Consider the following 60,948-nt stretch of genomic DNA (forward strand, 5'->3'; position numbering starts at 1 on the left):
TTACTTATATGGGGTGCTGGCGGGTCAATGGTACCCTTGCAGTGTCCAGAGCCATTGGTGAGTATTTTATTTGAATTGTTTTTTTTTCAGCATTTTTTGCAGTTACTTCTGGTGCTAAAGATTTGCCCAAATATTTACTATAACAAAATCACAATTACACAAGGTAATTCTCATTTTAAGTTATTCCCCTCAAAATAATATTGTTGGTATGAGGCGCTGTTGGTGATTTTGTCCTGAGAAATGTCATGCAGCCATCTCTAAAGTGCATAATACATGTAGATGTATAAAGTTTAAATAAATGTGAAAGTAATGTGTGTGTGTGTGTGTGTGTATTATACACATAAATACATTTTATTTTATTTTTTTCACACTAAATCTTTTTAAATCTAGGTTTACATCTGTTAAACTAACATAAAAGCTTCATGAATCTGGGACAGACTGTAAAAACAGTTCCCCTTGGTGTTCTACCTGCTTCAGATTATCCGGTGTTAGATATATTGTGGGGGAGTAGGAACTCTACATTCAAAAATAACACTATTACTGTTGGCAGAAAATTAGCATTGCATATTATTCATGCTATATATGTATTTTACTAGTGTGCTGTGCTTTGTCAGGTTTTTTTAATCAGTATTTTGTAATAATGCATTTTGTTTCCAGGTGACATTGACCAAAAGCCATACGTGTCTGGAGAAGGGGATGTTACCACTCACATTCTCAGTGACACCGAAGATTTCCTGGTTTTAGCCTGTGATGGATTTTACGATTCTGTGACATCATCTGAGGTGCCCAGCCTTGTTCTTGGTCACCTTCAAGAGAAAAGTGGGGATGGACAGCATGTTGCTGAGAAACTAGTGGCTGCAGCAAAAGAGGGTGGTTCTAGTGACAACATCACAGTGATGGTGGTCTTTCTGCGGGAGCCAGCAAAAATCCTAGAAGATTTTCTAGCTCATGAAAGTGTGGAGCCAGAACCTCTGTTTAATTTCGGAGACGTTGACGCAGAGGTTGAATCAGACAATGCAGGCTGATGCAGTTTTCTTTCTGTTAATCACATTCTATGGGCCATCATATATATGTAATAACCTCAGGATATTTTGTAAGGGAAATCAATCGATCACTTGACTTGCATGTTGGGGGTCACATCTCCTACTGATCCTCACTCAACATTTACCCTTGGGTACATTCAATTTATTATTTTATCAAAAACAGAGAATGCTTGTTATGTCAAACCACCTAGGGGTGGTCATATTGAGAATGCTGTTAATTTGTGTGTTTTTATGCAGTTTGAAGGATAATTGCAGCATCACATTGAAACTAAACTCATGTTTTATGGTTGCTAAATCATTTTTTTAACAGATCTGATTATTTTAATATATGTACCTAAAATATTTCTGCATCAAATTATTTGACAACTTATTGTTTAGGTATTTTAAAGTATAGCTGTTTTTTAAGCTTTACCACAATCTACATACCGTATCACAGTCAATATGTGAAACCTATGTACCACCTGCCTAAAATTTATCAACAATGGTATAACCGTGCCTTTTTAATGTTCAGACTGTAAAATCATTGGTAGTCTATGCAGAACAAAGCAGCAGGGTGACATTAATAGTTAGCCCACCAGCAGCTTCTACTTATTTTACCTCGGCTCCCCCTGTGCTCCATTTTGGTTCAAGAACCAAAGACTAATATGTTGTACTGTGTTTAGGATGCTTGTTATATATTTGCCTTTATCTGATGTGACTAGTGCTTGGTAATTGGCTACTAATGCAACCAGTGCTGTCATGGGGGCAGGGAGAGAATTAAGGAAAACTTACCCAAGGGAGCAAATGTAAGTATACATTGCTAGTATAGCTGTGGTAATGTGAACCCTGTTGCATTGCCTTGCATGGGAAGAACACATCCACATTTAAGCATAAAAAAAAATTAAATGGTGTATAAACGGAACTGTTTTAGAAATTAAAACATGTTCAGTTCCAGACAACTAGCGTAGTCCGTTACTATTGCTTAGTTCAAATTGTGTAGCAGATTTTGTAGTTCTTTTTGCAGATTTCAGCATTCCATAGACATTGACAGTTTAAATAATGTAAAGATGCCAGCATCCTAATGGAACTCCTTACAATCTACTTTTTTTCCGTATTCGCAACTTGATCTTACAAGCCTAGTAGTTCTGGAATTCTCTCAGATAGAATGTATACAGGTAATTCTTGTTAAGCCACTGAACTGTTTACTAACTGCCCGCACTTACAACTGGCTCCTCCGACACGTACATTGTACAAAACTGTCCAGTGTACATCCACTTGGTGTCTCCTTTTTGTTCTTCTGGGTTCCAGCTGTCTTCCTAATCTGCATTCCTGCACGATCTTCGATCTTTGTATGGACTTCGTCTTTCCTATGCTTCTTGCTTAACTACCAGGTACCACTACTGCAGGAACAGAACCTGGTCATTAAGCGAGGAGCATCTGTACTACATTGGAGATAAAGGATATTTTAAAGGGAAATTGATTTAAAATGTTAACCTCAACATTCTTTGTCCTTAAGTATTTTAGGTTTTGTGTGTGTGTGTGTGTGTGTGTGTGTGTGTGTGTATGTATGTATATATAATGTGTGTAACGATTACCCTAAATAACCACAAAATAAAACATAATTACATTATTATTCCCTTTAAAACCTTTATTGCCTTAACATTAAGATGCAGAACCAGGGAAAGCCAAAGGAAGATTTTTTCCACCAGCTAGTAAGCTTGCGAACGTTGCATTAATGAAGCGAGAGGAGTTTTTTGCTGAGGACTTTAGTTCTGCTTTAGGATTTACTCTTGAATTTATAAAAGTCTGTATAATAAAAAACAGAAGTGAAGCTTTTTTTTTTTTTTTTTTTAGGGAATTAATTTTTGTGCATTAAATACTAATTTATTTTTTTCTCTCAACTATTTTATTGCTTGGGTTGCTGATATGACTAAGTGTAAGCACTGTTTGTTAACCACTTAATCATCACAGCCTTTCTTACACAAATGTAAACTTTATTTTTGGGTGTTGAATACGTTGATGCAAAAACCATGTAAAGTCAGTTTGTACATTGACAACCTGTGTATTTTGCCTTTAATAGCGATTGCACATCCATTACAGGGAACACTCACAAACTGTTTAAAAAAGTAAAAGGGCATTCAAATGGCGAAATGGCTGAAGTGCAGCTACAAAGATTGTTAGAAAACCAGACACTTTTAGATGACCAATATTAGATTTTACTTCTCAGTTATATATAAAATCTATTGAGTCTATTCACACCAGCAGTGTAAGAACACTGTGTTTTGCCTTATGTACCATTGTGCTGTGTTGGTGTACACTAGGGAAAAAAGTAACAGGTTACATTTTTGCACAGCAAAGCGATGTGAACAATAATGAAGAAAGGCAACTGACCATGTAAAAGAGAGGTGTGCTCTCTTGCCAACATCATTACCTTTAACTAATGGAATCACTGTATTTGCTTAAATTATTTGTTACAATTTTTGTGGTTGCGCATTTCAGTGCAAGGTAAAAAGTGTTTGTGTTGTGCATCCTGTCTTTGCATGACATTGAGGCAAACTAGGAACAATATGTTTTGCATGTTTGTGTGGTTTAGGGTGCCCAGTTGTACCCCTGTTAAGAAATGCACTATGCTGGTGTTAGAGGACATGTAGAACTGCTGGGCTGTGTCTGGCTATCGCCAAACATCCTTCATTTATGGACTACATACTATACCTCTACATTGCAGGCCTTGGATGGTGGCCTTAAATACGCAAATTGGCAAAAGTAATTGTGTATATTAAAAAAATATATAACCCACCATGTTTGATGTATACATATTTATATATTTTTCTTTTCCTTTTTTTACAGTGTTACAATTTTTTATATGGCTTTCCTCCCATATACTACTAACTACTTGGAGCTTATTACTGTCTACATACTATAGATTTAGTATTGTAAAAGTCTTTTGTGTGTGACTATTTAAAACTTTTTTTTTTTTTATAACTGACAGTATTAATTTTACTTTCCGATAAGCCTATAGTTTTATTTTGTAATATTTTCCTCTAAACATGATACCTGTATTGACATTTGACTGTCTTCTGTTCATTAGCTGTCTGCAATGTGGAGGACAAGGAGTATACTGTTAATGTTTGATAAAGCTACATAATCTGTCCAGTATTGCAGTTATAACCCAAAGAAACCAGACTGTTATATAACCTGTGTTTACCTATGAGTATTGTACAAAATAAACCTGCTCCATATATAAACTGTGTATGTGATTTTATTACTTGTCCACCCGTGTAGTGAATTGTAGTTAACTTGTTTGGAGCCTTTCATAAGGTCCAAACGGTGAATACATTTCAGATATGCTTGTTGATACTTTTTATGGATCTATGCTCTGAGTGTAAACTGAAATTCTGGAGTTTCTGATTATTCTGTGTTTGTGAGGTGTGGGACATTTTAGCTTCTTATATCCTGTCAGAAAATGTAGTAGCAGGACCTACTTGCAGTATTTTAGATCCCCAACCTTCCAGTGTCCGCTTTTGTCAGCAGGATTTTTTTACAATGGTTAAGTTTTGTGTATCAGGAAATAAAGCATCATCTGGTCCTTGGCATGTTTTAAAATTAGGGAAATACAACCTCAGATGAACAAAAAAATGACATTTTATCATGTCATTATTTAACAAATTCAAAATGCAGAGGCAGTGTGTGAAAAAAATGTTGACACCTTTACCTCTTTTGTAAGAATTCAAGTGATAAGTAGCAGCCTGGTGCAGACAATGAAATTCACTTGATTAGCTGATCATTAGCAAGTGTGACCACACTTTGGGCAGTTTGCTGCTCTGGAGCGTTTAGTTTACACAATACCAAGAAGGAAAGACACCAGCAATGATCCTGGATCTTGTTGATACTCATCAATCTGGGAAGGGTTTTAAGGTCAAACAATTTGAAATCCAAGTGTTGAAGTGGAAAACATTGAAGACAGTTGCCAATTTTCCCAGTTGATGTCCCCAGAAAATTACAATGTGCAATTTTTGGAGAACTTGCTAGAGCTACATCTCAAATTTCACAGGCCTTTGCATGTTAAAGTTAATGACTTTACAATTAGAAAAAGACTAAATAAATTTGGTTTGTTTGGAAAGGTTGCCAGGAAGCCCCATTTTTTTCTAAAAAGTACTTGGCAGCGTGGCCTAAATTTTCAGTTGCATCCGAACAAACCACAGGACTTTAGGAGTTGTTTGGCAAAATCTCAACTCGGCATGAACACCTCATACCAACTATCAAGCACTGTGGTGGAGCAGTGAAGATTTTGGCTTGTTTTGCAATACAGTGCAGTCATTAGTATACAGAAGAGTTTTTGTTGACTCAAAGTCAAAATCTACCACAGAATAGACGGAAAAAAAAAAGGTGTTTGTAAACATCCATTCAAGTCCAGACCTCATCTCTGATTTTGTGGCTGGACCATAAGAGAGCTATGCATAAACAAATGCCCACAAACATCAATGATCACTGAATGTTGTAAAGAGTATGCGAGACACTGCTAGTCATACAGAAAATTAATACTTTTACTTTTTTTTTTTTTTTTGCTAAAGGTGGTTCTGCAAGTGATTAAAATGTGGGTTCTACTAGAATTTTTACACCTGGCTTCTTCATTTGTTAAATATTGACATGGTGGAATCTGATTTCATGTTTGCTTAGATTTTACATTTTAGTGACATGTCCTGATGCTTAAAATCCTACAATGGTGAGAAGATGTACTTTTTTCATGACTCATCAAAGCTGGCCCTTCCTAAACAATATTTTATGTGCCCCCCCCCCCCCCCATGATCAACCGCTGAAGTCTCATTTCTGTCCAAGATGCGTATGTGACCGCAGTGGGAAGTGATAGCATTTACATTTCTTGATAGCTGTATACATGCGCTTTATTTCATAGGTAGGCATTACAGGGGAGTCACACTATACTGAGAGCTAGTGGAAGATAAACTATCCACCCACAGCAAATATGTCTGCAACAGAAGCTGAAAGTGCTGCTATTCAACAAGGAGAGTTTGTGGACAGTTTGTTTACGGTGTAAAAAAAAAATATAACAATCCATAGGGGCTCTATTTAAAAACAGGGAATCTAACATTCCTTCAAACCTTTCCTGGTGGGAATCTTCCAGGTCCATGTGTTTTAATGGTAGTAGTTTATTCACACCAGGGAATGTTTGATTTCTCTTTTTTAAATAGAGAGAGTAAGTAAAATTCAATGATCTGTTTTTAGTGATCAAACAAAAAAATTAAAACAAATTCTCTTATGGGAACATAACAAAGAAAGCAATAAAAAATACAGTATGAATGACAAAAAAATAAGCCAGGGACAATATGTATGTGGTATCATGGGGAACATAAAGAAAGCAATATATTAAAAAAAAAAAAAAAAAAATATATATATATATATATATATATATATATATATATATATATATAAATATATATACACATACAGTATTAATGTAAAAAAAAAAAAAGCTGACTATGTATTTGGTATCATGAAAAAACAGGTCTGCCTTAGCATGTTTTTATTCTGTATATGAACAGCAGTTTTTTATTTTTTTTATGGCAAAGTATGTGCAATATATACACTGTAAAATACTTATTCTAACATATAGTATTATACTGGGAGCCCCAAAAATTTAGCTTGATCTGCTCGAATAGTGCAGGACATATGTCCGTTGGTTCCCCTGGTATTAGCAATATACTTTAATGAAAATAAAATTTAAAATCTTACTGACCACTTTATTAAAAACACCTGTTCAACTGCTTGATGAGGAATATTCCCGTTCTCTACTTTCTGTTTGGTGACACTGTAATGTTTCCTTTACTTTGAAACCCGGCGGGTTCCTCATCAAGAATTTTATTTCTTGTTCCTCACCTTCCAATATCACATTTTGCCATCTAAACAAGCTATGTTTTTGGATCTCAATTTATCACCTGAAGAAGCCCGTCAGCGAAACGCATTGGGTTTGAGACGTATTGTTCCTCATAATAGCAACCATGAAGGAAGTTATTGTACAGGTGACAGGCAATAACCCCCACTTTTCCTGGGTGTTGTGACACAATATTCATTGTAATCCTGCATGATTTACACTTTATTATATTATATATACCCAGTACAACTTAATGTTTGCCGCAAAAAAAACCCAGCTGTTATAATATTTAGACTATTTAGGGTTTTTTCTAAATTGACGAATTTTAAAGGTTTTTAAACTCTCACCTATGGACAATTATAGTATTTTAAGGCTTGACATATTTAAAGTTCAGAACAGAGGCACTGAAATGTCAGCCCATCTCCCTATTGCTTTATCTGGAAGCAGGGACTGAGCAGAGAAATAATGAACAGCTTGCTAATGTTTGCTCACAGGTAGGACTTACTTTTAAAGTTTTAAATGGATTACTGGATTATTTAAAAGAAATGTGTAATGAGAGATTTTTGGAACCTGGCAATTCCTTCTGATAATACCCATTGCCTGACTATCATTCTGAGGCATAAGCTTCAAATATTCTTAAATCACTGATCTTGAAGAAGTACAGAGATTGGAACTTATTATAGTGGCCTGGTAAAGGGTGCTTATAAACTCAGACCACTTTATCACATTCATTACCCATGATATATATATATGCCTGTAGCTTCAGGCCCACCATGGACTAACATATGTCTTTGAAGCCGCATTTCCCAGTTTGTAGTGGCTATTAGGGTAACTATCTTGGAGACTATCAGTGTTTGGTTTTTAATCTTTGTGGAGCAACCTGGAATCAAATATCAGATCTCCTATCCTGCATTGCTAATATACCACATCAGAACTTAGCTGCAACTTAAATCTTCTCTTTTATGGCAACAATCATTCCAGGAACTGATTGTGACTAACTTTAAAATCTGTGGCCATTTCATATAACAACAATGTATTGGATGTGGATAGACGCCAGAAAATGTTACATTTGCCAGATTGTTAAACTCGTGCCATGAATTTATTTTGTTCTGAGAAGAAAGCAAATTTTATGTAACATCACAGTTCGCCCACTGCACCGCATTGTGTATTTGAAACACAAGCCTAATGAAGAGCTCAATAGCCACGCTTCTAGCTGAAAAGACTAATTGTTTTTTAATGAGTCTGAATAAGTGCACTGTGGCCTGCACTCGCACATTTGTGTATATGTGAACAATAGTCAGCATTTCCTGTAAATATGACTGTGGTATCTGACTCATGTCCAGACACATAGAAACAGTGGAGACTTGCAGAGTTCAGCCTATGTTATAATGCCTCTGGCAGCAAGGAAAGAAAATGTTCCCAATGTGTCAGTAGTAAAGACATGTGCCAGCTGAAAACATGTACGGTTGTTGCTCCTTAATATGTGTTTGTGAATATGGCTGCCTTTCAATGTGCCTTGTTTATTACCAAATAAAATAGCAATATTACTGCATGCATGTTCCTAGTCCTCCAAAGACAAGCCACAGTGGGGATGCGGCGGGAATTAACCTTTTCAGAGATGCTAGAGAATTGATTGTGCTCCTCCCCGATACTTCTCTCTGCTCCATAGCAACCAACATTCACATCTCATGATTTGTTCCTGTCCATTCACACTGCGTGAGACCAGCCTTGTAAAACAGCAACAACAACCCCATACACAGTCATTATCAGGAAATGGTACTCCATTTTGGAATATATATCTTGTCTAGGTTGTTTAGGTTTATATTGATAATAAATCTCACATAGGTGTGCCTGGTCTTCCAATGATAGGCAGCCATGAAAATTAACCCTTCCGGTAAACCTTTAGAGATGCTAAAGAATTGATTGTGCTCAACAGCTGCTTCTCCCTGATACTTGTCTCTGCTCCATAGCAACCAACATTCACATCTTATGATTTGATCCTGTCTATTGTGAAGCTTAGTGACCGATTCTGTGATTCACACTGTACGAGGCCAGCCGTGCAAATCAACAACAACAAGGAACATACATAGCCATTTCCAATCAATGCTATTATGCTAGACTGATATTCCAGTTTCTTTCCTTGCTTCGGTAATATATATCCTGTACAAGATATTCCTTTACATGTGCTATTTATATACTGATCAAGCAAAGCAATACATCCATCTGCCTAATATATTGTAGGTCCATCAGTTGCTGCCAAAATAGCCATGGCCTGGCAAGGCATGGACTCTACAAGAAGGTGTCCTGTGGTATTTGGCACCATAACGTTGGTGCCAGACAAAAAAAGTTGCACTGCCCCCATATGCCTGCCCTTTTGCCATTGGGCTTCTTGATGCCATCTCTTCCCCAGGATGACCAAAATGCTGCCCTTTTAACCTGAATAAAAATGTGATAGACCAGAGTAGATCACAGTCTTTCATTGCTCCACCATCCACTTGTTATACTTCTGTACCTATTGTCTGCATTTTCAGTGGTGGAAAGAATCAGTATGGGTACTCAGACTCATCTATTGCTACACAACTAAATATGCAGCAAAGCAAACTGCTTGCTTTATCCAAAATAAAACAAAACATCTATTTAAAGCTGAATTCCAGATATAAAAGACACAAAATAGTGCAGCTCTGTGACCATAAATATATCAATAAATATAATAATATAATGGGGTGTAATGATGTGTGAGTGACGCTCAGTCCTGGATACTGTGAGTCAAGACCCAAAGGGGGGCAAGGAAGAGACCGGGCTCTCAGAAAATAGGGAGCATTAAAATGAGCCACTCTGTTTGAAATGCCAGACTGAGGAGGAGGTAAGGAAAATTTGGGATATTTTTTCCCCCCACACAGGAGGGTGATAAATGAACTGTAGTTACATTTAAAGATTGTGACACTCATGTGTTACCCCAGCACACAGCAGAGAACTAACCAGGGTGCAGCACCAATTTTTTGGAATGATACCCCAATGCATGATTAGAACACAGCTGTGTTACAAGGTACCACAGTGTACCAAAATGCATATGTGCTGTGGTAAAAAAAAGATGCAACACCATGCATTGAAAACCTGTTTAGTTTAAATAAGTCTTCGGACTCCCTGAGCCAGGGGTGTATTTAATACATTACCATCAACTTATAAAAAAATATAAGCTTAGGTTAAAGGTAAGTTTCTGAATTATTTTTATGTTAGTGTAATGCATAATAAGTAGGGGACAATATGTCTCTACATGCTCCCAGGAGCCAGTGCCAGAAATCTTCCTGCTATGGTAAATTTGGATAAATTCACTCCCTTGTGTAACTTTACTTGCTAATACAGAACGTTTAGCCCTGTGCAGGCTTAGTGTTGTGCTTCAGCAAATATTGTGTGATACTCATTGCATTGCAGACACAGCATAGAGATCTGGTATATAAAAGTAATATTTACCAATAGGTGCCTTGTCCCACATTTCCCAGGGAGCGTACCTTGAAGTCTACCAACCTCAATGTTACACTTCAGTGATTTAAACATGCAAAATTATTCAGTAACTTCATTCATTTATTCATTAAAGACATAGACAGCCACTCAGCTGGTATTGTCAGAAGGTTAGCAATGACAACCGGCAGTTTGGGTTTCCTTTGACATGGTCTGTGTGTTAGTTGCATTGAAATCTATGCAACTGATGCACAGACCATAAAAAAAAACTATCTCCTCTGCAGCTCATTGCTCACCGCTTTTTATTCCAGATGTTATAGTACTAAACATTACTAAACAAGCAAAGATAATGCAGATTGCATTGTCTTATCTACAGTATGTTCACCTTTTAGTGGGTTTAGTAGTTTCTGCCAGTTACTTATTGCTGGTTTCTAGTATTGTTGTTCAGTAATACTATTAGCATAGCATCGGACAAGCTGCCTAAAAAGATTACAAGTTGATCCTGCATGTTTTGTGTGTAGGGTTTAGAGGATCAGAGCAGTGGCAGTAGCTATCTAAAAGCTGTCAGTAAATCGGTCCAAATGGAGTCAGCAGTTTATTAACAGACAAAACAGTGCAATCTCTGAAATACTCCCAACCTAATCAGACCATCCGTCCAATTATTTGCTGACTCCACTCATTTTAGTTAAAGGAAACTGGTACTAAGAGAGAAGCTGCCATGGCTGACCTCCTGAGCATACAAAATGCTTAACTGAATTTGGTTTTAATAATTCTCAGCCAATGACCCTAAACAAGCATGGAGATTAGATAAATAAAGGTTAGTAGCTATAGTCTGTGTACTTGTTCCAGATCTTTGACTCAACAAGTAATGAAGACATCAAATTAGCATGACAGACAACTGGGATTTTGAAAAAAGAGCCCTCAGCAAACTCATATTGAATCAATGTGGGGTTTCATTTAAATTGTTTAAAGATGCCAATCCCAAATCTTCACAAATGGGGCATTGCAAAGTTCTATCTGTTCAATTATTATTATTGCTCTTATGTACCCCAATTTTTATTTAGTTTTGAATAGAGTGGAAAAGGATTAGGACAAAAAGTGACAAGAAATCTCTGTAACAATGCCCCAGATAGCAACAAATGGTGACATTGGTTCTATAATATTAGGCTGTATCTGTAGGATTACCAGATGTACAGTTGGCCAAGGGTTAGCAAGGAATGGTTCAAAAGACCCAAATTCCTACCCTAAATTAAGGGGAAACCATTGTTTTGGGGATTTTTAATGGAAGTGACTTTGCAATGGCAGTGGATTTTCAGAAGGCACTATGGTGCTTTTTTTTACACGGTAATAATACTGTATTGTGGCTGTGCAATAATTTATTCAAGTGCGCTCAGGAATACAAAGGTACATGCTGACCTGCTGTTTTTTTCTTCATTTACTGGTTGAAATCAACATGAAAGGATAATTCTTGATCTGCATACCTGTTCTTGGTCAGTGATTCTGAGACTATTGAAGCCAATGGAATGTGTAATTTATACAACTGTTGATGAAAAATAGTTTAGAACAGCCTCTTTCTCAGGTACATTTCCATGGATAGATCTTTTTGCAACATTTTCCCATGTGCTGTGCTTCATGTGCAATACTTTTCCTCTCCTTTGTAAACTTTTACAAATGTATTTTTATGACCAGCATGCCTTGTTGCAATAAAAAGAGAAAATACATACACACACACATATATGTACATGCATATGTATATATATTTATATAGATCACGATTGTAAATACCATGGATCCCCCTCTGCAGTCAGACCTTTTGAGTTCCAGTTAGACCTAGAAAATTAAAACTTACAAAGAAAACAAAATTAAAAACAACCAAAAGTTTTAACAACAAAATGTTTGAACATCTCAAAGGAGTATGGCAGTGCAGGCAGCAAACAAGATAAGCATCGTATCTATTTTTTTTACAGGTATCGCATCATCAAAAAACTAATATTGAAATTAAAGCAATATAAATAACCAAATAGTTAACCTCCCAGAGCTCACATTAACATAAACTGGCACTTCTTGGAGTGGTGATCTCCTCTGCCCCTTGCTGAGCTCGGTGGTTCTGTAACATCACTGTAGTAATATATGGGTCAGCAGGAGGAAGCACTGAGTCCATTAGAATGTGATGGAGGATCACACTTTTGTGTTTGTTTCTGCAGATTTTGGGAGACAATTATTTTATGTTGGAGAGGTCTTGTGTGGTGTGGGAGAGGAAAGTACTGGCTGTTTGCTTTAGAGCAAATTCACACCCAAATTGTGGCATGCATGGGAATGCATACTGTACATATAGGTGTGAATGTGCCTTTATGGTTTCCCTTTAAAAGTACACTGCTAAAAGCTATCAATAAGAGTCCAAAGTGTTAATAATGTTTACCCTTTTTTAGAAGAAAGCATTATTTTACCTGTCTGGCTGGGCTGGATAGGAGTGGGTGTTCTTGCCTAAAATAAGACTGGGTTGGATCTGCAGCAGTGTTATTTACAGTAAACATAAGATCCACTCTTTCACAGAAGTGACCTACTATCTTACTATTCATGTACAACTTACTTATCAACTTACTTTGGTATTAGATGACCATCTGAAAGTAAGCTTTCTTTTGTGAAAATTATACAACTTTATTTATGCACTTTGATAGCAATATAGCTACCATCTCCAATCCTACCAGTCCTGCAATTTTAATTACAATGCTCAGAGCATGTTACAAACTATACGTTTGTTTACAGATGAAATCAAAAATTGTATTAAAATTGGCTAATACTAAGTCAGAGACCAGGGAAGTGACTGTGGCTTCTATTTCTCCAAGGGGAACTGAAGGCTCAATGTCTTAATATGATATCACATTGAGTTCAATGTAATGCAACAAAATTATACAGATTTTTCTTACCATCAAGATTTTCATCAAAAATCTTCTCTTCTTCCTCTTGATTGTAAAGGGTGTGGTGGGCCACACTTCCCCTCGACACTCACGGAGTAATGAATTATATAGAATCATTTTCCAACAACCTTAAGATGTGTCTGCTTGCTTTTCTGTAAACCAAGCAAATAATAATCATGCACATTAAAGGGATGCCAAAGATGCATTTTTCCATAATACCGGTATTCTCCACTTTGGGAGAAAGAAGCTCTAAAACCCGGATGTGTTGTGAGCAAATCTGACTTTGTGACTTTACAGATTCATACAGCACAACATACAAGGGTTGACAGAATAATGCGTTGGGCTAATTTATGTATTGGAGCCTCTTTTTTTTTAAAAGTGCAGGCTATGGTTAAAATATTTCAACATAAGCTGCAATATATAGTAATAAACAGGAAGTTGTGAACTAACACTGATGCCACAGATCCTTCTGTGGAAATCAGAAACGCCACACACACAAGTACATGTATCTTTCTGAAAATACTGCAAATCATAGATATAAACGTAGTTGCTTCTGTATTTATCTTATCTTCTTCATGGTAAACCATTCTTGTTTTTTAGAATACACTTAAAACTGATCTCTGAGTGAAAGATGAAAAAACAACCAAAAACAGTTTCAATCAATCTACCCAAATCCCTAAATTGGTATGGCAGGTGGGGGGGGGGGTCCCATGACAGGTGGATCCTAAGGCTAGGTACACACGTGCAATAATTATCGCTTGAAAACAACCAATCAACGATTATTCCTGATTATTTTGAACGATCGTATTGTGCATGATTCTGTACATGCTGTAATGATACGATCGTTTAAATATATTCCACTAATATTGTACACACTAGATATGATTGTTTAAACGATGAGGGAAGTGACATGTACAAGAGAAAGTGTATCATAAAACAATCCATGATCAGTGAATGACTGTACACACAATAGATTACGAATGATCGTTGCCCAATCAGACCTGCCGGAACAGTCATTAGTTTCCAGCAAGATTCCTTGTTGGTTGGCGTCCTTGACCAGTCGTTTTTTTTTGTTAACAATTATCGAACGATCTGTCGGGGATCGTTCGTTTCCACCAACAATTATTGCATGTGTGTACGCAGCCTAGGTCTTCTGGTCTGTAGTGTGGGAAAGTTATACATCAAATACCACTACCTGGTGGTATAGACACTTCCCAAAAGCTATAGAAAAAGTCTTTCAACAGGTCCTCATAGGGTCATAGGGACAGGAGACAATATAAAGAACCTGGGAAAAAATATGCATTTGAGTAGAGTTTTCTATAGGCAATTTACATCTTAAAAACTGTATATTTAATTTACGCATTACATATTTTAACACATTGGTGGTGTTTTTGACAAGTTAGGATTCATAAGGAGACTAATATACATTCTAAGATTGTTGACTACAGGTCTAAAGAATGTGTAGTTGGCTCTAATAAAGTTGACTAGCTAAGATACAATAGATGTTAAATGGGTGAGATAAGTGTTCAGTAGTTTATTGTTCAGTCAGCAGGACCATATGTTGTAAATATGTAATATGTGGGTCATTTGTTCCATTAAGAACAGTTACACATGTTACAAATGTTAAAACTATTTAATTAGGTATTGTGTGCTGACTAACTGGACAGTGTGCTGAGGAATATCTAAATTGTTCAACCTATAAATATTGAAAAATTGCTCTCTTATACTTACTGCTTTTTTGCAGAAGAATATATACAACTCAGATACTCACCTTGCCAAAGCTATAGCAGAAAAACTGCTTTAAAGTCAGGTGCTATAATAAACATGCAAAAATGCAATAAAGTGAAAGGTCTCACTTCAGGAGAAGGGACTTCAATGATGGTCCCAACTAAAAAATTACCCTGAGAAACTTTTACACCAAATTGTTATCCTTCAACTAGTGCTGATGCATGAACTTTCAAAACTACTCCAAACTCAAACATAAGAAGTGGCAATGGCTTCTTTCCTTTTAATAAGGCATTAATCATATGCTCTGGAATGGCTATTTAACGGAGGCTATGCTTTTCAGTTTCCAAGCCAATAAAATCAACTAAGCAATGTTCCGATGATACACACACTGCTCTGCTGAAAGAAGTTTCTCCTCTGTTGCATATTGGAGAACTTTAACTTCCACACCTCAGAAAACCATGAACTTTTTTGCCAGAATGACAGAATGAATATGAAATTTTCATCTTTCTACTGAATCTTCAACAAAACTTGGAAAATCAGGTCCACCAGAGGTAACATGTACACTTAAATCTCTTGGATTTGATAAGCACATCTTGACCTAATGCCCTCAAATTATAATATTAGAAAAAGGGCAAAGCGTATTTTTGGTTTTTTTTATCAGGTCCACCTCTAGCAATCCTCGCTCGCAAAATCCTTTACATTCATATGTAAGAAGCATGTGTGATTTATGGTCCATTCCTTATGTTAACGAAAACTGCAACTCACACTGTATGCCTGCTAATTCCCTGTTTTCTGGTAGATAACAGTCTGAAAAAAATTTTTCAAATGCCAAGTTCACCAGTATAAAAGATCTCTGAAGAAATACTCATGTGTTGGCTTCATGTGTTGCCTTGTTTTGTCACATAGCTATAGCTTGTTGAGACTGGCTTGGGTGTGTTGTGGCCAATACGGAGTATGATATCTGCCGCAGTTGGCCCCCCAAGTCCTTGAAGCTGCAATCAGTGGTATTTATGATCTTATTGCCAGGATTTCAAGATGTGATCAAAGATACATTCTGATCCATTGTCTACCAGGCCAGTGAATTGCTAACCATTTTAGGAGAAGGATAAATCTAATCTAACTGGTGCTTGTGGAAATTAATTGTCCATCCAAACCTGGTCAGAGACTGTTGTACCACCTCCTCCATTATCTATGGAAATCTGCAGATTTTACCAACATTAGTAGAGATTGAGAAATTGGATTATATATTTACCACGCAGGCTCCACCGTCTGATCAAGGCAAAGTTTAGATATGTAAACATCTAAAGGACTGTGCTTAATTCAAAAGGAAAAGTACAAAACTAGAAGTATGAGCTTCATGCTGTATTTTACCACATGTTACTGCTACTATTATAATAGTGTGAAGCCATGTTTCTTTTGGCAGCATTTTTCAAGTATTGACAAGTACCAATTTCAGTTAAAATAAATGTAAAAATGCAGTCAATGTGCTAAAATGCAACAGGCAGGAGTATATTTGATCTCCCCCAGGTCAAAAAAGCAACATTTGTAATGATAAGGTATAGCACACCTGACTGTCTATTCCTTTTTCTTCTGGTGACAAATAATGCCCATATTTCTTGTAAAGAATTCCTAGAACAAAAGGTAAAGGGGAACTCTCTCCAACTGGATCAAAAGCAGAAATAAAAACCACATAAATTTTACTTCCCTCTCTATTCAAAACTTAGAAAACACAATTTGGCTAGAGAAAGTCTTAAATACATCCATTTGTTGTGCACTACACTGCAGCAAAATATTTGAGAGTTTACCTAGCCTAAATGAGCTCATCTAATGGTTCCTTGGAAGAATTACAAGCAGACTGTCAAAAGAAAATACTTCTCACAAATTATCTTCATAGATTTCTTACTACACATGCTGTTGTATTTTTCTAAGCCCCAGTGATCTGAAATAAGCTGGACAATTTTGCATATTATATACATGACAAGAAATTTTTGTTAATGCCTATGATTGTAAAAAAAAACTTATTTGTACACACAGGGGCTTAGGCCAGGTTATGGCTATTTTTAAAAATTTTTATGTACAATATTTCTGGAGGTTGGCACCATAAATTCACTCCATGTCCAGTTCCGTGTGACTTTTGGTAGTATGTTATTGTTTACATTCTCATGTACAGTTACCATGTCCCCCTGTGTATGCTTACTGCTTTGTAAAGCTAATTAGGTGGGGTTCAGCCATCTGAAACAAACACCATTATCAAATATTGCAAGTAGTGCTCAATGGTATTATCAGATACAGTCACAGCGTATTTGAGGATTCTTTCATTGTGTACCAAAATAGTATCATGTCATTATCAATCATCTCAGTACTTTAGAGTGCATGTGCTAGTTATCAGTGTTTATTACAACAATTCTATTAAATCAGACAAGCAGCAGTTTGGGGTGGGTCTGTTAATCAGTGCGAGAGTTAGGAAGTGAAACTAAAGCTACGTACACACTTCCAATTAATATCGTTGGAAAACGAACGACGAACGATCCTGCACGATATCTACGAACGGTCGTATAGCACCGATCCTGCACATAGAGATAACGACACGATCGTTCGTAGATATTGTACACACAATAGATACGATCGTTTGAGCGATAGAGGAACTATGTGCACGACAGGAAAGTGAACGAACGTGCGTTCATTACGCATGCTCAGATCATGGACGATCAACGAACGACCGTACACACGAACGATGTTCAACGATCGTCGTCCAATCCGATCCGCCGGTCCGGTCGTTCGTTTCCAACGACTTTCCTCGTTCGTCGGCGTCGTTGGTTACTTTTTTACGAACGATTTTTTGCCCAATCGATCGTTCGTCGTTCGTTTTGAACGATAAAAATTGGAAGTGTGTACGCACCTTAAAAGTGTTAAAGGGGCTTCAGGTACATTTATACCTATGCACTTAAACAGTAAGTTTAAGAATATAGGGTAAATTCTTTGCAGCTGCCCAGTAAACATATAAATGTTTCCATTCACTATGATGAAAGGTTTCATCCTTCAATTGATAATTAATTGGTGTACATATAATTGGGGCCCACTAGCCTAAAGGTTTTGAAGGAAAGGCTGTGCTATAGCACACTGCAGGTGAAATGTAAAAAAACTAAACTATAATGTAGTTAAGTATATCCTAGTAGAAGAATAAACAAAAGAGGGTTGGGGCAACTGAAAAACAAATGCAAAAATCACCATTTCTGGCATATTTTTAAAAGCCAAATGGAGAGCTCAGCTTGCAGTAAGAGTAAAGGTTCTACCCTGCTTTATTCTTTCTTTCTGTAAGTACATTTTACCTGCACTAGAAGCAGTGGAACTAACACCTGAGAGTCTGTTTACACTGGAATTAGTATATTTAGGACCTGGGATCTTGGCACTCATATATTTTGGCACAGAAAGATTTGGTCTGTGCTGCAAAAGATTCTGGGGTAGATAACTCATGCACCCAGGCAAACTTCTCTTAGTTCTGTGTTGCTGCAAACCCATTGGTGTCACCACACAGCTTTGCAGGGACTCCCGCAGAGCAGTAATGTGTGGGCTTCACTAACCCAGGGCACCAACCAGGAAACCTTCAGCATGAGCCTTTCCTAACCCCTGGGAATTAAAGTAAAATACAGAGAGAGTTTGATGTAAGAATTGTAGTTACACAAATGGTTAGTGTTATCTTTCAATCAATCAAAAAGCCACATCCCAAAAATCTAGTATTATTTTAGAAGAACAGAGAGGTTCAGAAAAACTGGGATTTTCAAAGGCTTACTTATGTAAAATACCATATAAGAGCATTTTATTTTGAACATTTTAAAACAATGAAAAAAGATCAGTATCACTATAGCTATGGGTATTAGATCTCAATATTATCAGTAACTTTTGAAACAGTAAATCACCCGTCCACATTATTTACCTATCTGGGCTTTTTATTTTCTTTGATTGGATTCATCTTTATCTGAATGGTCTTCTAAGGACTCTTCAATCCTAGATACACTTCTACTTGAATGATTTCTGACTCTCAGAGCATTTAAAAATGTGGCCCTTTTGTTATTCAACCCAGTAGTGTCCTGCTGTCTCTGTGCCCCCAGCATCGCTGTAGTATGTATTCTTGAAACTACAGGTTCAATTTTGTTATCCTACCTTTATTGTTATATATGGTTATATGATCTCTGCTAATCATTCCTGAGGAAGCAGCTAAAATAGCTGTGAAACGTACACACACTATACAATTAATTTATGAGAGATTTTCCCTTTGGAGGGGTGATTTATTGTTTCAAAAGTTAATGATAATCTGGGATCTATTAACCATAGCTATATTGATGTTTTTTTTTATTGTAGTTCATTGTTTAAAATGGTTGAAATGAAACGCTAAGTAAGCCCTTGAAAATCCCTCTTTTCTGAACATCTCTGTTCTTTTTCTTCTAAAATAATCCACAGATAGTTAGTGTTACTGTTACTTGGAGAATTAGTGTCAGGGTTGCAGACAGTGTTAGTGTAAAGGAGGGAATTACAGTGAAGGTTTACTATGGGAACCAATCTTACAAGGAGGGTTATTGCCAGGGTAAAGGTTACAGGGTGGGTTAGTGTGAACAATAGGGCTATAGAGCTTGGCTGTTGCTTGGAGTGTTAGTGTTGTTACAGGAGGTGTTAGGGATATAGTAAAGGCAAATGTTGCAAGAAGGTTATTGTGAAGACTAGGGTTACTAAGAAGTGCCTGTGTGATAGGTTTACAGGGAGGGTTACTGCAAGGTTTGGGTTTATTGTGAGAGCTAGTGTGAGAACTACCTTTACAGGATAACAGTTATAAAAGATAAAACAGTGAAAGCCGTACAGCTCTGGTTCCTATTATATTACATGCAGGAGTGGATTACATAAGTGGCTTCCATAGAAATCACAGCAGAACTCCTGTGTGGGCTATAAAACTGTGACATTTCCATTGCATAAATTACTCTAAGAGCTGCTCATAAACTGTTCTCCATATTATGTGCTTTAAGCTTAATCATTCTCGCTGCTTCCATTGAAATGGTTGCAGCAAAAATGTCACAATACTGAAGTGGCTGCATACAATATACAAAGTGACATCATCCATACAAAGATAAGACCTTGTCCTTACCTTTTTTATCTAGTTTGGGCTGCTGTTTCTTCTTTTTATCTGCCGATGACTTGAGCTACATACAATTTTACTTGTTTTGGTTACATACTGATTTGGTTCCAAATGATAACCCGATAAAAGATAAATTATTCCTGATGTCTTTTCCGCAAACCTCTCTACAATGTTACAGCTGCTGCATCCATCATTTTTTGGTCCTTCAATGTTATCTGTAGTGAACCTAATGTACTTGTCCCCTAATCCCAGAATGCAGTGCATTTATTACCAATTCAAGTGCTATCATATGGGGCTGTGCACTGTGGTGTATGTAAGTAGTAACCTTTTGGACATTGGTATTGCTTGTTGTGGAACATTTGGAATGCAGTCAGATTCTTTAGGTGGCATATTGCGTTAACGTTGCCTATTCACTCTGAATGAGCTGTCAAAACACTGTTGTTTACAATGCAGCACACAACAATGCACAGGTTTGTGCTATACTATTATGCAGGTGTCCGGCAGAAAGTGACACCAATGATATTTTTGGCTATCTGTCAGGGTGTCATTCTTCCTAATGGTCATCAGTTTAAAAAGCATTCTTTCCTCTGACCACCACACGAATTTACAGTGTGTTGCAGATATTGTTATTATAGCAGGGGCTCCCTAAGACCTACATTTTTTTTCAAGGATTCCCCCATGGTAAAAGAAGAGAAGGGCTGCTCTAATATTTTGTTGGACTGCCTTTAGCAGTCCTTTGGCTTTGATTAAAGCTTGCATTCGCTTTGATATCATTTTGATTTTGTATTGATGATGGGAGAGTTGGAACTGTTTGTAAAGTCTTCTCCAGCAAATCCAAAAGATTCTCCGTTGGGTCAAGGTGGTGGCCAAACCGTATGTGACAATGATGTGCCACGCTCCCTGATTCACTCTCACAGTTTCACCTTCTGGCATTGTCATCTTGGAATGACATATGCCTCTGCCAAAGGAGAAAAAAAACCTTGGAGGAATTCCATCCCAATCCATTAGGAAAACCTGCCCATCCATGCTAAACCGGACCAATCTAAGATCAGGACAATGCCGCACAGCCTGGGGGCTGTTTTTGGTCTGGCATTGTATTTTCTGAGTCAAAGGGAAAGAGAAGAAAAAGACAGGCTTTTTTTTCGACACTAAGGATCATAAAAATTGTAGAAATTTATTAATTAATAATAGGGACAAATAGTCTCAACTATACAAAGTTGTCCTGTGCTAGAAGTTTCACTAACACAGTTTGCTTAGAGATAATAAATCATAAAGTCTAAGGTCATTTAGTACAAATTTAAGCAGTTACAATGAAGAGAGTGGAAATGACTCGGTTCTGATGCGTTTCGCCCAATAATGGCTTCCTCCGGGGATTTAGGAGTTTGATATGTTTCATCTGCCGGTTTATGATTTAAGGGACCACGTGTTATGATAGGGATAAGGATGAGAGCGGCAGGATGGTTGTATAGTTAAACTTTTTGTATGCAGCGTGCAAGCAGAAACAATCTGCTAGCAATGTTCTGGTAGTATACAACAGGGTAGTAAAGGTGGCAATATTGGAGAATAGAAACCTTAAGAGTGTAAGTGGAGAACTCAGAATCTCCTTGGTAGTTCTCTCAAGGCGATTCGTTAGTCCACAATGTAAGCTATGAAGCTGATATAGTTAGTTGTTGGTGTATTTCACTATGTTGTGATTTCCTCCGGGGAGTAGCCATATGTGGCGTGCTCCTTTTCAGTATTTAGTACTGCGAGTGGTATCTCTTATTCTTCCTTCCGAATAGTGCCAGTAGTGATTCAAGCAATTTCTGCATTAGGTTGTAATACCACGGACATACGGTCAGCAGCATTATAAAACTTGTATTTTCTGCTTTATAGGGATCTCTTTTATGCGTACTTCTAATGCCCTTTAAAAATGCTTTAGTGTGAATAGATTCACATGACTGTGGTCTGGTTTGTTAGATTTGTACTAAAGTGACAAAGATTAGCCAGCAGTGTGCGGCATTACCTAAAAAAAAACACCAATTACACAGTATTGGTATCCATAGGTGCCATACCATAATAACAACACACCATATTATACAACTCATTATCAACCTACAAGTAGTGACTGACTTTTGAAATGGCAGTACCACATATAGGAGAATTGTAATGGCAGCATGTACAAACAAGTAGTCGTTGTGTTTTGAGAACTAATAGAGCTCTCTTCCTCCTCCCTCCTCATCAGTCACCAGGAAGGAGGATCAGCAGCGGCTCAATATGAGGAAGAGAACACTGTACATGACCTGACATTGGCTGCGTCTTACAGCTGTCACAGAAATCCGCCAATCCGCTGCGGCCTGTCACAAGCCCCGCCTCTCGCTGACAACATGATGTGCCTATGACAGCAGCTCTGCGCCTCGCCTCGTTTACGCCCCATGCAGGTTTATCAGTGTGCGGATGGCACTGCATAGTGCGCCCCGCCCTTCCCTGCTCCTGTCTCATTGTGACCACGCCCACATCTATTAGCGCCCATAGCCCTTCCCCAGTCATGGCATGCCTGCGTGGGGATTGCATTCTTCTCAGGCTGCAAACTGAGTCTGGGCTGTACAAGTATTTCAAAGGAACATTATGTTTATATCTAGAATGGCCTAGGAGGTGAAAATAAAACAATTGTGTGTAGCAAATACATGTCACTTTTCATCATTCTACATGTGCATGGGGCATTTGTTTCATATCTGGTGCAGTGCATGGGAAACTGCAGGCAAAATGTATGGAGAGATGTGTGGCAACTGCCATGGCACTGAGATGAAGCAGATATAAGATACATTTTACTGCACCATGCATCAGTGTAAATAGAACCTTCCTGTTTGCTAACGTGTTAACAGACATCACATTTCTGTTGCTGTGATCATTTCCAGTGACAGTAGAGTGCTGTATACACAGTACTACTTATTCCTGGTGAGCGGGGGATCGAGAGGCACCCTACTGCAACCTCCGCCATAGGAAATGATAGTGATCAACACCTCGGTATATAGCTAAATGTGGTCAGGCGACCATTGTGCACATGCTAGATTGTTGCCTCAGATAATCACTCATAACAGGCAACTTTTCTAAATATTTTTTTCTGCGGATCCCTTAAAATAATTGTCAGGTGTCAACAAACCCATACTATAATGGGAAATGTTATTTGCCTTGGATGCCAGTGGTCAGAATGCCACCTTCACAGACAGGTAAATTGATCCTTGGTTTTATGTTGCTGCCACTGCCAAGTGGTGCTGGCCCCAAGACTATGCAGGCATCATCTTTTGGGAGGTCAGCCAGTCACAGCTCAAGGAACCCCTAGCAACATCTACAGAAGGCATTTGTAACCTGTTTACTTTTGAGGAATCCCTAAAATAAGTTGCACGTTCTGGGGGTCAGGAGAATACAAACCTAAATTGGTGGCTATTGGAAAGAATGCCCCTCTACAGTAGTGGCTAGAATGGCGTGTTTAGTGACACCCAGAAACATCAATATTGTCAGGCAGCTGGCTCTACCAAATGGTGTTGGCCCCGGGACTATGAATATAAGAAGACAAGGAATATACCAAGTCGGGAAGATTGAGTTTATCACAGGGTTTACTAGGTGGTCCTGGTTATGTGTCAAGCCTCATATTTTAAAGTGTTGAAAACAAATGGTAAGGAAGAAAATAATGAAAGGAAGGAAAAAGGAGGCTTTTATGGCACAAAATTTGTACAGATAAAAACAATTACTTTTATTTCTTATGAATTACCTATAGATACAATTATATACAAACACAGAAAATTGTATAAAAAGTAACATTTCTTACAGTGTTCAAGAGAAAATGCAAGATCAACTCAAGAACTGCTAATGATTCGTATACAGATGGTATTTGTAGATCACAATGTTGTTCAAGTTACCCAGAACTATGAAGGCATTATAAAATGGAAAGTCAATAAATTACGGTGCAAGGAACCTCTAGCAATGTCTGGAGCAACCCTGGGGCGCCAAAGAACTCTGGTTAAGACAGGCTGATCTAGAGGAACCCTAATTGAGAATGGCTGATCTAGCATGTGTACAAAGCTTACTATACTTAATTTTTATCATCTTACCAGTAATATTTTTTGTTAAATTACAACACAAAAAACATTTTTTTATGGATCTCAAAAACAGTCAACAAAAGGTATCCAACTAATCCAACTACCGACTAACCATTTGATATGTACCTCAGTTACCTTCAATATTACATTTAATGTTGTTCCTTTGCAAGCTGGCTTTGTCTTCCACTTCCACACTAACACATAATGTTACAAAGTGACAATACAGCACATAATCATAAAAGAATACCTTACATATGTGTGCAGTTTTTGGGTGCTTTCCAATGCCATAGGTGCTCAAGGACCTGATACTACCTTTATGTTTTTTTTTTGTTGTGGGGCCCCATTACAGGTAGTAAAAACCCTGTCTCCATTTTTTGGGTTGTCCTAAAGCTGTGCACATGGAACTATAACTTGCGGGTCCTAACCCACTGGGAAGAAAGCATGGTTTGCCATTGTGGTTTTCTGTTACACTGCGATATCATTAATGTCCACTGGGGAATTTAGTCATTCCAGATGTAGCAGGAACTCCTCTAAGAAGTTGACTCTGTTCTCATACTTGATCTGATAATGCATCAGGGACTCAAGGGATAGATGTCTGACACACTGAAAGGAATAGTGAGTCATGGTTAATGTAATTTCCTAGAATGCTTTTCTGCAGCAACAGTTATACGCAGAAATATTAATAATCTCCATCACAGCTTATCTTTAGAATCTGTGACTGCTCCTCTACATAAAACCTAAAAAATAATGTCATTTTTTTTTATAATTCAGCCAAAAACACCACTCAATTATTTGTGGCTTTGTGTATTCTATAACTGATGTGGTATGGTAAAGTATGCATATAACTTTTTTTATAATAGTATAAACGTACTTTTATAAAACTATAAATGTCAATATTTGATTAGGTGTTTTTGGTTTTATTTTTTTTTTAGTTTTAGTTAGGATTTGGAAGCATTTAAGTTATAATATATTATTTATAATAAATTATATTATACCCACAGTTGTGTTGGTTTGAATACATACAAAATATTGTGTTAAGGGCGATAGCAAGGCTGTAGCTATTGCCAGCTTAGCTGCAGTCAGTAATAGGTCAGATAGGTTTGTATTGAGTGTAGTGGGTTTTAAGGATTTAGGTGGGATAACTGATCTCTGGAATAGGACAAGGAATCAGGGCAGCCAGAAGTCTGAAGACTTTTGCCCAGAACCATGACGCAAGAGTACAGTGCCACCAGTACAGTGCCACCAGATGTGAATAAAGGAGCCTGGGTATTGGCAGCTGTGAAAGCACTGAGGTGAGTTTCCCCTATACCAATGAAGAAGCAACCTTTTCACATTTTCAACTGACCTTTTTGTTGCACAGTTTTAAAAAGAAAAGTTTAAAAAAAAAAATGCCATCAGTTTCATTTTTGTAACAATTTTTCATTTGAAAAGCTTTAAAAAAAAGGTAAAAAAAAAAGTAAAAAAAGTAAAATGTAAAAATTCTGTTGTTTTAGTTCAGTAGCTCAGGATTAGTTTTGCCCTGGCCACAGCTCTTTAAAAGGAATTAACTACTCCTGCTTTGACCCATTAGATAGCTTGTGGTAGGTTTAAATGTTTTTGGTAAAGAATTTGAATATTTTTGCTATATACATATATATAAAGCTATAAAATATAATGTTTTTACATTATAATGTTATCATTTTAACATCTCATAAATTGTATGTTTTCAAACCTGGAAAATGAAAAAGGCATTGGAAAGGAAAAGTGTCGTTTGAAAAGTTTGATGTTAACAGGAAGCAAAGTGTGTATGTGCTCTCAGGGTGCAATCTTGTTTAGGCAGAAATGCATCACTCACTGATATTTATCAATTTGTTTTAGTTTTTCAAATTGGTACCAATAATTTGCCTGGATTCTGTTGCTTTTTATGATAACTTCAGCAAACTCATTGGAGCAGTTATGTGGAATATCAAGTAATGCAAAACAGGCAATCTGATTTCTGAATTACTAAATAAAATTGTTCATATAAAAGGCTATATTATGCATAACTAACACTACAAATAGGCTTTAATTAATGTCTGTATGCTTACAACGAGATACGTTTAAATAAAATGTTAAACAAATAACCCTCCAAAACTTTGACACTTGTATGGTCTATAATTCATAAACCAAGGCCTGACCAGAGCTCTAATCCTTCTATTGTGATCTTCTTCTTGGTCTCTTTTATTTGACCATACCTGTTGAAGTCCTACCAGAAAATCCTGTCACACTGAGAACTTTAAAAAATGCATGCTAATAAAATGCTTGTACATCTAGAAACAAGAATCTGCAGTTCCTGAACGTTCCTTTACTTTTACACATTCACCTGTTGATAGGAAGATATTTACCTTGGTCAAGAAAAGATCAGAACATACAGTCATGATAAAAAGAAAGTACACTCTTTTTCCAGTTCTAAAGTTTATGTAAAAGGACATAATAAGAAATAGAACTTTTCACTCCTTAGCGAATTCTAAAATTGTTTACCTCAAACTTTACCTCAAACAAAAGGTGTAACTTTTAAGTGGCAGTCAAACTGACAGACTTTATTAGTTTAACACATCATTGATCCTGATTTATTAAAACTATCTTAAGCTGCGTACACACCTGCAATTTTTCTCGTTGGAAAGGATCTTTCACGATCCTTTCCAACGAGAAAAGACTGCACGATGCATGAACGATGTCGTCCATCGTCCATGGATCCGCCAGGACGGTCGCCGGACGATGGACGACGACCGACTGTACACACGGCAGGTTTTCGCCCGATAATTGGCCGATACCGATTATCGGGCGAGAAAAATTTGCCGTGTGTACGCAGCTTTAGGCTGGAGAGGATACACTTTCATTACTGAAGCTGGGTGAGTCAGCAAACCCTAAATGTATCTGGTCCAGAATTGAAAACATTTTCTATTTGTTTGTGTATAGATCGCTTAAGGTTTTACCACAGCATTTCTATCTAGTTGAGGTCTGGACTCGACTGGGCCATTGAAACACCTTGATATTTTTCTTTTTTATAAAATCTGTTGTAGGTTTCCTGGTGTGCTGGGAATCATTGTCCTGTTTTATGACCCAATTTCAGCCAAGGTTTAGCTGTCACACATGCCATGCTAAATAATGCCTGTAGAGTCTAAGATGTAGCGTTTTTTTTTGCTTTTTCTCTTTTTCTCGTATTTGTTGGGACGTCCGATTCTGGAGAGATTGAAAACTGTCTTAAATGTTTCTCACTTGATATTAATATTTTACACAGTAAAATATTTGTTTGAAAATGACTTATAACTATTCTCAGATTGATAGGCAGCAACAATTGCTTCTTTAGGATCAACGCTCATGTCTTTCCTCCTTGGCCTTGTATTAACACACACCGGAATGCTCCGGACCAGAAAACTGCTAAAACCTATACTTTTATAGAGGTGGCCACATTTATTGATAATCAATAAATGAAGAGCATTTGATTAACCACACATGACTTCTACTTACCCTCTTAATTCCTATGGAAGTTGTGAGGATATACAACTTCAGCATTTTGAGTCTTTGGTAACTAAATAATGTGATAGTGTATTATGTCATATGTGGTTGTTTATCCGAGGTTGTGTTTATCTAATTTTAAAGCCTGCTAACGACCAAATGATTTTTGGTTATGTCCTGATAAATAAAGTTTTTTTTGTTCATGAATATATTTTTACAGTTTTTGCATGCACTGATCCATCTTTGTTTGTCTTTTGGACCATGACTGATAAACAATGAAGAATCTGATCCCTTTCTGAAGGTAGTGGCCACCCATGTGGTATTTCTTCCACTGATTGAGCACGACTCATTATTCATTGGGTCTGATCTAATCACCAACAATAGCCCCTATCTCCACTGCCAGAGCTCAACACTAGGAAGAGTCTCGCTTTCCTAATAATACACTAGTCTTATAGGCAGCCATATTTTTACCAAAGGAGTCCTTCTCAAGAAGGTAGAATTACCATATTTCTTTTAGAATATCCCAGAAGTGGATTTTCCTCTTTCAAACCACAACTCCCATTCCTATGCTGAATCAGCTTGGCTGGAAAACTAGATTTTAACCCTACCCCTGGCCTCCTGCCTATTTTGAATCATTCATTGCTTGGATTAGGAAAGATTTTATAAATAAATAGGGTATTTGCCAACATTTCCTTCTAATGCATGGCAGAACTTCCTAATTTAAAGCGACAGTTGTGTAGGATCATCTTTTTTTTTACAGCAATCTGTTTTTTTGGGGAGACCTCTTAGAATCTATTGAATACCCCGGTCATGAGTTCCCAGAAACATGGACCCACACTAGACATTGAGAAGTCCTGTGTACCATTCACCTCATGAGAAAAAAGACATTTGGGTGAGATCATGTAAAATAAAATCATGTCAAACTTTTGAAGTTATGGAAAAAAAAAATAAAATAAAAATTAAATTGTGTGCAGTTTAGGAGCAGCATTATCAGAAAAAAAAAACTATCAGGTATTAAAATTTTTGGAAACACATGGAAAGCTGCAGACACTATCATGCGCTCCTGGTCTGTGTCTACATTAGACACCAAAGAGCTGGATGTTTATTGCTGAGTAGGATAGGGGGGAGCTGGATTCCTGGGAAAATGATGCAAATGACTTTGTGCTTCTGCTTTGAACTGAGGATGAATTGTTCTATTGTGCTTACAGCTACAGAGGTCAGTGAGGGCTTGTTTTAAAGCATTTTTTTTTCTACCAGTTAAAATATGCAAACTATTAGAAAACGTGCTTATGTCACAGCTACTGAGATTCTTACGAAAGTCCCAATGTGACTAGATCTAAACAAGCGTAAGAAAAATATGTTCTTAAAAAATTATTTTAATAAAGATGGTTGAAGGAAAAAAAACACTGTAGAGTCCACACCCACTGCAGCAAAGCGTGAGGGAGTTCCCGCCTCCTGGCCCCGCCCCTATGCCCCTCCCATACACACCCAGCGGGCGGGAAGGCGTTAGCCAGGCAGCGCCTCACTCAAGCACCGACCGACAGAGCGACTACGACACGGGCCGTGGCTTCTCCTTCCTGAGCAGCACAGAGACAGGCCGCAGCGGCGGAAGGAGAGAAGGGAAAGCCGTGCAAAGTACAGCGCCACACGCATTCGTCTCCTCTGAGCGGCAAATATGGCGGCTGCAGCTGGGGCCTCATCTAACCCCGGAGGGGGACCAGAGATGGTGCGGGGACAGGCGTTCGACGTAGGCCCGCGATACACCAACCTCTCCTACATCGGGGAAGGGGCCTATGGCATGGTGTGGTAAGTAGCCGGGAAGTCGGGCGTGTCAGTGTGTGTGACGGGCTGTCCCGGCCTGCAGCCTCCCTCCCCAGCCTGTCACTACCCCTCCCTGAGAGCTCCATGGCTGCTCTGCTCACTCTGCCAGCCTGGCTGCGGATTGCCATGTTTCATTCCTGGAATGTTCTGTCAATGCCGCCCCTCTCCTAGCCCTCGTTTTATCCTGCTACTACCCGCATGCAGGATCATTGTCAGCCCCATGGAGGGCAGATCTGTGGGGAATCGCCTTCCACAATCCGACGTTTCAGCACCTGAGACCCCCAGCCCACCTGTTACTGCCCCATGTACATTGCAGGCTGGATGAACCTGACATGGGGTGAATGTAGCGGTGAATGGTGCCGTCAGTGTGTGCTATTGACACATGCAATGTCTGCCCATGCTGTATTCTGCTCTACTAACAATTTATCATGATGATGATCTTTTCACATTCATTTATAACTTATGCAGGGTCATTTTATATACGATCTGCGGATGATTATTATTGATGTGCCCCCTCCATTATTTATCTTCTTGTCTCATGTGTGTGGACGGGATTTCTGTAACTCTGAATCTGTAACATTTATTAAACACAAAAGATCTCCGTCACCGTGTGCACAATTGATCTCCGCATTCTCCTTGATGCTACATGAAATATATATTGATCTCCATCCCCTGCAGAGCTCTGAACCTTGTGAAATGTCATGTTTGGATTTGATGGAATGTCTTCTGTGCCTAATAATGCTCTGACTCTTCCTGTGTCTTCGGCTGCCATTGCTGCACTCACATTGCATACGTAAACACTACATGTTTGTGTAATAATTGGGAAAGATTATTCTTGGTGGGCATGTATACCTGTTTGGTCATTATTGGTGGTGCCATCCTGAAGGCTGTATGACAATCATTATATTAGCTGTATGGTATTTTGTATTGGTGTATGGTTACCAAACATATGCACGTATTTTCTGAATTCTTGTTCTGTGGCCTAACATTCATCAGTGCTTATATTGACACTGATGGTCAGCATCTTTGCACCATCAAAGCATTGAAATAGCAGATTTCTGATGAATGCTTATTGTTAAAAAACATTGTGAATAGTGTTATGGTAAATATGTATGGTATGAGTATATGACTTATTATCTTTCTTTAGATTGTAACCTATCAAAGACACGACAGGGAGAGAGAATATTGAATACAATTAGAATACATTAATCTAATATATATATATATATATATATATATATATATTCATATACACATACATAGTTTTCATCCCAGCCCCTTTTAGCTGGGCACACCACCTGGCACTTTTCAGCAACCACTCGGCTGTTTTTTGTACAGGGGGTGCCACCTGCCTACAATTTCTTACCACCCAACCTACAAAATTCTGGGTTGAGCACAGTATATATCCTTCATAAAGTGCATTCTATTAGACATGAGTCTACGGTTTCTAAGTAAACCTCTGCAGCTCACATGTTCTTTAAATTTAGATATCCATGTATCCACTGCGCTTTTTATATGCATTTTGCATTGGTGCAATTTTTTTTATGTAGGGCATTGATTAAATCCTTTCAATAGTCTGGAGCTGTAAAATGACAAAACTTTTTTGCGGGCCACTTCTACTTGATCTAGTGATAAAATAGACATGTAAGATCGGAAATCAGCAAGGAGATCCTTACAGGAGAATGAGGCCTTCACTGTCAAGTACAAAAAGATTGGAGCTTCATTTTTATTTAATTACAAATTTCTGTTGTGTATTTATCCAGTTGCCAAAACACTCCCATATATACAGGTAGAAAACCAATGCAGCCACCACGGCTAGGAGCCGGCATGCTGGAATATGTTCTGTCTTTGTTCTTTGGCTAGGATGCACATAAAGTGGACCTGTACTTTCAAATTAGACTTTCCCTCTGACTTGTGATAATGTACGTTGGAAAAATCATCCCTTTACATCCAAAAATCTGTTTTTATTTGGCCTCTCCCATTGCAGGATCAGTTCTGGTGCTGCAGATTTATTTACTGTCCTGTGGCTTTTTATTCTGGGAAGTATTAGTTAGTGTCGGACAAGCGCTAACTGTGCCCTGCATTTACCTAATTATGCTATATTGTTTTTCTCTAATATTTCTATTCCGCCCCAAGTCCTGATATTAACACCTTTTTGTAAGGCTGGAAGTAAAGTGCCACCCTTGTCCTATACCTGGCCACCATCTCTGGAAGAACTCCAAAAGTTACATTGTTGATTTATTTAGAAAAATCTAAATCTTGGAGGATGGAAAGTAATGCCGGGTGTTTGTAAACAGGGTGCAGCTGGTAGATAACTTCAGGTTGACTGGAACATTCTAAAGGCCCCTTTAATTATTTTAGGCTGGCTCTACACGGATGGTTTTAAAAACCGGATGTAAACGTTCCTACCTTGTTTATATGAATTTTTATGCACTTTTACTAGGGTTTCAAAGCTTGCCTTTAAACTGGAAATTGCAGGAAAACACAGCATATGCGGTTTCCTGTGTTTTCCAGCATTTTTACTTTTAGCACTTATAAATGTGAGAAAACACCCCATTGAAATCAATGGACGCGTTTACCTGCTTTTTTTTCCGTGCTAACCCTGCGCTTTATTTTTAAAGCATTGCAAGGAACGTTATCTATAACGCCCAAAAACGTGCCTCAAGGAAATGCCTGGGTGTAGATTGGAATGCATGGGATTTTCAAACATGGGCTTTTAACGCCTCAGGTTAAACGCTGGGGAAAACGCCCGTGTAGATTCAGACGGTACTCTGGTAGCAATTCCCTGCCAAATCTGCTGTAAAGCAGTGCTTGGCTTTGCCTTAAAGTAACAAACTTTATGCAGCTTTGGTTTTCTTGCTGAAGAGCCGGCTTTGGGTTCTGTTAAGTGTATCGCTACATAAATTTGTGTTCCCCATTCCTAGTCCTTTATCCTGCCATCGCTGATGGCAGTAAAACTTTTTTTTTGCTGATTTGATAAACAATAGTGCAAATATTATGAGAAAAAAAATGCAATCATTCTGGCCTGGTGCTAAGAGTTGTTTGTATTGGCTGTAATAAATTGTTTAATCTTTGGCATTTTATTTGCTATATGAGAAAATTTGTATGTATGGTCTGATTGGTCTTAATTGGTACATAGCTAATTTCCACACAGTTCTGTATTGCAGATTATATACCTATTTTTATTATTAGATGTATATACTCTTCTGTGAGAGAAGCTTTTCTTTTATTCCTGCATACTTAAACATGTCCAACGCCTTGGAGCAGCATTCTGTGTTCCTGCAGCCACTACCTGTGTAATGTGGAGTCAGCCACAGGCTGAACATTGCAAAGAGTGATCAGGTATCTGTGCCGCACTGCCCCTACACCTGGAAGTGTATGTACGGAGCCAGGGACACTCAATTTGCCCCATTGTTTTGTAGGTGCTTTTCTCCTGACACCAGTATCTCCTTTTTACAGCTTGTGTGATTCCAGCCTTATAGGCACCCTTATGACTCTTCAAGGAAGTAAAGAGGTTTATCGCTGATCCCTGGGCATAAGGACATCCTGTCACCCATTTTTGGAACAAGCTAGAAGATATTGCTGAGATGGGTAGTGACCAGTCATTGTGGGCCCAACTGCAGTGATATATCAGCGGTTCTGACTTAGTAGTGGCATTGTCAATTGATCTGGAACCTACATTATAAAAAAAAGACAGTTACATCAGTGGCAAAAATATTAACCTTTTTTTCCAGGTTTAGTTTTTTTTATTGATCTTCATTGACTGGGCCACATTGACATAGTTCATTCATTTCTGGCACCCATGTTTGCTGAAATTTGTATGCTAAGTGTACAACGCTGCGTAATATGTTGGCGCTTTATAAATGCGGTTTGATAAGCTTTGCATGTGCAACTCAATGTACATCTACCAAAGCACCAGTGCTTTAATATTGGGTAAATAGTGTTCTAAGTTATTGGCTGAGATCTATTAGTACAAATATCAATCATATTTAAGTCTTCTTATGAGGTTTATGTATTTATAGTAGTGTTTCTCAACCATGATTCTGTGGAACTTGGGTTTGGTCCATAGGTTGCTGGGGGTTTCCTAAGCAATTAGCAATTTGTCCCTCTCAGGTCAATTTACTAAATACAAATAATCTTTTTGGCTACCTTTAAGGTTGACATTCTTCCCATTGGTCAGCAATGTACAGGCATTTATCCTACTGACCCCACACTAATGTACTGTGAGTTGTGGAAATTGGTATTCCAGCAGGGGGTTCCCTGAGGACCTGAAGGCTATTTCAAGGGTTCCCCATGTAAAAGGTTGTAAACACTGATTTGTAGCATCATCATATTACAAAGTGCATTACAGAATCCATAATCACGTCATTACTCTTCCTTAGGGGAGTTCATAACCTAATGTCCTCATCATACTCTAATGCATATATACCATATATCATACAAGTCTAAACCTTTGTTTACAGATTGATGGCTACTTTTGATCAATGCCCTCCTTCTGCAATTCGTTTCTGCAGCTAAAAATCAGATTGATTGCTTTTTGTTTGCCTTTTATGCGGTGCTGATGTTCCCAGTTGCGGTGGCTGCAGGCCTCTGTTATGTGATGGCTGGTGATTCTGGCAACAAAATCAAGAAACTGCAAGTCCCATTAGTCCACTTATGTTTTAAAAGTACTGGAAGCATACACAGATGAAGTGCCTCCTTCTCTAACTGTTGGAGAAGAGAGACAGGCTTCAATAGGTAGAGAGCTGCACTTACATGCCATGTATATTCTGCAAATAAAACTTTCCTACCCTTTTATACTATTTAAACCTCAAAAAACTATATTTTTGTTTCCAAAGCCTTTTATACTGGTTTTCTGTAAAGTGCATGTAATGTGAAAACTTGTTTTATTAGTTTTTGGCAGAATAGCATATTTATTTACTTTTTTTGTTTCACTTCCTGTCCCAGAGCAGAAGCAGAATGCGAGAGATCTCGGGTGATACCAAACTCAGATGATTGTCACCAAAACAGATATACCCCTCATTCCCTTCAAAATATTGAATTCCTTATTGCTTTCTATTACGGAAACAATGGTTACAAGAAGCAGTAGTGAGGATTTAAAGGTCTCACCGGTTGGTTAACAGACAGAATTTATTTTTTTAATACATTTCCTGTGCACACCCTGGTGAAGTAACTGTAAGGACAAGAAGTACATTATTGACAGCAGGAATATTTGTGGTTAAAGATCTGACCTGATGCTGCGATTTTTCTTCAGTGAAGGGGCAGAGCCTAAAAACATATTGGCTACCAAAGCCCAGATCAGAAATGGGTCCGAATTTTTTGTATTCTGACAGGATTTTTTTGGTCTGGACTTAATTTTGCAACAAACTAAAATTATAAATGATTAGTATTTTTTTCATCAAGTTTTAGAACTGGACTGTTTAGAAACTAATGTTCAGTGTATCTATTTATATTTTTTTTGTAAGGAACTGCATGGTAAATAATGTATTGTATTATATAAAGGGAATGGAGACAACCCATCCTGACCTCAATGGTTTCATCCCTTTACCCAATAAAAGCCGCTCTTACATAGCTTAATGGTAAAAATGCTTATTAGTTGAAGTCAAAGATAAAAACGTGTTTGTGTATGGATGAACAATACCTCAATCCTGAATAACAATTGAATGCATTAAGTAAATTAGGAATGCTACCCAATAAACTAGGTAAAATGTGAGTTGTTCTAGACATGAGTTGTTCAGAGTAAAGTTTCTGATTGAATTTGGACATCATTACACAGGATCTGTAGGAAGTCAAAAGTAGTATTTTTACTGGAGTCTATGCTGTCATTTTCATTTTTCTGCTCCATACATTACTGATCAAATTCAGACTTCCAGGCACATTCAAGTTTGGTTTCTGAAAGAAATCTTAGTACTTCATGTTTTAAGTGGTTGCTTCATAACCACAATATAGGCTCAAAAGGACTTGAATAGACAATCATAAATTGAACAATACCTGCAAAATCCCCATTTATCCAGTGTAATGATTCATATCTATGTATTCATATATAATATACTATACATTAAGTACAAGATGATTGGTAAACCTACATACTTTTTTTTTTTGCAATAGCACTGCAATAGCTAACTACTCAATTTAGTCTTGAAAGACATAAAAGCCCTTATACTTGACTTATCCCTACTCCCAATTGTCTCCTTATCTCATGCCACCAGTTACAATTTCAATCAACAGATTCTGTTGCCATCACATACACTGCAGGACAGTTCTGTGTGGTACAGATGCCGAGGATCAAGGCAGGATCCACCACATGCGCAGCTTATCAAATTCTGTCAGGAGGAGGGGACCAGGCAGGTAAGAATGACTACCGCATAGGCGGCATCGGCTGTACCTTTCTGCGATAGATAGAGCCTTGCCTGGTCCTATATTTTTAAATGGAATTTTAGTTCTGCTTTAAAGCAGAACATGCTCACATGCCCATATTGTAGAACAATATGTACATTTGATTGGGAAAAGGCAGGTAAGTTTTATTGCAGAAGGAGGGATATAGATAGTCACTTCTTGCTCGCTCTATTTTTGTTTTTTAAGTTTAGTTCGGCTTTAAGTGTCTTTCAGTCTATTTTGTGGGTGCATTCTACATGACAAAGGTAATTCATTATTTCACTTGTGAACTTTGCTGGCCAAAGACGTCTGAGATCTTTGGAATGCAGTCATGTCAGCACTAGTTTTGGCTCCAAGCTTTTAATGCGTGTACATGTGCCAGACTGTGCCATTCAAATATTTTAGATAACATTTTTTTTTTTTGGAATATCTTTATTTGTAGGTCCGAAGAATAATGATCCACTCTTAAATGATAGACTTGCACCATTTTTTTAAGTGTTCTGATAAAAGCAACAATGTGAAAGCTGCTACTATCCAACTTGCCTTTTTATGCAAAAATAAATAAATCTGCTGATATTTTAAGGCCAAAACCAATGCCTTGAATTTATGTACTGATTTGATTGATGGTCATATTGCAGGTATGTTTACTATTTGGACCAGGTGCTGCAATGGCAGTTTTATACCTGTTGGTGCATGGATTGCTATTACTGAGATTGATCATTGCAATGCTATAAAAGTTTTTTTTTTTTTTCTGCAAGACTAATGATACTTTAGTTTGCCTCATAGATAAAAGTAGTGATTGGCTAACATGAGTATGACTTTTTAGAACTATTTTGAGTTTGTAAATAATCTGGCTATCGCTACTTATTACTAGCAATGTTACTACTATTGCATTATTTATAAAGTAATAAACAGCAGTTAGGTTAGAAATATTAATACATTCTCTTAGTTTAATATACATCATGAGATCTGCATTACTTGCACAATAAATCCATTTTAATAACATTTATGATGATTCTGACCTTGGTAGTGATGATTTAGGTGTTTTGTATGTGAATGCCACACCCTTAATCCTATCTTTTGTTTGCTAGCAATGCAAACAGATATGATGGTTGTATGTTTTGTGGAGTACCATTCCTGACAGTGTTAAATATTAACATTTGGCCCAGGAGCAGCTGTGCCTGGAAGAGAATATACACGATTACAAAGATCTCTTTATAGAGTACTGGGCCCTAATCCAATTACATTAAATTTGCTTAAAAATCCTTTTTGGCTGCCATTTTATGTTTCAGGCAAATCTTTTTCTCATTTATGTTAAGCAATTCAATTTTATTTTGTCTTCAGAAATTTATTGCTTTCTGGGTTTGTGAACTTGCATCTTGTTGCCTTAAATTGTTTAAGGGTTGTAAGTTACAAAACATGAAAATTTATGATCTTTTGGCAAAATGAATAGATTTTTGTTACTTTTAAGGACTACCTTGTCACTAATTTAGTTTTATTTTCATTTTTTTTGTGCTTTAATGTTTGCTTTTTAAAACTATATTGTCATAGCATTCATGGAAAAGACAATATTCAACAATCTCAAAACAAGCAACGTTTTTCATCTACTGTAACTTAGCCATTGAAAAATGTTTTTCTTATTGACCTATGGCAAGTTTTCATTCACACACAATTCATTTGTCTTGGTACACACATAAATTATTCTTTAATTGTTCACAAATACTTTAACTTGTATGTTTAACACTTGCTTGTACATTTGTGCATGCTGCTAGTGCTATATAAACAATTATGGTAGGTTACATTTGCATTGCAGTGTAGTGTCCAGGTGGGTCAATGCATTTGTCAGCCTTTCAAGTTCCAGCAGTTCTCCCTGCAAATGATGGATATGCCTACTACTAGGTGCTCATCACAGTTCGGGATAGTTAGAATATTGCTCGATGGCAACACCTGCTTTGTTGGAGAATTGGTAAGGGTTGTGAATTGGGGTATTTGGCTTCTCTGGAACGAATGTAAAAGGTAAAAGCAGCTAAAACGAGGCAGTTTGGACAACTGCTTCAAAAATGTCCAGGAAATAATAGAAATGTTGCATAACTGCTATGCAGTTACCATTTTTTTAAATAATCTAAACTAGCTGAAGTGCTGGTAGTTGATATGGGTTCATATGTTAACCATACTACTTCATTGAACTAGTTGATTTCCCCCCCACCAGTTGTTAGCAGCAGTTGGGGTATGTGCTTGGTTAATTTACACTTAGCAGTTTGAAGCAAACCTTTATCACTCAAGTAATCTTTATCACAAAAGACAAGGTAATTTCTATTATTCAAGTACTGTAGTATTTACTGCACTGCAATTAACATATCTGAATTTAAATGCCCTGCTTAGTGGTTCTGTCAGTTGCTTGAATCTAAAAATACTCCTACATGCTTTGTGTTATAAATCGGACGCCACAAAGAACCCTTCTATAACAGATGTGGCAGATTTTTTGACCACACTAAAATTGGAGATGCCCATAGTCAAAGATATTGGACGAGGGTTGTAGATAAAATCAATCAAGGGTTTAATGTTGATTTGGAATGCAATTTGTTAACGTCAGTGCTCAACCCAGAATTTTTTTTAAACTGGGTGGGAAGAAATTGTAGATGGGTGGCAGCCCCTGTATTGTGACCCAACTCATCAGTAATCGCCCAAAAACAGCCGGGTGGTGAGCCCGGCTAAAAGGGGCTGGGGGGAACACTGAACGTGTATCTTGGGAATGGATGTCCATGCACTTTTTATTCATGAGAGAGTACGTTGAGGTGGATCCTCCCAGTGGGAGCATTATTAACCTCCCTAGCGGTTCATTTCTCTCCGGATTTATGTCTAAAAGCGGTACATTGTTTTTCATGTATAATAGTATGAGTATAATAAAGTTTTAAACACAAAATCATGTGAAAATAATAAATAAATGTATTAATAAACTTTGTGTTTCAAACTATTATATTATACTGTAAAATAAATTTTCATGAAAGACAATATACTGCTTTTGTACATAAAAATCCAATATGTTGCATTCAATACAGTTATTTTATATTTTAAAATATAAAAACAAAATAATTTGGTGGGCAAAACACTGGTGGGCATATAATCCTCTTGAAAGTCAGTGAATTTACCCATTTCAGGTGAATTTTTTTTTAAATATTTTATTTATAAATAGGTTTGCTGTTCCTAGAAGTAATTTTTATGTGGCATCTGTAGAAGCAGAAGGTGTATTTAAAAAAAACATAATCTACACAGAGGACTCGTTTTAAATCACTTAATGCTAATATTAACCTTTATTACCTAAACAAGACTTCCCAAAAATCAACACAAATTTTTCAAAATAAGAGTCCAGTGTAATTGGCTTGTAGCGATTAAGCTGCGTACACACGGCAAATTTTTCTCGCCCGATAATCGGTATCGGCCAATTATCGGGCGAAAATCTGCCGTGTGTACAGTCGGTCGTCGTCATGGACGATGGACGACGACCGATCCTAATGAAAGGGAAGGGGAGAGCGCGCAGCAGGGTGCCGCTCCGTCGCTCTCCCCCTCCCCTCTCCATAGAGCATGAACGGTGCTGTATGTACAGCACCGTTCATGCATCGTGCAGTCTTTTCTCGTTGGAAAGGATCGTGAAAGATCCTTTCCAACGAGAAAAATTGCAGGTGTGTACGCAGCTTTACTCTTCACCATACAACAACCACATGCTGGGCTCCACAATAGGACAAACTCTCACCTTGTTGTTGTTACCTCCCCCTTACAGAAAGGTAAATAGTGCTTACCACCATATCTGTATCACAATACTGGGTTTTATAGTGCAGTTATCCTTTTGTGTGTTAGACTCCGGGATATATTTAACCGTAATGTATATAGAACATAAGAAAATAAAAAGCTTATAGAGTCAAAATAGAGTCAAAAAGTGCATTATTAAGAGCATTATTGTGAGGTCAGACTTGCCCCCATCCATTTCTCCCACCACAACACATTCTGTCTAGAACAGACTTTTATAAAGTTGTGCTCCTAGAGCATCAAAGCAGGTACACCGCAGCTTTAGAAATGGAGCCATGGTGGTCACATGGCCCACAAGCCTGAGCAAACACTTCAAAATATTAGGAGGTAGAAACTTTGGCTTTATTTTTCATTCACATAACAAATGTGTCAGCAATAGTGGTGTAGTTGTGATTTTTTTTTTTAGTGGGGTCTAATATCTTGCATTGGCAACACAAAAATAAGTTTCCTAAATGCACTATATTATCTGTGTGTGTTTGCCTTGGAGAGCAAAAAAAAAAAAAAATCTTCATGTGGTCAAACGCTTAGCATCATCTAATGTAATGTTAAATCTCTGCACACCTTGGACCTGATTATTACTTTACCCGCCTGAGCAGTAATCCTGAGTGTGGTTCGGGGTAAAAAAAAAAAAAAAAAAAACATGCTAAAAGCGGTAACCCCGAGCCACTCAGGGCAGCTCAAAACATTACATTTACCTGGTCCCATCCGTGTCCTGCCCGTCCTCTGGCCACGTCCTCTTCCTCCGATCTTTACCCGGCAAATGCACTGACATTTTCTGGGAGTTCCCGGTGACATCCGTGCATGCAGGAGCGCGGCGGGAAATTCAAATTATTTTGTATTGGATTCAATACAAAATAACTACTTGATCCAATACAAAGTAATCATTAAATTTTATATATTACATGCTACAGTACAGTTATATTATAGGTTTCAGTATTTTTATGCACCCTTGTTTTAACATTTCCATGCAAAACAATGTATGACATAAAAATTCTGACATAATTAGACCGCCAGGGAGGCTAAAAAAGAACTCTCTTCTCTTCTCTACATTCCTTCCACCTCTCCCACAAATGTAGACTGTCCTCTACTATCAGAAGGGCTAGTCCCACTTTCCTGAACATCTTACACACAAGTGAATTAGAATCTGCAGTATGCTAAGCCCACCTTACTCCATGTACTATCAAGTCATCTGCTGCTGATCTGTGCTGCCCAAGGCCCTCTCCTTTTCTTTTTAATCCTCTAGTCATGTTTTGGTATTAACCAAGTGCGAGCTGTGTGCGGCAGCTCTTACAACTTTGACCTGTATTGAGCTTAGATGCTATAACATTTTCCTATAATTCTATATATAAACTCAACAAATTGTTATGCTATTTTAGCATACATACAGCATACAGCCTCTCACAGAAGGCTTTCAGCTATGTAGGAGGTGAGTGGACATTTCTTTCCAGCTGTAGAGCTGGTGACAGAGGAGAACTTCTTTATCACCACCCACAGATATTCCACTTTATTAGAGGATCCTCCTCTGCCCCAGGACTTTCCAAGAAATTGTCTTTGACATTACAGGTAGTAATTGCATGATTACAAAATTTAAACAAAATATAATTAATGCACCATGGTTAGGAAGGGTAAAAAATGATCCTGTAGTTGACCTTAAACCCCCCACCCCCCCTAAAGTTAAATGTTTCCTGAAAGCAAACATTAAATATTGGCAGTGACAGAGCTGTTGAGGTCTCTAAGTATAGCTTATTGGGTTTTCTTCCAGGTTCTGAATCAGGGTGAGCTTGTAATATGGAAATTTTTTGGGTGCAGACATTGGCTAGCTTCCACCATATTTTTTGTCAGATTACTTTTTATTTCGTTTTTCAAAAAGAGTTTTCTGAAATCACAAACCTGTGACATAGAACCAACAGTGCAAGCGCAGAATGGCACACCAGGGCTCTGCTGTGGGCAACATCCAGTTAAATATCTGAACTGTTGCACTCTTTCATTGAGAGCTGCTTTCAAGACTGGGACAGCTCTCTGTATGGAGCCTGGTCTGAGCAGCTGTGTGATCATTGCTAGCCAGGCAGAAAATTAAAATTGCTAGGTGATCCTTCCAGAAAATCCTGCTTTTGGGGGGATTTTGGGCTATGTATAGTGCAATATAGCCTATGGTGTAGCCTTAACATAATGTACAGTGTGGCATCAATGGTATGACAAATGCCCTGTTCCACCAGTTGCACAACATGCAATACTGTATAATGTGATTGTAAACCAGGGATAGGACCTCTGCTGATGCATGAAATTAGTGTATTAAACAATCAGCTTGGAAATGTCATCTTGTTGGAGACCGGCGGTGATGGTTTGGGAGTAAGCGCGTCTAAAATTTATATATCTGTCCTATTTCCCTTCTGTCATCAGCCCCCACCACCATTGGCAGCTATGACAATCTGATATAAACATGTATCTGAAGGTATTGTTCACATCAGATGTTTTTGCTTTTCTGAAAACATGCATGACAAAAAAAGTTGTACATATTACTTGGTATAGTTTTTCTTATAGTTTTTTGTCTTGTGGTAATTTTTTTTTTATTATTATTAATATTATTATTATATATACAGTCTGTAATGGCCAAGCGGCGTTACTTGGCTTCACCCCTTATGGTGTAGGGATCTGCCTCTCCTCCGGTGTTTGTCATCCTTTATATTTCATTGGATATTGAATGAACAGCACTGATCAGGTTAAATTATTGGAGGAGTGGAAACAATGCTAACTGCTTAGGTTCACATTAAGAGGGGCAGAATCAACGATCCATACAGTGTAAGTTGTCCCTGATGTAGAATAAGGTGAGTGGAGCCACTCTCATTGTGTTCAAGCAGTCCAGCAAGGGGGACAGCCAAGGACGGCCGTCTCCAGCTTCCCCTGCTCAATGCAATGACTGCAGCTCCATGCATCCAACCGATCAACAACGGAACATCTAAAGGGGCTTCCATATTTGAGAACACACACACCACACAGGGTTTGAATATTACAGGGGCCACACACCTTTTTTTTATGTTCCAATATGTCTGTGGAGGCCACAGGGATGCAAACCACCATGTTAAACACTGCTCACTTATGTTAGCAGTAGTGAGATGCTTTGTATGCTTTTAATCAATGTAGAAAATTTGGAGAATCAGGAGTTTAGCTTTATTAAGGCAAAGGTTTTGAGAGCGGGTGAACATTTTGTTTTAGCACTTTGTCATAAAATAGGTGCCCTGGCTGGTGTTTAGAGATTAGATTTTCACTGCCCAAGACTGTTGGGCAGTGAAAATCTAAAAAAAAAAAAAACTAATTATTTTGAATAATAAAAAAAGCCATAGTACAAATATCTGAAGTCATTTTATTTTTTTCTGTGTAAAGAAAAAGTTTATATATTTTGTCAGAGACAATTAGCATGTTGCACCTATCCCTGTGACACCCACATTATCCGAAAAAAACGTACCCATGGCTAAGATGAATGTACACAAACAGGAAATACCTGCAGGGAGCTGCAGGGTCATGCATTGCTTTAAAAAGTCTGTTCATGTAAATAATAATAAAAAGTTTAAGGGCTCATTGAATGTTCACCATTAACAGCACATTAACCTGTGCCATGTGTGAATAGGAACCTGTGCTGGTAAATATTGAGGGCCGTTGGAGACTTTCAGGCGTATGTGTAATACTTCAGAATTGTGATGCCCCACAGCCAACAAATTACCTTTGGGCTTAATGCATTTATAAGAGTTTACTAGGTATGATTGAAGTTGATTTGAGTTTCAGCCACAAATAAGTTTGTAGCTTGGAGATTTTCTGGAGCTTGGAAGGAATGTGTGGAGGTGGAGTGTAAGAAGACATTCAAATATCTTCCATGTAGAGACCTGCATTGGTTTAGGAAGCTGTATATTATCTGAACTATAGGTATTTATAGGTATTGGCCGGTTCACCTGCAGTTAAGTGAGAAAAATGTAAAAGGAGTAATGTTCAGGCACATCCGAATTGCAAGGGCATCCTATTAATCTTACATGAAAGTAAGTCAGAAAGATGGCAGTCTGTTTTCTACTGAACAGAGAGCTGCAACCAAAGCTAATGGCAAATTGATGACACAAATTGTTGTGTATATTTTAGGTAATAAAAGGTTCAGCTTTTTAGATTTTGCTTCTTTAAAGAACACAAAGCAGCCAATCAAATTTCAGTTTAAAAAAAGTCAATTAGTTGCTGTAATTAACGCCCTTTGTTTAACGCTTTTCGCGTTGTCTACACCAATATGTTTCATTTTGTGTTCTGTTTTTTTTCTTGTAAAACCTCAATTTTCATTTTTTTTCTTTCTTTCTAGTTCTGCATATGACAACGTGAACAAAGTCCGAGTTGCTATCAAGAAAATCAGCCCTTTTGAACATCAAACATACTGCCAGAGAACACTGAGAGAGATCAAAATCTTGCTGCGTTTCAAACATGAGAATATTATTGGAATAAATGATATTATCCGAGCTCCAACTATTGAGCAAATGAAAGATGTGTATCCTTTTCTTATTATTTTAACTACAAAATGTTTTTTCTTCCTAAATTTTCTTGAAAGGAAAAATTTATAGTCTGTCAGTCTTAGAATAAAATTACTTATTTATATTATATTGTCCTTTATTATGTATCCTGAGTATCATGCTCTAGCACTTATAGAATGGAGGCTTTGTTTTGTATATAACGGTGAAGTTTAGATCTTAAGCGATGCAGAAAATTTTTTTTGGCTAGGTTTGGGCACACTTTATATTTAAATTTCCGGACACCAAAATGTAAGTGTTTCTGCTTTTGAAATAAAAGGAGTGGGATTCCATTAATATGTTATGTTGCTCCAAACCTTTTATCTTTCAAGAGCATGGAGCTTGAAAGCTATTCATGCCATTTGTATTGTGACCCCATACCATGGATAGTTGCTCCTGGGCTATGTGCTAATAACAAGCCATATGGTCCCTCCCCTTTTTATCCCAGAAAATGCTGTGACCATAATTTGCAACATTATCCCCAAAGAGGAAGAGATGGCAAAGAAATAACACAACCTGGGTATTTTCCCTTTACATTGTTGCTGAGATACGTTACGTGAGTGGAGACCTATCCAAAGAGAAAGAGGAAATCCTCTTGGTTGGTATAGGAAAACATGTTCTCATTGGAAGATTTCCCACCACCTCCTGTCTTGTAAATGTTTGGATTTCGTATCTATGCTTTGTCCTTTTTGGTATTTTACCAGCATGGTTACAGGCAGTAAAGGCCCCAGCCATTTTCTCCAGTAGTTACTGCTTTATCATAAAACCATATTTCACATCTTGTAAGCAGTAAAAGCATAGATTGCCACCATGTTTTGTTTAAAAATGTTTTGATGGGTGTGTTGACCTAGAATTGAAGGTGTTGCTGTAATGTTCTGCTATTAACACAAATTGCAGAAAGCAAACGATATCTGTAATGTATACACTTCTTGCTTTGTAATGCAATTATTGTGCTGTTTGATTGTCAAAAAAACTTTGGACATAACCCATAAAGATAAGAATGCTTTACTAATTTCTGCTTAAATTTCATTGCTTCTTGGCTCACCTACTTGTTCATAGGACATAATAATGCCAAATCTCTAACTAGTAAGCAAGCTGACTGACAATGACATTGTGTGCTGCATTCTAAAACGTTGTATAAATTTGTCATCTTCCTGTAAATTTTAGTATTTTTGAACACTGTAAAGAGCCTACATAGCATGTCATATTACGACACAAGCATATTGTCTAAACGTAAATGTGTTCCTTTTGTGCAGGATGCAAAGGACTAATTACCAGGTCATTTAAGTACTTGAACAGCTTGCATTTAAAAAATTTATATTATGTATTTATAATTACAGAGCTGTGTTAATTTGTGTTATTTATACCTTAAATACTTTCTGTGCTATCTATGAACTACGAATGTGCCAATTTGTGTAATTTATACCTGCATTAAACTTTACATCTTTTGTGATCTTTGGGTAATTCCTATATATGTAAAATAATTTAATGGCTCCGCATGACTATCAAAGCTTGTTTTAACAATGTTTTTTTTTTTTTTTTACTACCTTAACATCAATATGAATTAACAGATACATTGTACAAGACCTCATGGAGACCGATCTGTACAAGCTTCTAAAGACCCAGCACCTTAGCAATGACCACATTTGTTATTTCCTCTATCAAATCCTGAGAGGATTGAAGTACATCCATTCAGCCAATGTTTTACATCGTGATCTGAAACCATCAAACCTACTGCTAAACACTACTTGTGATCTGAAGGTGTGCAACTAAATTCTATCTTGATTTCTGCAAGCCAATGTTTAGTTGGCTATCATTTGCATTTTTTTATGTTCTGACTCAGTTTGTTTAGTATTTTCATTCATAAAATAAGGGATGTGGGTGTTTTTGTACGGTGGTGGTAAAAACTGAACGGGAGCGCAGAGTCTTCTGGGATACATGGCATATAAATCTCAGGAGGCCTGCGCATGCTCAATCTCACGCTTCCCAATCTAGGAAAGCTCAGAAGGGATTGTGGGCTCTGTGGGGAAAAAAGGCAAGTGTGATTAAGTATAATTCCGTTTTCGGGGAGATTTCACTTTTTGGCAGGAAATATCTGATGGTGATGCAAACAAAAACACACTTCTTGTCCAAAAATATGCGCACACACTTTTAGTATGGTTGCAAATTTGAAAGTGAGGGAGGACAGAAATTAAAAACCTAGCAACACTTGGCTCATTGGTTTCATTGATATGGTACCTATTTTGATATGATGGATATGTATAAATCTTGGCACCAGAAGAGGTATTTTTCACAAATATCACATCTTCACTAACCACTTTGTAGCTGCCAGGATGCTAAGCATAATGCAACCAGTTACATTTAACACTACCATCCACTTATTTTTAGAGTGCATAAGTGGGACCCCTGCACCCTTCAGTAGGTGCAAGTACAGATATCATCCTCAACAATGCAGCAGTTGTAAGGATGTGAGGGCCTGCCAATCGCAGAGGTTGGATTTAAGATGAGTTGTGCTGATTTCCTGGTTGGTGAGGGCGAAGATAAGTAAACTTATTGATATCCCACACTAAAGGGTAGCCACACAGTTTCCTATAATTCTTTCTGGTTATGCAGTATCATGGTTACCAAACCTCCTTATATAGTATCTTTGTTTTTCCTTCTTTACTTGCAGATCTGTGATTTTGGATTGGCACGTGTTGCAGACCCAGACCACGATCACACTGGTTTCCTGACAGAGTATGTTGCAACTCGCTGGTACCGGGCACCAGAGATCATGTTAAATTCCAAGGTAGATAGCAGCTCTGTATGATATAATTTTAAATCCTTTTGAAAATCATTGTACTTTTTAAAAGAGTTGTGCCCAAAAAGAAGCAACTTTCTAGATCCCACTATTGCCTGTTAACTGCTAGTTATCTTTTTCCTATTACTGATTTGCTATGCTTTGTTCTGTCTCTCAGTGAAGTTGGTTAATCTTGGCAGGGGTTTACTTCCTAATGTCAGTTGCTGCTCCTGTTGTCTAATGGAGGAGTAGCAAGGGATTTAAAAAAAAAATCACAGTTCCACAAAATGAATGAAGGGAGGACATATTTTCACTGGAGGTCCTCAGGTACAGCTTTCTCTACAAAAAGTACAGTGATCAGCAGAGCAGTAACTTATAGGACTAGCAGTCAAGATGCACAGTGCCTTAGATAATCAATTACAACTACATTTCAACTGTGATGTTTAAAGCAGAATTAAATGTACAGGTGATTTCTCTTCTGCAATAAGCATTCTTACCTGCCTGAGCTGTCAAAAAAGGAGCTATGCATTTGGCCGGCACATCTTCGGGAATTTTAAAAGTTGTTGGACCAAGAGCAAAAAGTTTAAATATTTCCGAGCAATGTTTTACTTAGGAGAGAGAAACACAACAGCATGTCAACTTTGGGAACCTGAAGAGAAAAAAATTTCCCTCCAAACCGAGTGTAATAAGCATACTGTATTTGTAAATAGCAAAATGGGTAATAGAGTGAATTCTGAAATATAAACAAAGAGATTTGAGATTTCCATATATAAAAAGTCTATACTTGTTGCAGAGGGATGTCAGAGAAAAAGGATGGCTGGGACAAGGAGATATTTAAGCCACTTTCTCAACCAGTTTCCCATCCTGGAATCCCTTAATTAAGGGATCTTTAGAAATTGCTGTGGCTATGGATTCCACCATCAAACCAAAGAAGGCTGCAGAAAGAGGGCAGTGCTATCTAGTTCCTCTGTCAGTTGGGAATTTTCATTAGAGAAGAGCACAGCTTGGCGTAGAGCAGAATTCAGCAAACTTTTTTGGCCACTAGACCATTTCAGGGGTAGGCAGGAGCACACTAGGCTGGTCTCTTTCGAGTCCTGCCCTAATGGCTCTGCCCCCCACCAGGAACGCCCCCTGAAAGGGAAATCCCTTTACTCCATTATGCATACGGAGGAGAGGGAATGTTCCCTATTTACTCCGGCGGCGGAAGTGTTAACATCGGTCACGGTAAATAGGTAAGGGAGCCACCACATGGAGTCTCAAGGGCCCTCATGCGGCTCTGGTAGTTTGTTCCGGCTCCGCTGAGGGTTGTCTGCCGGCATTAGGCCTGATCTGCCAGTGGGGGACATCAGGCCTGAACAAACTACCGGCTAGGCCGTATCTGGCCTGAAGGCCAGAGTTTGCCGACCCCTGGCGTAGAGTGTATCATTTTATTTCAGAGTTGAAAGTTCCATTCTCCTAAAAATCACCTTTTAATGTGTCCAGTAATGCCTAATACACTTTTTTTGTAAAATATTTTATATGAAACCTAATGGTTTTACAGTGACCAATTGTTCAGTTTAAGTAAATTTGGAATGTTTTATTTCCTAACTATTTCTTTTTTTTTTCTTTATTAGGGATATACCAAATCAATTGATATCTGGTCTGTCGGCTGCATTCTTGCAGAGATGCTTTCCAATAGACCCATATTTCCAGGAAAGCATTATCTTGATCAGCTTAATCACATCCTTGGTAAGGGCAACCATTAAACTTGTTTAAGAAAATCTTGTGGTTAACAGTGCTTGATTTATATTAAGAATGTTTGTTTTTTTTTTTCCTCTATATTTACAGGTATTCTTGGATCTCCTTCTCAAGAGGATCTAAATTGTATAATAAATTTGAAAGCTAGAAACTACTTGCTTTCCCTTCCTCATAAAAATAAGGTCCCCTGGAACAGACTGTTTCCAAATGCGGCCTTATAAGGTCACACTCCATATTTTTAAAAAAAAAAAAAAAAAAAAAAAAATCTGTCAGGTTAGCTATCTATGTTAACATATGGCTTAGTTACAAGAACTGTGCAGAACAAGCATGTCAAGTCTCCTGATATTTGTTGTGTTCCACGTTTGTGCTGGGTGTTTCAGGAAGTGGTAAAGAAAAGATGAAAATAACCACTTTAGAGTTTTTAAACTTTAAAACCCAACTAAACCCAAAACTGAAGTTGTAAAATGTTATTAGCAATCAGAATAAGTAGATGGACTGCATACTCCTACACTGCTTTATGGGCATTTCTTATTTCTGAATTTAGACAGCTGCAGGATCAGAAAGTTGTGCCCATGTGACTCCCAAAGTAAAATTAAAAATAGACTCTAGGTTTCTGCTAGTAGATTATTATAATCTACTAGCAGAAATATCTATATTATAAATTATCACATACACTAACATTGCTTTAAGAATTTGCCTTTTGCGGTTTTAGGTTCATTTGTGCTTTAAAGCACATTAAAATTCTCATAATTAGCCCTTGCTGCATCACTGAGCAGTGGGAAAAAATGTAATGAAGACCCACATAATGTATATTCAAATAGCCTTTGTGTTTTAGTAATTGAGTGTTTATTTGGGCTTTGAGCAAATGCATCTGTGGCTGCATTCACATTCCTCTGCAGTATGTAATAGTAAGAAGCAGCATGATCTAATACAGAGAAGATTTTAAATGATCATATGCCTTATTTCAGGTTTTGGAAAATGGTTTACTGTACCCGTGTTTTATGATTGCCTGCAATTTCTGATTTCTGAAAAACCTGATTATTGTTCACCATGGGATAGCAAGAGGGATGCCTGTTGTGGTTTATTTTGTGAATTTCTAGATATACCTCCTTTTTTTTTTTTTTTTTTTTTTTATTAAACATCTTGCTTTCATACAGGATCTGAAAGGGTTGCCTTGGCAACTAAAACACATCCTGACAACCAGATCATATAGGCAGAATACCCTTTGCAAACTACTGTTACATGTGAAATGTGTTACACCAGGGCAGAGCAAATATAGGAACCAGCCTGGTGCCTTTACATTCTCTTTTGTATAGTTATAAAAGGAAGACAGAGAGTTATGTGTTGCATAAACTTTAAAATATCAACTTCAGATTGAAATATTGTTATAGTATTAGGTAAGCTGTCTGTCAAGAATTGGCATATATGTCTATTTCTCTAGTTTTGCTTTGTGCACATAGTGCAACTCTATAGTATTGAAGTCTGGAAATTCAATTGCATTTGTTTTTAAACTCAATTAGTTAAGTTAAAGGCCAGTGAAAAGGTTTTTTTCAAAGAAAATAGTCCAGTTAAAAGAAAATATAAAAAATATATATATTTTTTTTTTCAGCTCTTGATTTGTTGGACAAAATGTTGACTTTCAATCCACACAAACGAATTGAAGTAGAGGCAGCTCTTGCTCACCCTTATCTGGAACAGTATTATGACCCAAGTGATGAGGTAAGTCCTGGAGAAGGAGTCTACTTGGCTTGTGCATTTGACCTAATAATTATTTTCTTGGTATTTTTAGGTTTTTAGTAGTTGATAAATATTTGTATCTATTGTGCTTTGTTCTGCACTATATCTTTTGTCAAACCAGATGAAGTATACACTGGTAAATCAAATGTTCTTAAGGAACGCATTGGCTTCAGGTTCTTTATTATTTAAATAACTGCTTAAACAACATTTCAACAACTGTAGCTTCCATAATTCTTTCTTGTTAAACGTGTTTTAAGCATCTTTAGCAAAAGGAAGACCTTAAGGTTGCAGATTTTCCTTTACTATATACTTCACCCCTGCTGTAGCACAATAATTTAGATGCACCTTACCCTATTTTTCTATCTAGCATGCTTCCCTAAATTTTAATTTTATTTGTAGATAATTCAGATATATAGTTCTACAAATAACCAAATATTTTGTGATTTAGCCTGTAGCTGAGGCACCCTTTAAGTTTGAAATGGAGCTTGATGACTTGCCCAAGGAGACGCTGAAGGAGTTAATTTTTGAAGAAACTGCTAGATTCCAACCAGGGTACTGACCGCTATGACCACAGGTAATGCATATGTAAGATTTGTAATAAAATTAGGCATGATATATAAAATAAGAATGTTTTTGTACATAATAAATATTTATTGAGAGAAAAAAGTAGTACAATACAATGGATAAACCAAACATGAAAAAGTTTTAATTTGCTATCCAAAAAAAAAAAAATTCTTCACACATTCAGATAGACCATATAAACAATTGGAAATGGGTAATATAACATAAAAAAACATTAGGCCACTATCTAAAATCATGACAATATGTACCACCAGAGTTACCATAAAGAATGTAAAAGAGAGGTAGAGTAGAACAGGGAAAGAATGCAAGAAGAGGGGGATAAGGGGAGCGTCCATCCTAATAAGACCTTTCAAATCTCTTTGCAAAATCCAGAGAAATACTGCGCGGACCACCCACACTGACCATGTGACCGTTTAGTTGCCCATTCGCTTGGGCTAGGTACCCATGTCTGATCCCAACACCTAGGAATGATGGTCCTGGCAGCTGCCAAAAAAAAAGTAAAAGACCCCTCCTGGCTTGGACATAGACATCATGTTAGTGCACCAGTCATCTTTGTACAGCGCTGTCGTGTGTGTGTGTGTGTGTGTGTGTGTGTGTGTGTGTGTGTGTTCCACTCAGAACACATCTGACACATTTCAACCAAACTTGCTAGAGATATGACTCATGTGAGTGCACCGCTGATCTTTGTACAGCGCTGTGCTATATGTCAGAGCTATATATGGTGATCACTAGGAAATGCATGGGGACATTTAAACAAAACTTGCTAGACATGTGACACCGCTCATTTTTGTACAGTGCTGTTTGTGTCAGAGGTATATAAATGTATAATAGTGTGTGACTGTGGGGGGCCATTAGAGTGTCAGCTCCTCTGTACAGTGACTGATGGGTCTAGCTCAGTGTTTCATTGTACAGTACTATGGTATATAGAGATATAAAAAAATTGTGTGTGTATGTCATCACTAGGAAACGCATTGAGATGTTTAAACCAAACTTGCTAGACATATGACTCAGACTCGTGAGTGCACTGCTGATCTTTGTACAGCGCTGTGGTATATGTCAGAGGTATATTTACATGTATGTGTGTATGTATTGCCCAGTAACAGTGTGTCTTTTGCTTATATTTTTACATACTTTTTTTTGGACTCTTACAAATTTCTGGCCTGTAATAATGTCTTCGAGAAAACGTAATGCAATTGGCAGAGTGCAATCAAAGGCAAAAAAATAAACAACACCGTTGACAGGAAAATCACTATAGCTTTATTTTATTCCTTTTCCTGTATAATATAAGATTGCAATAAATAAATACCTGGGCAACGCCGAGTAATTAGCTAGTTATATATAAATACTTTGTTTTCTGTTTTTACAGACTAGTAGGTGAGGGAACAAAGGCATATGTGACGTACAGGTTCACATTTGTGCTCTTATGTGAATTCACTTGTGGATGTACATAATCATGCAATTTGTTTCCCTCTTCAAGCCACTTTTTATTATAAGTCATGCTGGAGGATTTGATTTAGAGTTCTCTGCAGGTTTTTTTGTTTTGTTTTGTTTGTTTTTTTTTATTTTTTATTTTTTTTTTTAAAGCTGGGTGCAGTGTGGTAGACTATGGTGCATTCTTCTTACTGTTCCACTAATCTGGGAATGTGGCGAGCATAACTATGATTCTTACATTAGGTTACAATAGTTACTTCTAGGTAAAGTCACTCAGCAAGTAACATAGCAAAAATGTGCCTTCACGCACCAAGACCCATTGATGCTTGGAGTGGGGTACCTTAAGTTGGAGTTCTGACAGCAAAGTTAAACATTTCAGTTACTCATTGGGAGTGGTGAAATGCTTTGTATGTTGTTTACTTTTATTTAATATGAAGGTTTTATGTACTGACTCCACAACCCTGTTATTGTAGCACAGATTGTTCAATAACCTAATGCTGATCATTGGAAGTATCAGAACAAGGGGTATCACAGCCTGTTGTGTATAGGGCTGCAAATCTTGTCAATGCTAATACTGACCCCTGGTGAACTCTGAAATTGTTTAAACATGGGCATGCGAATGTCATAACCAGACCATGGAGCAAGTGAAGGTGGCCTGGTCAGAGCAATTTCTGTTGTATTCTTTAGATGGCTGGTGCATGTTCATTGTTTATCTAATGAAAAGATGGCAGCAGGATGCATCATGTTAAAAATGGCAAGCTAGCAAAAGCAGACCAGATCAGATTAATGTGCAAACATTCACATTAATTTGATCAAAGCTTCAATCACTTTCCACCCAAGAAAAGGGATTAAAGGGCATAATTGGAAAATTTAACTTGCAAAGCTGCGACGGGGCACTTTGCTAAAATCTTCAGTACATGGCCTCAAAGAAATTGATGGAGATTACCAGCCCTAAAATGTAAAACAAAAGGCAATTTTAATTTGGGGAGCTGCAGCGTCCTGCTTGTGGGCACAATCGTGGTCTGATAGAAATCCACTTGCAATTAGCACTTGCGCAGTCTGTCAAAATTTTTTTTTTTTTTTTTTTTTTTTTTTGCAATTGGCTGCGGCACATTTTGGTGCAGTTTGCAAAATCGAGAAGTCACTTTTTGGTTTCATGACTGAAGATTCACAGTGCAACTTTAGTGTCATGCAAATCTGTTTGCCCACATTGCAGTTTCATATCAGAAGTGTGAAAGTGCCCTTATAGTTTAGACTTACTTTATAACAAACAGCCTTCTCACATACATAAACTGGTATGAAAGCCTTGAACAGTTTGTCATGATATAGTTAAGTTTTAAAATCTAAAATGTAATGCCAATATTCAGTTACTCATCTTTGACTGATGGGAAGTTAAAATGAAGTGTTTATTGCTTGTTGTTCACCAACTGTTGAGGATTGTTATTTGGCACCAGCTGGAACAAAACATGTAGGAATGTGGAATTTAGTGACAGTATGATCTATGTGTGGGTAGAGTCCTTATTTCATTTTGGCAGTTGCACTTTGTGCTGTGTTTGTTCTACCTTTGAGCACAAACATAGCTAACAACAAATGGGGACCTGTGTCTGATGGGTAAAATAGGCTTGGGCAGCAAAGGATTAAAACCTATTTAAAGACCTAAAGCAAAAATAAGTACAAGAATAAAAAACATTTATTTTGCAGTTTACAAATCCTGGTCACTGGATTAGGATTCATTTTTCAGGTTACAAACATTTTTCTGTTTGTTTTTCTACGTTTCTTGCAAGAAATGTCCTTTCGCTTTTTGTGAGGTGAAGTGGAAGTATCTCTTTTTTTCTGCTATAAACTACTAATAGTATATCACCTCATGTGAACAGAAAAGTTTTTTAGAGGTCCAGCCTGGGCTGGAGGCAGGAGTATGATATGGGAAGTTTGGGAATATTGTACCAGGGAGATTTTTACTAATCAAATGTCATTAACATTCAGTTTGGCTGTGGAGTATGGAAAATGTGTGCATCACCAAATTGATCTTAAGAATTTTAGATCATTTTATTATAAATAATCTACTGTCTTTTTTCACTGATAACTGACTGACTAACAAGTACACCCATTTGTTTTTGATGTGTAATCGGAAAAGCAGATAGTAGGTACTAATTCTATACCTCAATATTGGCAGATTATGAGCTCAGCTGTAAATGTGAACAGTCTAATGTGTTACCTGATAGTTTTTATTTAACTGAAGTTGTTATATAATTAGTTCAGAAAATACAAAGTTCACTCTAGGCGGGATTTTCATTTCCCAGCTGGCTGTAAAACAGCCTGCCAGCTCTGCTCTGAGGATCTTATATTTTATACTTTGTATCTTTTTACCTAACTGAAAATGTGCTTAAGCTGCGTACACACTTGCAATTTTTGTCGTTGGAAAGGATCTTTCACGATCCTTTCCAACGACAAGGGGCTGCAAGATGCATGAACGATGCTGTACATACAGCACCGTTCATGCTCTATGGAGAGGGGAGGGGGGAGAGCGACGGAGCGGCACCCTGCTGCGCGCTCTCCCCTTCCCTTTCATTACGATCGGCTGTCGTCCATCGTCCGTGGATCCGGCAGGTCGGTCGTCCGGACGATGGACGACACCGACTGTACACACGGAAGATTTTCGCCCGATAATTGGCCGATGCCGATTATCGGGCGATAAAAATCTGCCGTGTGTACGTAGCTTTAGGCTGGGTCTACACAGATGTTTTTAAAAACGCATGTAAACGTTCCTACTGCATTAATATGCATTTTATGCAATTTCAATAGCCTTTTAAAACGCTGGGAAAGGCCTATACCATGGTTTTTCTGCGTTTTCCCGTTTACGTTTCAAGTGCTTATAAACGTGGGAAACGCCCTATTGAAATCAATGGAAGTGTTTTTGGGCGTTTTCCAGCATTAACCCCGCGGTTAATTTTTTTTACAGTTTGCAAGCAACGTTATAGATAACGCTCATAAACGTGCCTCAAGAAAATCTCCTGATGTAGATTAGCCCATTGGAATGCATGGGAATTTCAAACATGGGCTTTTTAAAGTCTCAGGTTAAACGCTGGGGAAAACGTCCGTGTAGTCAAAAGTCCCCCATATAAACAAAAATCCACCTACCTTCAGTCCTGCAGGGCAGTCTGGTCCATCTGGAGGTCTCTTCCTTTGGGTCCCTCGTCGTCCCAGTATCGGTCTTCGCAGTGGCACCATCTTCTCCTCTTCTTCCAGGTTCCTATGTCACTCGACTGCGATATTGGACGTAGCTGGGAAAAAAACTTGCGATCTCACTGCGCATGTGTAAGATCTGCAATTTTTTCCCCCTTTGACAAAAGGGCTTTTTCTGCGCATGCCTGAAATACGCAGAAGGAGCACCCAAGAGCCTCACCGGATGCGTGCCGCCGGTAGGTATCCTGAGAGGCTCTGCACTCCCATTCATTCTCGATCGCCTACGCCTTTTTAAAAAAAGAATGTTGCTCTTAAAAGAACAAACAACAATATTTTTACTCTACATAAAAGGGTGAAATTTCTGAGTTTAGGGACGCTTTAAGTTCAGATCATGAACTACTTGCTGCTCACAGCAGAGCTCTCAGATCATCCAGGGTATATAGGCAGGTTTAGGCCTGCAACAGGAATAAACAATCCTGCACAACTCCCAGTGGCTGGCACTTCGCCACTCTGCTTACTAGTTCTTTAGGAACCATTTCTGCAATGCATTTGCTAATTTGACAGCAGGTGGTTGCTAAGGTTTTAGGCAGTGCATTTTTTGGATGCTACTTGCAACTTTTAAGGACATTTTACTTCCCCAGCCATCAAGCTTCTTTGAGGGATCACGCTTTATTTTATTTTATTTTTTTCAATTGGCTTCAATTAACAAAAAAAAAAAAGTGTGAAAAAACAGCCACTTGCAAACGCCAGAAAAGCCTCTAGTAGTTACCACCTATTACCATTCCCTGGGTGTCTTGGAGTAGTAAATGCAGCAGTAATTTTTGTTTTTTTAATACGCTGATGTAAACTAAGCCCACACTGATTACTCTATTACCCAAGCGGTTACTCTCTGTACAAAATATGGGACAGTTGGGGCATATTACAAAGACAATGGAAAAAAAGGGACATTCTATGGGCCGGGGTCATTAAAAGTTTAAAAAGTATAGCAGACACAAATATAGGGGCTGCTGGATACCTATGAACAAACAACTAAGAACATGAAATATGTTGTGTGTTGCTCTGCCCACTTTTGGACCCCACACTAAATGGACATTTCATTGAAGGATTTTTTAAGATTCCTTCACTGACTTCGAATGAGTATGCAGCTCAGTAGTTTAGCTTCTTGCCACACATTTTGTCACATTGCATGCTTGTTTCAAGTGTGTGACTAAAATTATTGTGTTAACCATTTCGGCATCTACTGAGGCGAAAAAAAAAAAGGCCTTCATTGTTCTTGATAGTAGAGAACCCTGACTGCAATTTTGGTATATTTATTTGCTCATAACAGGTTGATGCCAAGATTGCATTCCTTTTGTCATCCTGTTCTTTATAAAAACACGTTTAGCTAACAAAATGTATGCTTGTTGGCTATTTTGATATGTTCATTTTAATAAATATTTTAAGAAAATGTTTACCTATTGGGTTATATATTAGTAATATCATTGTTTCTGCATATAAAGTCATTGCCTTAAGATAAAACACATTGCTTAATGATGTTGTTTTTCTTTTTAAGGGAAAGGCTGTGAAGGACTTCATACTCCGACATCTGTGTTCTTGACAGTTCTTCCTCCTTGGCCATGTCCTGTGACCCATCTCAGCTTGTCCAGTCTAACTCCTTTGGGCCATTATGGAGGGCGGTTCCTGGTAGTTGTGGCTTTTTTATGCTTCTGATGAATCTTTCAATCTGGAGAAGTGTTCTTGACACTCCTTTCGTAAAGCCCTTTTGCAGTGTGGCACAGCAAGTACTTGCTGATACCATAAATAACTGCTTGTAAATTCATTTTTTTCTTTCTTTTTTGTTTTTCTTTTTATAAATACGATGGTTTATTTCCCATGAAGCGGACAGTGTCCTGACTTTTACAGGCTTTGCATATTATGTTGAACCCATGTTACTGAGACTGTGGTAACTGGCATTATTTTTGTTTTTCTTCTTTTTGGGAGAGTTATTTCTCTGGGCACTTTAAATCAACAGAGAGCTCCACTTACTCACACATATCATTTTAAACCCATTGCAGTTAGAAGCTTTGAAAACCTGCTGGAGATCATTGTATATTATCCAGGTTTTCTCTGGCATGTAGCTGAGCTGTGTGAGAACTTTTAAACATTTATGTGCTTGAGGGACCTGATAGATTAAAATCTTATTCATAAATCTGCTTACTTGTACATCAAACCTAATAGCAAGAAAAAAAGCTGCTGCAATATACCATTTATAATATATATAAATATATATACTTACATATATATATCCGTAACTTGGGGCATTTGTGCCATGCACTGGCCTTCATAGGGCTGTGTGTTTCATGTATGGATGAGTTGGAGGAAGAAGCTTTCATAGGACAGAAATAAAACAAGCAAGTGAAACCAAAATCGCATACCTTTTTATTTTTAGTTGGTGCTGGCATGAGGCCCCACATATTGACTTAAAAATAGCATGCCAGTGCTATTTCTATTGGAGCCATGTTCACTGAATGTTTTGACACGTAAGTGTAATTTTCCCCATGCATAAAGTAACTAGAGTGATGGTTACCATACTGTAACTAATGTATACTGTATCCACCTATTGGGGATGCCAATCCAATTCCTAGCAAACTCTCCCCACTTCCCAAGCTGCAAATACATCTGTGTATAAAGATAACCCATTTTTTTTCCTTCTCTGTGTCATGCTGGAGCAGCAATTGAGCAAGCACTAAACTCTTTTACAGTGTAAAACATTCTTTTCTTTTTTTTTCTGCAAGTATTTGTTCTTGGAGTTGTATTCTGTGGAGTTTTAGATGTTCTGTCCCAGTGCAGTGCCTCCTACTTTTTCCTCACTGCTCTTTGTGGTGAAAGATTTGCCTTGTTTCAGATGACTGTGCCCTCGCATGACTGTTAAGCTTTTCTGTGCAAAGATTGTCTAAGTGCCACATGCCTATGATTGATTGGATTAAGATCTCTTACCTCTGAGTTGTGTTTAAATGAAATCTTATCCTGTAACCTTCATAAGGATTATCAAACAACTCTGTTTTAAATACCCTTCCCCCTCCCCCTCTCATGTATTCTATTATAGCAACATTATTAGACACTTGTCTGAACTGCCTAGGAACATGAGCAAAAATTGCACTTGTAATTGAAAATAAATTTGAAAAAACAAAGTCTCCATTAACCTTTTTTTTTTTATAGATATTTTTTCTCATTCTTTTTGAAGTTTTCTTAGTGGGTCAGTTTCTGTGATGTGGGTTATGTAAACATTTTACAATAATATTGGTGAATGGGATTACCAGATAATTTTTATGTTGCATATCAACTGATCAGACTAACCACTTGTTAGATCAAATGCTTATGTCTTATTAAACAGTTTTGCACGAGATCTTCTGTAGAACGTATACTTTTTAAATAGTCTGCTTTATTGAAAGGCAGTGAAAAGCTGAGCCTGACACATATTTTACATGAAAAAAGGGATTGATTTGCTAAGGTGTTAGGCATGCATCACTGGCCTTATTTCTCTTTTATTATTTCAGTGTTTGAGGGAACCATTATAGCCATGCCAGACATTCAGAATTATTTATTTCATGTCCAGAACCTGTAATTAATTCCTAATCAATATTGCATATGTAACAGTTTTACAAATTCTGATCTTTCAAAACACCATTTATTTTGTCAGGTCTTGAACAAGGAACCTAGCCTACGTTTCTTAAATAAACTCTTAATTTTTCGGTCTAGAATAATGCATCCATTAAAAAAAAAAAAACACAAAAACCCTTTAAGAAATGTAAATTCTTCGCCTTGTATTTAAAAGTGAAGCAAATCTTTATCTATGCACTGACGAAATTCACACTTTTTTCCCTTTGTGAGTGTAATGCATGAATAGTTTAGTCATACATATTGCATCAGGGAAAGAAGAAGCCATATGTTGTTCTAGAAATTTAGAGAATGGTCTGTCTTGCCATTATTTGTGAAAGCATCTTGTTTTGAGGAAATTTTGGTTTTTGATTTAGTCTGACAGAACCATTTTTAAACCAACCTTAGAGAAACTATTATGCAGTAGCTCAACAGCGGCCAGTCTCCTTGTGATAGTAACTGCAAAGTGTTTAAAAACCTTTTGCACCCAGACAATGAGAAATATTTCTAGAATCCAGGATTGTCGTGCTTGATAAGCATGTCTTGAAATTAATAGTGTAATCCATTCCAGTTTAAGTATTGCATATTTTGTGTGATACATCTTGCAGGAGCATCTGAACAGCCAAAACCGCCTGCTGCTTTCCACTTGGAAGATTCTCACTAATAAATGCACTTCACCTACTGCCTTCAGATCTGCTCTTGTTCCCACAATATCCATAACAACCATACACCAGTGTGATCTTACGGTTGCTTGTACTCATTATTACTATTCAATTACCATTTTGGTGAAAAGGAGCATATGCTTTTGGTCAATTAAAAAGCAACCAGCAGTTGCAACTGGTGACTCTCCTTCCCTCATTGTCTTTTTTTTTGTGTTGTCCATCTTAAAGCACTCTTAACAGATTACTAAAAAGAGCTTTGTACTTTGCTTTGTACTGTTGGTGCCTTTTTAGTCTTGTATTCAAAATGTGTGTAGCTGATTAAAGTAGGTTGTAAAGTTAGAGGTTTCACTGCTCCGTTGGATCGAGATTCCTTTTCCTTTGGATAAGGGCTTTAAAAGAATAGGCTGATCCACCAAACAGTGAATCAATTGAGAGAAATATTTTATAACAGATTCCTGTATGTTCCTTTAAACTGTAATGTAACAGCTGAACATGTATTTTATTGTGAGAGATATGTAACCTGGTTAATCAATTAAGAAGCAAAATTGTATGAGGTTTATATTTTTTTGTTAATTATATTGATGTATTTAACTTTTTCCTCAATTGGTTGGATGTTCTATATTTCTGGTAAATTGTGTATAAAAAAAGAAAAAAAATCTTGTAAGACACCACAAAATGCAGATTAAATCATTAAAACTGTATTCCTGTATTACCAAAACAGGTCTATTTATATTTGTTACAGTTGTAACCTAACATTAGCAGTTTAAGACTTTAAGACTAAAGGATATGTAGATCAAATCACCCAGTCCTACACAGAATGTCAAATATATCTCTGTATTTTAAAAAATCACTGCACCATTAAAATTTCTAAGCTCAGGATCATTTGAAAAAGAAAGTACCTAAAATAAATTGATTTGTTTTTAAATTGTAGTCTGCACTAACCAAAAGTGTGCTGCAATCATCTTGTAAGG

The 60,948-nt window shown here is 37.5% G+C and overlaps 2 protein-coding genes across 2 annotated transcripts in view; both read left to right on the plus strand.

Moving 5' to 3' along the window:
- PPM1F (protein phosphatase, Mg2+/Mn2+ dependent 1F) overlaps window positions 1-4,267 on the plus strand; it is a 19,898-nt gene extending 15,631 nt beyond the window's left edge. Inside the window, exons 6-7 of the mRNA XM_072415643.1 lie at window positions 1-57; window positions 658-4,267. The exon at window positions 1-57 is cut by the window's left edge and continues 37 nt beyond it. Of these exons, the coding sequence (XP_072271744.1) occupies window positions 1-57; window positions 658-1,025 (425 nt within the window). The 3' untranslated portion in view covers window positions 1,026-4,267. The remainder of the gene's footprint in view (window positions 58-657) is intronic.
- A 24,898-nt stretch (window positions 4,268-29,165) lies between these two features.
- On the plus strand, window positions 29,166-60,695 carry MAPK1 (mitogen-activated protein kinase 1). Its single transcript, XM_072415644.1, is given in 9 exon segments — window positions 29,166-29,501; window positions 44,029-44,211; window positions 45,802-45,991; window positions 46,902-47,018; window positions 48,623-48,737; window positions 48,837-48,968; window positions 50,356-50,465; window positions 50,932-51,057; window positions 57,232-60,695. Coding segments are annotated over 8 exon segments (1,089 nt in total). The 5' UTR covers window positions 29,166-29,370; the 3' UTR covers window positions 51,043-51,057; window positions 57,232-60,695.
- Window positions 60,696-60,948: the final 253 nt, after the last annotated feature.

The sequence above is a fragment of the Pyxicephalus adspersus genome, chromosome 6 (assembly GCF_032062135.1).
Source record: "Pyxicephalus adspersus chromosome 6, UCB_Pads_2.0, whole genome shotgun sequence".
In the NCBI taxonomy this organism is placed as follows: Eukaryota; Metazoa; Chordata; class Amphibia; order Anura; family Pyxicephalidae; genus Pyxicephalus; species Pyxicephalus adspersus.